The sequence below is a fragment of the Humulus lupulus genome, chromosome 7, assembly GCF_963169125.1.
Source record: "Humulus lupulus chromosome 7, drHumLupu1.1, whole genome shotgun sequence".
NCBI classification, from domain to species: domain Eukaryota; kingdom Viridiplantae; phylum Streptophyta; class Magnoliopsida; order Rosales; family Cannabaceae; genus Humulus; species Humulus lupulus.
In genome coordinates, this window is record NC_084799.1 from 196,648,262 (window position 1) to 196,720,190 (window position 71,929).

A 71,929-nucleotide genomic window follows, 5' to 3' on the forward strand; every position below is an offset into this window, starting at 1 on the left:
TTTGGGAAGATTTTCCATTTATTATGCTTATTGGTTTCTTATTTTCTTTCCACGACCTAAATGGATTCTAAAGGGTATATAATCATCCTTAGGTCATTGGTTTTTTATCATCACTCTAGGTGTATTATTTTCCAAATATTTTCAAGTTTCAGAGAGACTTTTTATTATGTGAAGAACTTGAGTCCAGCAAGTTCTTAGTGGTTTATTACAATGTACTTCTCTATTATTTTCTTTGTGCTAATTGTGCAGGTAGAACACACTTGGACATTGTTCATCAAGCTTCGGGAGAAGTCTTGTTCGTGAGTCACTTTTCAGGAGGAAATGTGCAAGTGTTATGATTTGAAGGGAGTTCAAGATCTTAGCACTTCAAAAATTTGATTGTGAGTTTAGATTACAAAGTTGCGACAAATTCAAGAGGGAGTCTTTATTTGTATAAGTCAATTTGGTTTTGTAATCGTTTATTCTTCTAATAAATTTCATTCTCTGGGCGTGGCCCCATGGACTAGTAGCAATCTACAAAGATTGCTGATACCACGTATAATTTCGTGTGTTCTTTACCTTATGTTCGTTTTTATCTTCTGGTGATAAACTGTTTAAACATATCTGGTTTCTGTTCAAACAATCTCTGTGTCTGTTTAAACATTTCTGTAACAGTTCAGCAATTAATCATTTAAATTGAATAATTAAGTTGGTAATCATAAAAAACAAAAATTCAATTGGTATCAGAGAGGTTCACTAAACTCTTAGTGAGATTTTGTGGTTATTTTCTGTTTGATTTGTTTTGTGTGAAATGTCTTTCTTTGCATAAGGTAGTTCGATGTCTCGACCTCTATTGCTTAATGACTCAAACTATCCATATTGGAAAGTTAGGATGAGAGCTTTCATAAAAGCTCAAGATGAGAAAGCATGGAGAGCAATTTTGTCTGGATGGTCACCTCCTACTGAAAAAGGTGAAGATGGAAGCACAATTGTAAAATCTGAACTTATTTGGGATACAAAAGAAGAAAAATTATCCAGTTATAATAATAAAGCTCTCACGCCATATTTAATGGTGTTGGAGAAAGTTTTATAAAACTTGTTTCCACATGTCTCTCGGCTAAAAATGCTTGGACAATTCTTCAAACTCAGTTTGAAGGAACTGTAGATGTCAAAATGTCTAGATTTATTATGTTACAAACTAGGTTTGATGACCTTAGGATGTCTGATTCTGAAACACTATCTGAATTTTATGAGAGATTATCTGATATTTCTAATGAGTATTTTGCACTTGGTGAGAAACTTGATGATTCTGTTCTTGTTAGAAAAATCGGTCGAGTTCTTCCTGATAGGTTCAATGTAAAGCTCACTGCTATGGAAGAGGCAAAAAACTTCAGTTCTATGAAAGTAGAAGAATTTATGGGGTCACTTCGTACCTTTGGGTTAAATCAAAAGATTCGTCAAAAAGACAAGCCAAGTACTTCCAAAGAGAAAGAGAAAACCATAGCTTTCAAAAGTACTGAAAAAGAAGTGTCAGATGATGAAGATGGTGATAATGAAATGGCAATGCTTGCAAATAATTTACAAAAATATATGAAAAAGATAGGAAATAATAAGTTCAATGGCAAGCCGTCAAAAGGTAATCATTCTTCTCTTAATCATTTTCAAACTAATAAAAAGGGTATTCAGTGCAGGGAATGTGAGGGATTTGGCCACATCCAGTCTGAATGTGCCTTGAAAAAGAACAAAAAATGTATGATTACTACTTGGAGTGATAATTACTCAGAAAGTAGTGAAGATGAGTAAGGTAATGTCGCTTTCACTTCTATTTTACCTGTTTCTAAATCTGAAAATGAAAAAATTGTTTGCTTGAATAATGTTTCAAAAGATGAAGAAAATTCTGATAGCGATGAATCTGAATTGAATGATGAGTCTTTGAGTGAATCTTACAAAAATATGTATGGTTCATGGGTGAAAGTGTGTTCTGAAAATCGGTCATTGGTAAGCAAAAATAAAGAATTATCCTTTGAAATTAAACAACTTACTGACTTAAATGAAAATTTTGAAAAAGAAATAATTTCAAAAAATGTTGAAATTAATAAGTTGTCTAAAGATTTGGATACTCTTGAGAAAAATGTTAGAATTCTTAATCCCGGTTCAACTATTTTTGAGAATATACAGAATGCAGGTCAAAGAAGTCATGTGGGACTTGGTGCTTCAAGTTCTCAAAAATCAAAGAAAACTATCTTTATCTTGGCTGGGATGTTATCGTCTGATGTTCCTGTGCATCCTCGCTGAAATTTGTTGTATCCAGTACTCGGATAGTTCCAATAGAAAGGACACAGTCAGCAGGTAAATCCAATGGTAAGTTTGAAAAATTCATTCCAATCTGTCATTTTTGTGGTAGGAAGGGTCATATTCGACCTAAGTGTTTTACTCTTATGAATTTTGCCAAAAAATGAATATTTTGAGAAATTAAATTTTTTTTTTTGACACAAGAAATTAAATTATTTTGATAATTTCAAAAGAGTAAAAAAGAAAAATGTTCAATCAAGGAAAATATGGATAAAAAGGAATAATTGTTTTGCTGGTTTTACTAGTAAATATGATAGATTTGCTTCTTCATATTTTTGGTATTTTGACAGTGGTTGTTTAAGACATATGACAGGTGACAGGTCTATTCTTACAGACATAAAACCTATGCATTGTGGATCTATTACTTTTGGGAATGGAATTGAAGGCAATGTTCTTGGAATGGGTACTCTTAACGTTGAAGGGTTACCTAAAATCAAAAGAGTATTACTTGTGGAAGGACTTAAAGCTAACTTGCTTAGCATAAGTCAAATTTGTGATCAAGGTTATACTGTTAACTTTGATAAAGAGAATTGTTTTGTTTTAAACAAGAATGGTGAGAATGTTCTTGAAGGTTTTTAGATCTAATGACAATTGCTATACTCTTTTGCCTTCTATTATGTGTCAATCTGTTGTGAGAAATAACATTGATGGCATGCTAAACTTGGTCACATAAATTTCAAAGCCTTGAAAAAATTGTCACATGCAGGGATTGTTCGTGGTTTACCTAAGTTAGGTAAAGAATCTGATGGTAAGTGCAAGAGTTGTCAACTTGGCAAGCAATTAAAAATTACACATAAAAGTGTTTCTGACATAAACACTTCGAAAGTTTTAGAATTGCTTCACATGGATCTTATGGGTCCAATTCAAATTGAGAGTTTAAATGGGAAAATGTATATTTTTGTTTGTGTGGATGATTTTTCTAGATATACTTGGGTGGATTTCTTGAAAGAAAAATCTGATACTTTTGATGCATTTAAAACTCTTTGCTTGAAATTAAAAGTTGAAAAAGATTGCAACATTGGAAAAATTGTTCGTATATAAGTGATCATGGTAAAGAGTTTGAGAATTCTGTCTATGATGATTTTTGTAAGTCTGCAGGTATTTCTCATGAGTTTTCAGCTCCCAAAACTCCTCAACAAAATGGAGTTGTAGAAAGGAAAAACCGCACTCTTCAAGAAATGGCTAGAGTGATGCTAAATAGCAAAAAATTGACCAAACGGTTATGGGTAGAAGCAATTCACACTGCTTGCTATATCATAAACCGTGTTTTTCTCCGTCCATGTACATCTAAAACATCTTATGAAATTTGGAAAGGTAAAAAACCAAGTGTGGCTTATTTTCATGTTTTTGGATGTGTTTGTTACATTTTGAGAGATAGAGAAAATCTTGGTAAGTTTGATGCTAAGAGTGATGAAGGTGTTTTTATTGGATACTCCATTAACAATAGGGCTTATCGTGTGTATAACATGAGAACCCAAACTGTAATGGAGTCAGCTAATGTTGTTATTGATGATGCCAGGGATTTTTCTGAGTTTTCTACTGAGGAAGAAATTGATAGGTTTGTTGATGAACCCACTGAAAAACACGAAGAAGCTTCTGTCACTGATACTACTGAAAAACACGAAGAAGCTTATGTTAGTGATACTACTGTTGCAACGTATGGTATGTCTGTTCCAACAGAGCACGAATCCGATGAAACTGATTCTGGACAGACATAAAAGAAATTTCCAGATATTATATCGAATGAAGTCCAAAAGGAGCCATCAACCAGAGTTAAATTAAATCATCCAGCAGATTTAATACTTGGAAATCCAAAAGACAGTATGGTCACAAGAAGAAGGTTTAGTAATGTTGTTCAATTTGTTTGTTTCTTATCTTTACTTGAGCCTAAAAATGTGAAAGAAGCTTTAATTGATGAAAATTGGATTAAAGCTATGCAGGAGGAATTGGAACATTTTTTTAGAAACAAAGTGTGGATTCTTGTGCCAAGACTGTTGCATACCAATATTATTAGTACAAAATGGATTTTCAAGAATAAATCTGATGAATTTGGTACAATTGTACGAAATAAAGCAAGATTAGTGGCACAAGGGTACACACAAGTGGAAGGAATAGACTTTGATGAAACATTTGCCACTGTTGCAAGACTTGAATCAATTAGATTATTATTGTCTATTGCTTGTTTGATTGGTTTCAGGTTGTTCCAAATGGATGTCAAATCCGCATTTCTCAATGGGATCTTGAATGAAGAGGTATATGTTGAACAACCCAAAGGGTTTGAAGATCCCCATGCACCTGATCATGTTTACAAATTGGAGAAAGCTCTTTATGGTTTGAAGCAAGCCCCTCGGGCTTGGTATGAGAGACTCACTCAATTTCTTGTTTCTCATGGATACAAAAGGGGTGGAGTAGATAAAACTTTATTTATCAAAAATATTAAATCTAACATAATTATTTCTCAGATTTATGTTGATGATATTGTGTTTGGTTCTACTTCTGACAATGAGGTGCATGTATTTGAAATGAGCATGGTGGGAGAATTGACTTATTTTTTAGGTTTGCAAGTCAAGCAGTTAGATGAAGGCACATTTGTTTCTCAAAGCAAATATGCTAAGAACTTGGTGAAAAAGTTTGGACTTGAAAGTTCAAAGATTGCCAAAACACCAATGGGAACGACTGTGAAGCTATCCAAAGATAAAAATTGTGTCAAAGTTGATCCTACACTGTATAGGAGCATGATTGGTAGTCTTCTTTATCTCACTGCTAGTAGACCTGATTTGAGTTATAGTGTTGGTGTATGTGCTAGGTACCAAGGAAACCCCATGGAGTCTCATGTTGCAGCTGTCAAAAGAATCATTCGATATGTTCATTGGACTGTTGATTATGGTATTTGGTATTCAAAAGAAACTAACCCTAATCTAGTGTGTTTTAGTGATGCTGATTGGGCAGGTAACACTAATGACAGAAAAAGCACTAGTGGAGGATGTTTCTACTTGGGAAATAATCTAGTCTCTTGGCACAGCAAGAAACAGAATTATATTTCTCTTTTAATAGCTGAGGCCGAATACATTGCAGCAGGAAGTTGTTGTGCTCAATTGTTGTGGATGAAGCAAATGATGATGGATTATGGATTTGATCTTGACATTTTAACTATTTTTTGTGATAATACAAGTGCAATTAATATTTCAAAAAATCCTGTGCAACATTCTTGTACTAAACATATTGATATTCGTCATCATTTCATAAGAGAATTAGTTGAAAATAAAGTTCTTGTCTTGGAATATATTGAAACACATAAACATATTGCTGATATTTTCACTAAAGCTCTTGATTCGGTTCGCTTTGATTTCCTCCGAAAATCTTTGGGGATTTGTTCTCTTTAAATTTTCTTGTTATTGTGTTGTCACTCTTGATCAAATGTGTGTTGTTTAAGTTTAAGAAAATTGTCAATTAATTTGAAAATTTTGTTGTGTGTTAAGCTAGATAATCTGACTTGTGTTTATAAGCCTTTGGTTGTATATTCTTGAGAGAAAATTAATCAATTCCTCCTAGGTATATTCGAGTAAATCAATCAATGTTTAATGTTTGAGCTTCCTTTTGTGTAGCATTGTTTCAAGCTCCTGTGAAAGAAATAGAGCTACCTACATCAGTGTGTGAAAGCCGTCTTTTGAGTAAGTTGGAACTTTGTAATTCAGAGTTATGAAGAGGATACGCTACCATAGAAAAGGGCTACCACTGGTGTAGTGTGACTGCATCTTCATGGGTTACAATTATTTATAATTTCGAAAAAGACTTATTTGTCATTGGGCAATGTTCCCTTGCATACACTGTCACCCACTTATGCTTGAAACTATGCAAGAAAAATTGTACACAGTTTATAATAAAAAAAAAATGTGTGTAAGACTCATACATGTTGATTGATTCACTTAAGAATATGTGTTTGTGACTGAATTGTGCATTATTTCTCTCAAATATTCTTTCTAATTTTTCATTTTCACAAGTGTTCTTATCCATGTTATACACTAACACTTATTTTCAGTTGCTTGATTCTATTTTTTTTTTCAAGGATGACACTCATTGATCAAAGCAGATATTTTTGGTTGGGTTTTATTTTTGTGCATTTTTATATATAAAAAATAATATGTATATATATATTTGATTGAAAAAGAAATTCATGGTGGACCGAATCTTTGTGGTAATTATGTGAAATTATGCATTTATTTTGTGTGATTTAATATATTCTTTGTCTCCAAGGAATTTATTTGTCCTCTTACTCTATTTTGGAATACCATGATGTGTCTCTTTATTGTTTTTTGCTTTTGTTGCCTTTTTCGCAATTTAAAAAAAATATATAAAAAAAAGGGGGTTAAATAAGAAAATCGTGTGAGTTTGTTTGGTTACCTTTTTTGTGTTGGCATTCTCTATTTATTTTATATATATATATATATATATAAAGGGTAAGTTTTTTTTCCTGATCTTGTGGAATAGGTTTGTTTTCTTTTAGACTTGGTTTCCTTTTTGTACAAAGTGGGGACCCGAATTGGTATAGACTTGGCTATGTTTATCTATGATCAAATCATTGGATTTCAAAAAGATGTCTGAATAAGAGAAACTGAAGCTGCTGATGCTCCATCATCCAAGAACGCCAAGCCTCAATCTCTGAATTTTGCCCCAGATGACATTCCTCCTGAATTCTCATCTGTTCCCACAGATTCAGGACCTGTTGCTACAGAACTAGCTGTTTTTTGAGCCACTCTTGTTTCTTTGGCTTCTTTGAAAGACACAAAGGGGGAGAGTAACTCCAAAAACCTGCTTTGTTTGTTGTTTTGTTTAACTCTGAACCTTCTTATTTTGAGGGGGAGTTAAGTCTAGTTTCTTTATATGTTTGTTATAAGTTAATGCATGTTTGCAGGGGGAGTTTTTTTCTCTTTACTTGTAACTAACATATGTATTGCAGGTTTTTGAATTAATTTTGTCTATCAAATTACCATAGGGGGAGATTGTAAAATCCTTTATTGGCATATTTGACAAAATTAATTAAAGAAGTATTTTCGAAATGGGTAGTTTCCTGTTTTGTTGAGAAATGTTTTCTAAATCAGATTATTTTATATATGTTAATAAAATAAATATATAATTTCCTATAAAATAATATATTTTCTTGAATTTTGTTTATATGGAGATTATTGGTATTTATTTTTAATTTCTTGATCTAATTTGTTTGTCTAGAAACCGTGTACAGCTTGCAGAAATAATGTATATATTGTTTCCTTATTTATTTAAGGAAACTGGGTTTAAAAACTGTCCAGGTTCAATGAATCTGTTTGAACAGATTGCCAGTCTGTTTGAACAGATTCTGACTTTCATATTTGTGAAGATTTTCCATTTATTAGGTTGATTGGTTTCTGATTTGTTTTCCACGACCTAAATGGATTCTAAAGGGTATATAATCATCCTTAGGTCGTTGGTTTTTGATCATCTCTCTTGGTGTATTATTTTCCAAATATTTTCAAGTTTCAGAGAGACTTTTTATTATGTGAAGAACTTGAGTCCAGCAAGTTCTTAGTGGTTTATTACAATGTACTTCTCTATTATTTTCTTTGTGCTAATTGTGCAGGTAGAACACACTTGGACATTGTTCATCAAGCTTCGGGAGAAGTCTTGTTCGTGAGTCACTTTTCAGGAGGAAAAGTGCAAGTGTTATGATTTGAAGGGAGTTCAAGATCTTAGCACTTCAAAAATTTGATTGTGAGTTTAGATTACAAAGTTGCGACAAATTCAAGAGGGAGTCTTTATTTGTATAAGTCAATTTGGTTTTGTAATCGTTTAAATATTTTTCTAATAAATTTCATTCTCTGGGCGTGGCCCCGTGGCTGGTAGCAATCTGCAAAGATTGCTGATACCACGCATAATTTCGTGTGTTCTTTACCTTATGTTCGTTTTTATCTTCTGGTGATAAATTGTTTAAATATATCTGGTTTCTGTTCAAATAGTCTATGTGTCTGTTTAAACATTTCTGTAACAATTCAGCAATTAATTATTTAAATTTAATAATTAAGTTGGTAATCATAAAAAACGGAATTTCAATTATTATTGCTGAATATTATTCTATTCACTTATAATTGGAGTTATGATTTTAGGGTCCAAATTTTGTGGATTTTGATTTTTGAAGAATGAATTAAAGACTCAAGTGAAGGTGGTGACAAATGAATGGTGGTGGTGGTGACTACTGCTAGTTAACAAAGTTGAAGACATTATTATGATTATATTTTGTTTTGTATGATTGTTTGAATTTTAAGTTTAAGTTTATGGGTTTTTATTTTAACTTTTGCATGGATTGTACTTAATTTTAGAACTTATCTATATAACTATGGATCATGGAATGATAAAATTAATTTTATGTTGTTTGAATTTGGTGGTTGCAAATGCTCTTTGATTGTGAAATATTCCAATTAAATAGTTTTTATTTTTTATTTTATTTATTTATAAGAAAACGGTTCACCGACGGGGTCCCCATTACCAACAAGGATTCCCCGCCCCATTCCCCGCAGGGGATTAGGCGGGGACGAGGGAAAAATTAGGAGGGCGTGGACGGGGGCGGGGAATGCATTCCCCGCACCCTCCGTCCCCATGTGCATCATTAGTAGAAGCAAATCGTTTGCATAGTTTTAAAGTTATAAACATTGTCTATAATTTTAATAAAACTGATTTTATGCTTTTGAAAAAAATATATCTATAATAGAATGAATTATAGTTCTATAGTTTATATAAATGTTTATATCAATAATATCTATATATATGACATCTAAACACAATGTTGACATAGATATATATTTACATGGCTACATGACATATATATAAAATACAATAATATTTAAAAAGAAATTAATAATAGAAATAAAATAAGAATAGAAAAAAGTCATAGTGTAATATATAATATGTAATATACATACATTAATTACTTCTGGTTTCTAATATATCTCCGAATATCCTTTGCTGAATTTGATGAAGAAAAAGAGTTTCAATCACTTAATAAAATATAAACCATCACACAAATTTATAAAATAAAATAAATGATGTATGCCTTTATTATTTTTAAATAAATATGATTTAATTATTTAAATTATCATAAAACATCTTAAAAATATCCTATTTTAATTTATTTATTTTTGTTTAATTTTGTGTTTGGTCTAGTTTTTGAATTTGGTCGTGACAACAAAAGCTTATATATTATATGTTTAATATAATATTAAGTTTAAGTTTAATTAAAATTTATTTAAGCTATAAAATATGGTTTTATTATTTTTAAATAATTGTCATTGTAAAATATCTCAAAAATATATAATTTTAATTTGTTTAATTATTTATTCATATAATTTTATTTAAGTTTAAGTCATGTTTACAATCTACCATTAAATATAGAGGAAATTACACTTTATATGGGATTTTTAATAGAGTGTGCAAAAATATGGCTTTTTTAAAAAAAAAAGGTTAATCTATGGCTTTTTTTAAGAATTTTCACTTTTATGGGTTTATTTTTCCATATTTTTGTATAAAAATTGGTTTATGCCATAGTTTTACTCTTAATCAAATTTGGAAGGGTATGTTTGTAATTTGATTATTATTTTTTTAGGTTATTTTTTTTTTATATTGTTTTTATATTACTAATTTTATATTAAATTTTTCTTTGGTTGTTTAAATTTTTTTTTTTTGTAATATGAATTGTTTTTAAAATTATTATTTATTTATTATAAACATTTTTTTTAAGATTGTACGTTTTTTTTTTTCAAATTCTGAGTAGGGTAACGAGTTACTTGATTGATCTTAAAAAAAAATCATAGAGCTAGGTTAAATAACATGCACCAGGAGGGGTAACTAGTTATCCTGAGATGAGTAACTTTCTGTCATAAGAGAGGTAACCAGTTTGAAGGAAAAGAAACATCAAATTTGAAGGAAAAAAAATGGAAGAACACTTCATTAAAAAATGAAGAAGAAGTAACTATGATTTCAGTAACATAAGTAACTAGTTACCATAAAGAAACCATAAATACACACACACCAGAACGTGAAAGTAACCAGTTACTCTCAGAAATATACACACAAAGAATGTGAAGGTAACCAGTTACCCATTCATGTTTTCATATTTTTATTAGTTTTCTTTCCAAATTTTGGTATTCCTATAAGTGTTACAGTAATTGATTTGAATTTTTTTTACATATAGTGGAAAAAACTATAAAAAAAATTACAATAATAAAAGATAATAAATAAAAAAATAGTAGAATAATTATATAATGTTAAAATATATGTATGAAAAATTGGAAAAAAAAAGAAATAGAATGAGAAAAGAATAAGTACAAAAATGAAAAAAAAAAACAAAAAAAATGATGAATGAAAAAAAATAGATGAATAAATAAGAATGAAAAGAAGAAGAAGAAAAATAATGGAAAAATGAAAAGAAAAAAAATATGAATGAAAAAATTGGTAGAAAAAATGAAAAAAAAATGGAAGAAGAAAAAAAATGAAAAAAAAAAGCTCATATATGTGAAAAAAGAAAAAAAAAATGGAAGGAGAAAATAATAAATACAAAAACAAAGAAAAAATAGAATGAAAAAAAACTGAAAAAATATGAAAAAAAAAACAATACAAATGAAAGAAAAAAATAGATAAATGAATAAAAATGAAAAAAAAAAAAAGAAGAATGAAAAAATGGAAAGAAAAAAATTGGTAGAAAAAAAAAGAAAAAGAAAAAAATGGAAGAAAAAACAAATAAGGAAAAAAAGAAAAAATAATAAAAAAATGATGGAAAAAAATAGAAAAAATAAAAAAAAAATTACTTGTGACATCTCCATATATTTAGTTAGCTACTAATTGTGTTTCCATACTTTAACTTTTTCTTTAATAAATTTCCCATACAAATTAAGAAAAGTATAACTCCCATATTTTTGCACATTAATGGTATAAAAGTCATATTTTTGAAAAATTCCCTTAAGTATAAGAATATTCTGTTAAATATAAGAATATTCATTTAAAGTTTTAAAACCAATAATTTTCGTTATCTACACACTTTTTATATAGAAGATATATATATATTTATATATATTAGATACAAGTAACATATTTGCTTAGTTTTATTTATAGAATTTATTAATTATTTTTATTAAATTTATATTAATGTCATATAAATTTTGAAATAAATATCCTATTTTAATTAAATAATTTATTTATTTTTGTTTAAGTTTATGTTTGTTCTAGTTTTTGAATTTTGGAGAGACAACAAGAGATTATATATTATATGTTTAATGTAATGTTAAATATTATACGTGGATTTTAAATTTAAGTTTCTTACTATTTTTTTTTTTAAAAATAAGTTGTTGCTAATTTACAGTAGATTATATTATATGTTTAATATGATATTATTCTAATAAATGAGTTGAAGTTTAATTAAATTTTATTTAAGTTATAAAACGTATGATTTTATTATTTTTAAATAATTATCATTGTAAAATATCTCAAAAATATCCTATCTTAATTTGTTTAATTATTTATTATTTTTAAATAATTATCATTGTAAAATTCTCAAAAATATCATATTTGAATTTTTTTTAATTATTTATTATATTTTATTTAAGTTTAAGTGTAGTAAAATTACACGTATTGTTATTGCTTTCGGTTATAACCTCACCACCCTAGTAATATGTAGTAAAATCAGCAGCTCAATGTTTCAATAAAAATTTCAATTATATTGAAAGGACTGAAATGAATTGATATTGTGAAGATGTGTTAGAGACTATGTCTATGTATCCATCGTATTTGATTGGAATATCTGTTTACTACGTCTATGTATTCTCATATCAATTCTAGTCACTATGAAATGTCTACTCAAGAGGTGTATAATTTGGAGTTAGTAAATAAAGTAATTATCAGTAAAATGAAAGCTGAGCATTTATTAAAACCAGGGCCTTCAATTAGGCAGAAATTATTGATCTCAGTTACAAATTTATATTTATGAGCTAATGTTTGTGATTCAGTAATATATTATTGTTGTAGTTGATTCTAAATTCTTCTAAAAATTGAGCTTTGAAGTTGGCAAAGGCAGAGACAATGATTATAAAAAGATGTAAAATGGAATTCAACCGAAAAGAGAACAAGTATTAATCAAATGAGTAATTTCTATTTACTAGTTTCTCACAGAGTCAAAAAATTTCCCTTTTTTCAAAGAAAAAGGGTAAAAGTATATGATCTACAAAATTGAGAATCTGTGAATCTATGTCAGTGCTACAAATTACAGTCAATTCAACCGTGAGGTGATATCAATGAAGATGTCTTCTCTGCATGGAATTGTGAGTCCACCCATCGGATGCTCATATCCGAATTCTTCTTCTGCCATGCTTAGCAAGTCTTGATTTAGGGTGGAATTGGGATGGTTTTGGTTGAATTTGGATGATGAAAAATGGAGAAAATCTGGGTTCGCAGGGCCAAGTCGCGGCCTTGTTCTTGAGGGGTCGCGACCCAACCGAACCCAGGGCCCTTGGGGGCTTCTGTCTGGGAGGCACGCCGTGACCCTCAAGGGCAGGTCGCGGCCCGTGTTCCATTTCCAGGGGGAGGGCCTCTGACTTGAGGGGCGCGCCGCGACCCTCAAGGGCAGGTCGTGGCCCGCTTGGGCTGTTTTGGCCATCGGAGATATATTCCATTGACGAACAAATACAACTGCTATAAGAGTACGAATGGTAGTTAATTTTGCAACGGGAACAAAAGTTTCCTCACAATCCTTACCTCACTGCTGAGAAAATTCCTTAGCCACCAATCTAGCTTTGTAGCGTTCAACAAACCCATCGGACTTGATCTTGATTTTATAGACCCAACTAGAACCAATAGTATACGTTTACCAAAAGGTAAAGGTACCAAATCCCAAGTCTTTTGTAAAGCTGAAAGTTCCTTATTCATAGCACGCTGCCAATACTTTTTTGTTTGACTAATGAGTTGGGACCTTGCATACTTGTTTTGCTAGCCCAATCCCATGATTCTTCTTAAATTTTTACAACAACTAAGTTTTGCAAACTAATTTACGAATACACACTTGAGTCAGTATATCGAGTAATTATTAGTGAAATGAAATCTAAGTTCATTAGGATCAAAGAAAGTTAAAGCATCCATTGAAATCAGTGGCAGCAATTATTGATATAAGTTACCAAAATTACATTTATAAACTAATGTTTGTGATTCAGTAATATTATTGTTTTAGTTGACTTTAAATTCTTCTCAAATAAAGGTCAATGAGCCTTGAAGTTGGCAAAGGCAGGGACATTGATTATAGAAAGATATAGCAGCAAGAAAATTGGAATTCAACCGAAAAGAGAACAAGTGTTGATCAATTGAGTAATTTCTATTTTCTAGTTTCTCAAGGACTAAATTTTTTTCCCTTTTTTCCAAGAAAAAAGGTAAAAGTATATCATCTACAAAATTGTGTTTATGTGGATCTATGTCAAAGCTACAAATTACAATCAATTCAACTGAGATGTGATATCAATGAAAATGTCTTCTCTGCAAGGAATTGTGAGTCCACCCATTGGATGCTCATATCCGAATTCTTCTTCTGCCATACTCAGCAAGTCTTGAAATGCAGGCTCATTTAGGTACGAAAGAGGTACTACATAGCGCTTCTTCTGATCTTCTCCAACATAGACAGCAAAGTATCCTTTTGGAATGGTTGAAGACTTCAAAGTTGCTTCCCTATTGCCTGAAAGTGATCTTCGGAGAGTCTTCTTACCCTGAACAAAGCCGGACAATCCAAATGCCATGTTGATCTTCTTTTATGTTTTTCTTTAGAAGAAGTATTAGAGTTCACAAAAATATTTTGTAGTAGAGAATGTGAGGACTTGATGATTTAGCTGTGTGGTTAAGCACCCTTATATAGATGAATGCACACATATCTAAGGCTTCTGAATAAGTGGTTCTGAAGACATTTGGGAAGGTTTGACAAATTTGCAAGAGACATAAGCATTTGAAAGTTCACATGGCTTTGTCTTCCAAGTCATAAGTTTAGGTGTAGTTGAGACATTTATACATGTGATCTGTCTAACCATAGAGCCCACTTCTGCTATTAGATTTGCAACAAAGAAAAACCATTGTGAAACATATATAATGAACTAGCTTATCATCCTTTTTCCTTCTATATAGTTCAACCAATAAGAGCAAGAAAGTTATGAAGACAAATCCAGCTACTGGTTTCCACCTATTTGTTAAATTCCTTAATTTTGTTTTATTTTATTTTATTTTATATTTAAGAAAAAAAAAAACAGATCTGAACTTTGGGTTAGTATGGATAAGTAGAAAGGCAATACCATGTGATTACTCAATGTCTATGCTTCTTACTATACCCCATCCAACTACTTGGCTCTTTAGTCTTCACTACTCATTTGGATAAAGGAATATATACATATATATATATATTATATCTATATACAAAATCATATCCTAGCAAGGACATTGATTTTACAGAAACGTAATTGGGTTCCTTAGCATTTCTCTTAAATCTCTTTCTTTCCTATGCAAAAAAGACACTTATCCATCTTATTTCTCAGTTGAATGCCAACAATGCCAGTACGATGTAAATATTTGTCCTTAGGAGCCAAAAGGAAAATGTTTCCAAGAATGATACAAATGAATGTTGCATTTCTTTTATTTGAATGGATTATTTGGTTGAAGTATTTTTTTCTTATTGAAATCTTCTCCATTTTCTTATTTTATTATAAGATCAGTGGCTCGATGTTGCATATAAAGGACACTATTTACAATTCTGAGAACTGAGATCAATGAAGTATCATCTCTGCAAAGAATTGTAATTTCACCCAACTAATTTTCATATCTGAATTCTTTTTCTTCTTCCATACTTAGTTGGTAATACTTAACTCTTTGCCAACATAGACTGCAAAGTATCCTTTTGGAATGTTTGTAGTCTTCAAAGCTGCTCCTTTAACATTGGAAAGTGACTCCTGGCAAGCTTCTTGCCATGGACAAAATATTTTTTAATAGAGAATGTGAGAACTTGATGATTGAGCTTTGTGGTAATGTGCCTGTATATATAGGTGAATGGTTCTCAAGCAATTAATTTGGTTAGAATTAGAAAAGAAACATAAGTATTTCAATCTTCACATGGAAACTTGTGGTTTTGACTGTGACATCAAACCAGGTGAACAACCTACAAGGAAACCCCACTTGAAACATATGACATGCAGCAAAGAGAAACCATTTGGGAACATATCTGATCACCTAATGGCTTTCAAATAAGTCGGCTTTCAACTTTGAATCAATAATAATGAGCTGGAAGACACAACCATGTGATTGCTCAAAGATTATGCCACTCACTAGACCCCATCTCCTTAATCTGCACCATTCATTTCCACACAACAGAGTTATCTTTTCTACATTTCTCATCAAGGGTATTGATTATATATACTCATAAGATTGAGTTCTTTAGCACCTCAACTCCTCACATTCTCAAGTACTAGAGCTTTCTTTTGCAGAACTTTGAGATCTCTCTCTTTACTTACATTTTCATCTTTCTTCTTCGTTTAGAGACTTCAACAATCATGGGTTTTCGTTTTCCTGGCATAGTTCATGCTAAGCAACTTATTCAGAGGCCTTTTTCTAGTGCAAAAGATGTCCCAAAAGGCTATTTGGCAGTTTATGTTGGGAAGAACAAAATGACAAGAGTTGTGATCCCAGTATCATACTTGAACCATCCTTCATTCCAAGAATTGCTATGTCAGGCTGAAGAAGAATTCGGATTTGATCATCCAATGGGTGCTCTAACAATCCCCTGCAGTGAAGATGCTTTCAACAATCTTGTTTCTAGCTTCAATTTCTGATGATGAGTATAGATAGATGCTAACTAATGACAAAAATGATTGTTACAATTTTGTATGGCAAACAATGCCAATACTATCACCATGTAAATACTTTTCCTTAGGGACTGAAATGAAAATATCCCTGAGAATGATACAAATGAAACTACCAAAGGTTTTCTTCAATGAATTGTGTTATTTATGTTTAATCTCTTTATATTAAGATCTAGAATCCTTGTCCTTCTTCTTGTTCTATATTGGTCTGCAAAATAGTACTGCGAAATTGTGAATTTGGCACTTCAAAATAGTCATTAATTTTAGTTTTGAATTGTCAGACCAAACAGATCAAAGAGCACCTCAAGACTGTTATGACACTTTTCAAAAACTGAGTTTTGGCACATAACAGAATATAAAGAAGTGTGACAGCAGCCTCTTCTTGCCTTCAATAAAAGAAACGTTAATAGATTTATAGTGATACAACAGCACAGTTAGAAGTTATCATTTCACCAGCTGATTTGGATGAAGCAGAGAACAAATTTTGGTTCTACTCTTAGACAAAGTTGTCTCTTTATTATTGGTAGAAGCTGCTTCCTCCTCCTAAGCGAAATGAAACACATACTGTAGTACTTTTCCTTGTGAGTTTGTTGGTTTGGATCCTCATTAGGAGGAGATGAGGCCGGGGAAATTGTAATGTCAGCAGGGTCGATAGAATCGTAGGTCGTGGGTGACTCGGGATGGTGGGAGGGAGTGGGGTCAAGGAGGAGGTGGGAAATATGGGAGGTCGGGGTCATCGAGATGGTCAATGGAAGGAGTGGATGGTGAAGGTGGGGTCATGGTAGGGGGTGGTATCACGGTTTTGATGAATGGAGGAAGGGAATCCTCATTGCTCAAAAAAGCATAGTCACGAACATGCGGAGTGTAGTGTTTAGAATATGGAAAAACACTTTCGTCAAAAACCACATGACGGGAAATGATGACTTTTTTAGTGTGGAAGTCATAACACCTATAACCATGATAAGGATAAGAAGATGGATACCCCAGAAAAATACAAGGGGTGAATCTAGGACTCAACTTGTGTGTGGCGGTTTCAGATAAATTCGGATAGCACAAACAACCAAAGGTGCGTAAGTGATTATAGTTAGGTACTCTTTGGAAAAGAACTTCCAAGGGAGTGATGTTATTAAGGAGACTAGTGGGGCGAATATTAAGAAGATATATAGCCATGTGTAAGGCTTCCACCCAAAAGAAGGGGGCAGAGAGGCATGAAATAAAAGAGAGCGAATAATATTGTTAATAGTACGTATCATACGCTCAGCTTTCCCGTTTTGAGGTGAAGTGTGAGGACAAGAGTGATGATAAAGCATTCCATTTGAAGTGGAAAATTTGTTGAAACTATGATTATCATACTCTCTACCATTATCGCATTGCAAATGCAAAGCCTTGATGGGAACTCCAAATTGAGTGTTGACATAAGAGTGGAAAATAGAGAAAGTAGAAAACACATTTGATTTTTGTTTGAGTGGAAACGCCCATAAATAATGAGAATAATCATCAAGAAACAACACATATTTCGTCTGACACAAGTGAAGACCTTGATCAAGATGGTGAACTTGAACTCCAAGAAAGTAGTCAATATTGCCAAGGTCCTTAAGAACAAATAACTTGTTCAGATTAAAGACTAATTCCATGATAGCAGCATCTGAACTTCCTGTGACCAAAATACCATCAACATAGACTAGTAGGAAAAGTGTATGTTGATCTGATTTCCTCAGGAAAGGGGATTGATCTGCTCTTGAAGAAATGAAACCAAAGGAGTGTAGAGCTGTTTTAAGCTTATTGAACCAAGCTCTTGGAGCCTGTTTTAGTCCATAGATAGCCTTGTTAAGTTTACACACCAACTGAGGAGCTGCTTTATCTTGAAAGCCTGGAGGTTGAAGCATATAAACCTCCTCTTGTAACTCACCATTTAAAAAAGCATTGTTGACATCTAACTGTTTTATAGACCAACCTCTATGTAAGGCCACTGTGAGAATAATCCGAATTGTTGTAGGCTTCACTACAGGACTAAAAGTGTCCGTAAAATCAAACCCGTACCTTTGTAGAAATCCCTGCTACTAGTCTGGCTTTATGTTTGTTAATTGAGCCATCTTTGTTTTTCTTCAATTTGAAGACCCATTTGCAGCCTATAGCTTTTCTTCCATCAGGTAAAGCAGTTAATGTCCATGTCCCATTTTTCTTTAGTGCACCAATTTCATCTTGCATAGCAGCATACCATAAAGGATCGGTTAAAGCAAAGCGCGGCTGTGAGAGGTTCTTTTGAAGCAACTAGAACCCGTGGCTTGTAAACTCCAGCTTTGGCCCGAGTTGTCATGGGATGATGGTTGATATTAGATGCAGCAGGCAGAGAACTTTGGACTTGAGATGACTGAAAAGAAGAAGAAACAACATTAGAAGTATCTGTGATGGGTGGGGGGGCCAAGTGGGGTATGGAGGGAGTGGGTAATGGTGTATGATGGGTAGTGACATCAGGAGCATTATTGTTTAGAGATGGTGGTCCCAAGACTAATGGTATTGAGGCAATAGACGTGGGTGATGATTGACACAAGGTTGGAAAAGTGGAACTATTGGTAGACAAATAAAAAAAAGAAATGTGTTTTCATTAAAAAGGACATCATGTGAAATGTAAATCCTTCCATTGGGTGCCAAACATTTATATCCTTTGTGTTTGAGGCTATAGCCTAGAAATGTACATTGGACAGAACGAAAAGCAAGCTTATTTTTATTATTTGGTCTGATATTAGGAAAGCAAGTGCAACCAAACACCCTCAATTGATGATAATCAGGTCTTTTATTATACAGTTTTTCAAAAGGAACTTCAAACTGAATAGCTTTGGAAGGTAAACGATTTATGAGAAAAACAGATGCTCTAACATCTTCATCCCAGTATATTAAAGGAACTTCTATTATATGTCTGTGTTTTCTCTCTGCAACACCATTTTGTTGGTGTGTTGTGGGACAGGACAATCGATGTTGGATACCATGTTTGGTGAGATAAGTTGTAAATGGCCTAAACTCTCCACCCCAATCAGACTGAACCGACTTAGTAGTGGTGTCAAATTCTTTTTCTAGTGTTTGAAAATTAATAAATGTTTTGCAAGGCATCAAATTTGTTATGAAGTAAGAATACCCAAGTATATCTAGTGAAGGCATCTATAAAATGAATATAATACCTATAACCATTTGAAGATGGTTCAGGTGAGGGACCCCAAAGATTTGTATGAATAAGCTGTAGTGGCTGTGAGTAATGAGTTTCAGATTTAGGAAAAGGTAATTGATGAACTTTACCCTTACAACAAGTAGTACAAAAATCACTAAAATTTTTATTGCTTGATGGAATATTACATTTGGACATTATATTTTGTACAACTCTGGCACTGGGATGACCCAATCTACCATGCCATAATGAAAAATTGGAACAAGGAGGGACTGAACTATTGCTCACATGAACATTATTGACAGAGTAAAATTGAGCTGAACTGGCTGCCTGTTTGGATTGCTGAAAGTGCATAGTGGCTGAAGGGATGACATAAAGACCATTTTCAAGATAGCCTTGCATCAGAGTTTCCTTGGAAACCTGGTCTTTGACAACACAGTGATTAGGATAAAATTCAAAGAATGCATTATTGTCAGAGGCAAACTGAGAAACACTGATTAAGTTTTTATCAATATTTGGAACATGGAATATACGGTTTAGTGTGAGAGTTTTAGAGGTATAAGGAGTGTGAAAAGAAGACTTACCCACGTTCTGAATAGAAATGCCCATGCCATCACCCATGTGAACTTTGTCAGTGCCAAGATATATCTCTTTTTGGGTCAGATTTGAGTCATTTGGTGTGCAATGACTAGTAGCCCCTGAATCTAGATACCAAGCCGGATTTGAAACTGTGTTGGAGGTAGCAAGATTGACTACATGTCGATCAAGATTTGCAGCTCCAACTCCAAGAAACTCCATATTGAACCTTTGATAACATTGAGAAGCAAGATGGCCAGCCCTTGAACAAAGTTAACAGGTGGTTTTCGCCGAAGAAGTGGTAGAAACAGATGAGAAGCTTCGACTTGTCGATGGTGGCAGATGAGAACCATGCCCATTGACCGCATACGGATTCCAAGATCCACGGCCACGACCAGCTGACGGAGCAGAATAGGATGGTGGAGTAAAGTGGGTCGATAGTCTTTGATCACGACCTGTGTGAGAAGAATCACGACCACAAATCCCCCTATTAGAGCCCAGACGATCCACCACTGTTTTGATCTTGAGAAGATACTCATTGATGGTAAGCCCTCCTTTCTTGATATTCTGTAATTGACAGTGAAATTGGTCAACTTGGCAGAAGTTTGAGTTGTAAAATATACCTCTAATGTCGTCCAGACTTGTGCAGAGGTGGTGCTGCCGACAACCCGAGTGAGAATACCCTCTGTCATTGAGGAGAGTAACCAAGAATACAACAGCTGATCTTGCTTGACCCATTTCTTGAATTGGGGATTGATTATACCAGCCCGTTGATCAGTCTCTGTGAGGAACTTCTGTGGTGGAGTGGTTTCAGTAGAAATGTAATCATCAAGATCATGGCCTTTAATGGCGAGTACTTTGACTACAGTTGTTAGTTTGGGTTCAGAAATGAGTTTGTTTGAGATTTTGTTGGATTCTCTTTGCAAGGAAGGGGATGTTAGAGATGCTTCAGCTTATTTTGATAGGAAAAAGAAGTCAGACTCAAATTGGATTCCGTCGATTCGAGTTTACAACATTATGTTGAATGGTTGGTTTCGAATGAGGAAGCTCAAACACGCAGAGCGACTCTGGATGGAGATGAAAAAGGAGAATGTGAAGCCTGCTGTTGTGACATATGGTACTCTTGTGGAAGGTTACTGTCGGATGCGTCGGTCTGAAAGGGCAATTGAACTAGTTAGTGAGATGAAAACAGAAGGAATTAAGCCGAATGCTATTGTGTATAACCCAATAATTGACGCGTTGGGGGAAGCCGGGATGTTCAAGGAGGCATTGGGCATGATGGAGCGCTTTTTGGTTCTGGAATCAGGACCCACTATCTCAACATACAATTCTCTGGTGAAGGGTTTTTGCAAGGCAGGAAATCTTGTTGGGGCAAGTAAGATTCTCAAGATGATGATAGGTCGGGGATTCGTCCCAACACCAACAACTTATAACTATTTCTTTAAGTACTTTTCAAAGTTGGGAAAATTTGAGGAAGCAATGAACTTGTATACTAAGATGATTGAATCTGGATATTCTCCTGATCGACTCACATACCATCTGTTGTTAAAGATGTTGTGCGAGGATGGCAAACTTGAGTTGGCAGTTCAAGTTATTGAAGAAATGAGATCCAGGGGATGTGATAAGGACTTAGCTACAAGCACAATGTTAATCCATCTATTTTGTGATATGCGAAAATTCGAAGAGGCGAGTTTGGAATTTGGAAATATGATCGGAAGGGGCATAGTTCCTCAGTATCTTACTTTCTAGAGACTAAATGATGAACTAAAGAAACAAGGAATGACTGAGATGGCACGGAAAGTATGTGGCATGATGTCTTCTGTTCCCCACTCTACGAAGTTGCCAGATACTTATAAAAGAGATGGAGACGCATCTCGTGCGCGAAGATCCTCTATTCTTCGAAAAGCTGAAGCAATGTCGGCTATATTGAAAACTTGCAAGGATCCAAGAGAATTAGTTAAATATCGAGGTTCATCTGAAAATGTTGTTGCAACAGCGAACCCATTGATAGAGAACATTAAGAAGAAAGTATAGCAATTCGCTCTCTTCTCTACCGCCTTGGGGAGACGAAAAGGGAAAGGGTGCGAGAGTAACTGGACAAGTTTGAGAATCATTTCTTTGTATAATAATAATCAAGGATGAACCTTGTTCTTAACACTTTTTTTTTGTGGTTTATTTATTCCATGTTTTTAACCTTATAATGTAGTGTAGCAGTTGCTCTCCTTTTGCTTTAAACTCCAACTACACTTCTAAAAACAGGGTAAACTAAAGGCCCTTTGATTGCAGCATATTCATCTTAATTCATTCTCATTGATTACCCCTTTTCATATTTCAGGTAAACTTCATTTAATCATTGTTGTCTTCATTTTTAATGAATACGCATTCATTCTTTTGACTTCACCTGTACAAGCTCGATTGGTCAATCATTTCGATAGTGTTAAGAATGTGCCATAAAAAGAATTTGTCCATATACCATCATTCACTATTATAAATACTATAATTAAATATCAGATATTAACATTAATAGCATATAAATTATTCACACATTATACAAAATTATAATTTTTGTTTTAGATAATGTCTACTTTCTCAGTTTCTGTTTAAATATTTATAATATGAAAATTTTATAATTTATTATCATATGGATATTTAAATTCCAAGCCTTTGATCACAGTACACATTGGTTATTGGTTATAAATGTAATCAGCAGAGTCAACAATGTTTACACTAAATTTTACTTCGAACCAGCAGTTCATGCTTCATTTGGTCCCTCAGAACTCTCCTTAGTAACTTGTTAGATGCTGTTCGAGGAAACTCTTCAACAATCTTCACAAAGCTCACCTGTTATAATCCAAGTGTTGGAAAATCACACAAAGGAAGAGGCAATTTACAAATATATATATATAAAAAAAAAAAAATTGGAAAATTAGTGTCAAACCTTAAACAACGGATTAAGATTGCTCTGAATGGCTTTTGAGAACTTCTTCTTAAGCCTTTCTGCTTCGTTGTTATGTCCACTTTTTAAAACTACAAACATAACCAGTTGTTCTGGACCTCCACTGACTGGAGCTACACTAACTGCTGCTGTCTCCATGACACTCTCATCAGCTCGGTTGCATACTCGTTCAATTTCGATAGAACTTGTCTACGAATCAAGAATATCAATGTAGTAAGTCAAGGATTAATTCAAATTGAAGAGAGGAATGATCACAAGTGTTTATACTACACCATGTTATACCTTAATGCCACCAAGGTTCATGGTGTCATCAGCCCTGCCGTGTACTATGAAAAAGCCTCCAGCAGTTCTCTTGAGGATGTCTCCATGTCTCCTAAGGCTCTGGCAATACATATCTCAGCTTTTAGAATATGATTCTTCAGAAAACCACAGGTTACTGTAGTTTAGATTATAAGAACACAGAAAGAGCTTGGTCTCTCTACAAAGAAAAGTGAAAAGGGTAATTTTAAGCTCTTACCATTCCATTATATAAAGGCATTCCCTTGAAGTAGACTTTTTCATTATCTGCATTGAGTAGTCTATCAGTTGCTCCCAAGTACAGAGGGAATAAGCCAACTTCACCGGTACATTCTTGCTTATCTGGCTGCCAAGTTGATCAAAATGCTTTTTTATTTTTTTATTTTACCATTAGCATAACAAAATTGAATTGTGATACGGTCTAGTGACAGGTACTTGAAATTGGAAACTAATCAACACCAGCTTACATAAGGAATTCCATTTTCATCAAGAATGACAAGACCAACTGTCATTGCTGCTGTGCTAAACGCTCCAAAAGCTTGTGGTTGCACTAGACTTCCTTGTATGTAAGATGATGCAAGTTCTGTCCCTCCACAGCATTCAATGATGGGTTGGTAATAAGCTTGTGAAGAGAGCCAAAGGTCATCATCAACATTAGAAGCTTCCCCGGTGGAAGCAAACACCCTGTACATATTATACATCGGTTCATACTTCCATGTCAAGCAAGCAAAGTTACCAAAAAAAGTTTGAATTGTAAGATTTTTTTTACTTTATCTTTGTCCAATCCAGGCCTTTCATACACTGTGTGTTTTTCCAAGCTTTAACAAGGCTTGGAACTGTGCCTAAAATAGTCACACCTGAATCCTGGACATGCATCAAGTAGAAGTTCTAGTGAAAGTGTTTAAGTAAGAAGAAACCAAGTCACTGATGGAAGCTATTGCAGCAGTTGTTACCTGAACAAATTTTCCAAAACCATGGCCTAGAGGAGAACCATGGTAAAGAGCAAGAGTTGCACCAGATAGAAATGAAGAGAATAGTAAAACTGGACCCATCACCCATCCTAAATTGGTAGGCCAGCAGAAAACATCTCCAACTTGAGCATCAATATGAGCCCATGTATCAGCTGCGCAACGAAGCGGAGAAAGTTGTGTCCATGGAATGGCTTTTGGTTCTCCTAAGGAATATGGGAAGATAAAGAAACTGAGGTTAAAGAGGTTCAAACATACTAAAAACTAACTATTAGTATCAACAAATGTTTTACCTGTGGTTCCAGAAGAGAATAGTATATTTATCAGAGAGTCTACAGGCTGATAAAATGGAGTGTAATGGTTTGATCTGTCACAAAAGAAGAGATTATTCTGGAAAAATTCAAAAGGCTGTCCTAAATATGTCAAGTAATATAGTCTTGTTATGCATTACCTTGCTTGGTTACTAACATTGGAAATAAATTTTTCCCATGATATATCTTGTTCTCTTAATTGAAGTCCTAAATTACTGCCATTCACAGGGAGGACAATAGCTTTATGCGGTGCAGCATCAACAACTCGACTGCACGAAGGAATTAGAGCAAGTTATAACAGGTGATGCAAAGCCTAGAATTTGCATTGTAATAAACATTAATAAAAAATCTTCTACTTGCCTCAAACCAGTCTTTTATATAACTTATAGCATATTGGAATAGGTGCAAGGGCTCCAGTCACACCTATTATGTTAATTTTTACTTAAAGCTAATTTAGAATGTTCATTTTCAGTTGGTCATTTCACTTGTTTTGAATTGTCTATTATAATAGATTTCTCAATACAGTGTAGCCTTTGGTATAGTATTATACCTGTACAGTGAAAATTTGCGGCCTCCTCTCAGTATGAAATCCTAAACACAAATTTGAAAAGATTACACTACTGTGAGACAAGTAAATGCTTAGTGTAAATTTCTAATAATGTATGTTTTAACATATTAGCAGGTTGCTCTCAGTATCAATGAATGAAGAAACAAAACAGTTAATACATTTTTCTAAACATACAAACTATCTCTACAAATATAAAAAATAACCTGAGTAAAGATAGCCTTGGCATTTGACACGCGCAAGCGAGTAGCAATCTCCTTTGCAGCGAAGCTATCAGCTATGGATACTACTACAAAACCAGATAGTATGATTGCCAAATATATAACAACAGCATTGACTGTCATTGGCATGTCGATTGCAATTGCATCGCCTTTTGAAAACATTGCATCAAGTGCATTCGCCACCAACCTGAGAATCATTTCATAGAAACATGACCATGAAAGCATCAAGAGTAGTTTACATAAGAACTTGAATGAATCTGATTTAAGAGCATACATACATTACTTTCTCTCTGAGTTCCTTCAGTGTTAAAACATTTACTTCAGAATCATCATAACCTTCATCTCTCCATACAATTGCAGGACTATCATCCCTTTTCATTGGATATGAAGTGGGTAACAAGCAACATTCAGCAATGTTCAAAACCGAACCTGGCAGCCATGATCCGCTGCGCTTTGACTTGTCTGCACTGTCTAGAATACACTTTGGAGCCTCTTGGAATGAAACTGAAAGCTCTTTCAGAACAATTGACCAGTATGCCTAATAAGCACCATGTCAAAAAGATTAACACTGAGTAAGCATTATCTTAAAGTAAATAATATGCATTGTACCTCAGGTTGCTGAACAGAGAACTTTCGGAAGAGGCTAAAACTTGTTATGGGATCCTTATACAAAGGCCCTAAAACTTCTGAACCATACTTCTCCATGAGACGTCCCAAGTTCGTTTTTTTCGACTGATGTCTTAGAAATAGAAAACATAGAAGTTAGCATAGATTAAGTTTATCTCAACCCATTAATTTGTGTCTGTTAAGCTAAGAGCAGCGAATTTAGACTATTGCAATCATCAAACATAAGAGGCTGAGTTGAACTTTATTAGTTTCTTTTTATCTTTAAACATTTCTATCCAACAAATTCCCAAATTTTGAATACATTAGCACTTAAATTAAACATAGTAAGAGAGTCAAAGTGAAGTATTAAGTTGTGAGATTACAGAGAAGGAAACCAGTAGAGAGGGGGGCCTCTGGTTGAGACATCCCAGTTGGCATAGACAGAGTGGTAAAGCAGTTGGTGGAGCTCATGTGGGTGTGATGGTTTGAGCAGTCTCCGAGCCACCACCTCTCTCCAGACCTCACTTGGCTCCAACCCTTTGGCTCCATTCACTATATCTTCAAGGACCCTTTGGAAATACTTGGCCTCCTCAGTGCTTAGCCCAGCCTTGACCAAGTCCTCTACTCCCACCTCACACATGCTTCTCTTCTCTCTTTCTCTCTTTCTCTCAGATAAGTTTACTTACTGTGGTGATTAAGAAGCACAGGTTCTGTGCATTCCATTGTTGAGTCATAAACTCTTCAATTAGTCAATCATTTCGATAGTATCAATAATGTCCCTTGTTTTTTAGCTAACTTAAAGTTTGGCTAATCATAATTAATGACAGTGACAGTCATTTCGATGTGTGTAGTTTTGTTAGTATCAAGATTGTCCCTTGTCTTTTAGTTAGCATGGTTACTGTGTAGATCCAAATTCCAATCACATGAAAATAATTTATTCATGAAAAGATGGTAACTATTGTTAGGAATGTGTAAAACAAGACAAGTGCATTAGGTGAAAATTTTGTCATTTATTTTTTCGGCAAAAGTCCATAATAGTTTTTAATTTGTTGCACTTATATTTTTAAATTTTTTTAATAATTAAAGTTCCCAATATTATATTTTATTGCAGTCATTAGATTTTAACTATTGTTATCTTGTGAGAATATTTAGTGTTGTATAATCTTAATTTTTTTTTTTATTTTAAGACAAAAGTCTCTAACTTATATTTTAGGTGGGTCTTATATTCAGCAGACAAAACTATAAAATAAACAAACTTTTTATTCTAAAAAATGATACAATTTCCTTATTAATGTCCCTTCTTCAAATTTTTAGCTCTTAAGGTACAAATTTCACAATGGTACAATTTGTTTAAATAAATTCTCATTCTTTCTATTATACATGTTGCAATGGTACTACCATGTTAAATTCATTGTAAATCATGATTTAAGTCTTTCACTTATTCTAAAAGTTTATTTATAATAAAAGATTATTTTCCGAGCACAAAATGTGATGATTTATATTATATTATCATTCAATGAAAATGTTAATAACTACTTAAGATATAAATTCCCCACTCTAAAAAAATTTATAAAAAAAAAACATAAAAAATATAATTTGCAGTGTCTCAAAACTCTTAATATGATTAAGTACTTTGATTATTGATTAGTAGTCAAAAATACACATTTTTTGGGTTTAATTGTTAAAATAAATTAAGTTTTAATTAATATGTTCATGGAATTAATGATATGTATTTATAATTGAAAATATTTAATTTTGATTTGATTTGTTTTTATTTTGTAAGAAAATGATACATTTTTTGTTGAATAAAAGAAAAAGAGATAAAAGTGTTAGAAAATGAAGAAAGTTGACATTTTGAAGAGATCAAGCCCAATCTAATTTATGAAGATGTCATGTCACCAATCTATACAATTTCTTCTCGACCAATAGAATATGTCAATTACAACTCATTCTAACAAACATTGACAATCCACGTGTTTTATTTTCAACTAATAGAAGTGACTTCTTTTCAACAAAAATTTGCAATTCATGTGCTTCTCTCTCAACCAATGGTAGCTTGCCACATGTCATTTCCACCATAATTTATTTGTATTCTACACCTATAAATAAGATGTAGTTTTCATTTGTAAAAGACACCATTCACCACCGCCTTCTCTTACACCTCTCAATTCTCTCTTTCTTTCTCTCCATTCTCTTTAAGCGTAGTCTTCTCTTTGTATTTTGTAATCTCTATTTATTTTATAAATATTTTTCAAAGCCTAATATTTGAGTTTTATTATTTCTTTCATTATTTTGTTAATGCAATTAATATTTATTATCAATTTTATATAGATTCGGTCAATCTTTTTTTTTTATGTAATCATACAAAAATAATTTGTTGACCCTCGTTTTGGTCAGCTAACACGGAGTCAAATGCTTGATGTGATAGAAAGTATTGAAATAAATCTAATGGAAAGAAAAGTAAACGACACAACAAATTATAGTGGTTCGGCCCCACGAATTGGTAATGACCTACGTCCACTTAAGATATTATTAATCTAGATTCTCAAATGAGTGATCAAAGAACTAGGGTTCTTCGAGTTTCATAAGCCTTAGAGGGATGATTAATACAACCGAAAGATAATAGCTAAAATTCTCTTCTAAGCATAAAACAAAATCAGCCAAAAAGTCCCTCCCTTGAGTTATTTCTCTCTATTTATAGGCTCAAGGAGGGTTACATGAATTAGTTACATATATTTTTTCCTAACTAATTGGATAATCAGGTATCATGGGAGATAATCTCGGATATGATTACAATTGTACAAGATTATCTCAAAATATACGGAGTACACGACCAAGCTGGTCGTATATAAAACCCAAATGCTGTGTCAGGGGAATCTCCCTGGTCGATGGTCGAATAGAACCTCTGCCAGGTGTCAGCCACGTGTTAAAAATGTTTGCCAAGTTATCCACACCTACTTTTTGGATAACATAATTTATATTAATTTTATTATTTTGTGAGTAGTCTTTTACTGTATTAACATAATTTAATGAATGAAATCATACCAAATAAAATACTATTGAATTAAAATTTGATATAAAACTTAAAGAAAAACTATATTTTAAATAATTAAAATTTGATGTAGAAATAATTAATAAAAAATTAATTTAATTAATGAAATGGAAAAACATATTTTTAACTCCAAATATATATATAAAATTAAATCATAAATCTTGTTATGATGAGTGACTCAAGTGGATTGGGTGTTTTTGATATCTTATTTACTTTGTTAAGCATTAGCTAGTTGGAAAGAGAGAGTTCTTTGTGTTATTTGTTTTCAAACATTAGCCTATAAAAAAATAGCATTAAATAAAATTTTAGTAAATTTATATTAATGTTTTATTTATTTTGTATAGTTTAGCATTAAATAAAATTTTAGCATTAACATAATACTTTATGTCGTTGCTTGATGTAGAGTCTTGGAATTTACTTAGCTAGTTAGATAGTAGTAGTAGTAGTAGTAATAACTAGTATTAGTTATAGTATGTTCATTACTGTGGATTTTGGTTCAAGTCGGGACTTAGTTGGAAACTCATAGCAATAGTTATGAATTTTATAAGTTTAACCTATAGTTTAGGAATATTAATTATAACATAAGGTTTGATTAATATTGATGGTCCTAGGTGTGTTATTAATTATACTATAAGGTTTAGATAGAATTATTAAGATTATGACACATGTCGTGTGCATGTTTATTAAAAGATTTAATTATAGTTTAAATAAAAGAAAGTTCAAGAGAGCTCTAGAATCTTCCAAGATCATTAGGAGCATGACATTTGTCACAATCTTGTTTATTTGTGGATTAGATTGTTATTTAGATAATTAAATAGATTTTCTGTAATTTTAAGGTATTGTAACTTCCGATATATTTTTGACCTATTTATATTATGAATTTTGAAAAATATTATTTCTAGAAAGTTGTAGATAATTAAATTAGCTTTCTAACGATATAAAGATGGTCTAAATCAGAGTTCTACAGGTCCAGTTATGTTGATTTTACTATATGTGAGTTTAGAGTTACGAAATTTAGAAATTAGAAATTAGGAGTCTATTTTATTTAAATTTAAATTTGGATTATAGTTAGAATGAAATTAAGTATTTTTTTTTAAATAGAAGAAAGATCTAGAAACTCTAGAACCTTCCATAACCACTAAGAGCATAACACTTGTAATAATCATGTTTATTTGAGGATTTAAGTATATGTTTTAATAGGATAATTTCACTCCTCAAACTCTATAATGTAGAGTCCAAGAACTTTACTTAGCTAGTGGGATAGATCAAAGAAAGTTACAAATTTATATTTATAAGCAAATGTTTGTGATTCAGTAACATTATTGTTTTAGTTGATTTTAAATTCTTCTCAAATAAAGGCCAGTGAGCTTTGAAGTTGGCAAAGGCAGAGACATTGATTATAAAAAGATATAGCAGCAAGAAAAATGGAATTCAACTGAAAAGAAAACAAGTGTTAATCAAATGAGTATTTTCTATTTACTAGTTTCTCAAGGACTCAAAAAAATTCCCCTTTTTCCAAGAAAAAGGGTAAAAGTATATCATCTACAAAATTGTTTTCTGTAAATCTATGTCAGAGCTACAAATTACAAGGAATTCAACTGAGATGTGATATCAATGAATATGTCTTCTCTGCAAGGAATTGTGAGTCCACCCATCGGATGGTCATATCCAAACTCTTCTTCTGCCATACTCAGCAAGTCTTGAAATGCAGGCTCATTTAGGTACGAAAGAGGTACTACATAACGCTTCTTTTGATCTTCTCCAACATAGATAGCTAAGCAGCCTTTTGGAATGGTTGCTTCTTTGATGCCTGAAAGTGATCTTCGGAGAGCCTTCTTACCCTGAACAAAGCCGGACAATCCAAATGCCATGTTGATCTTCCTTTGTATTTTTCTTTAGAAGAAGTATTAGAGTTCACAAAAATATTTTGTAGTAGAGAATGTGAGGACTTGATGATTTAGCTGTGTGGTTATGCACCCTTATATAGATGAATGGACTGTTGGAATGCACACTTATCTAAGGCTTCTAAATAAGTGGTTCTGAAGATATTTGGGAAGGTTTGACAAATTTGCAAGAGACATAAGCATTTGAAAGTTCACATGGCTTTGTCTTCCAAGTCATATATAAAAGCAACAATAGAGCCCACTTGTGCTATAAGATTTGCAACAAAGAGAAACCATTGTGAAACATATATTATGAACTAGCTCATCATCCTTTTTCTTTTTTCTTTTTTTTTTTTATTCAACCAATGAGAGGAGGAAAGTTATGAAGACAAATACAGCTACTGGTTTCCACCATTATTTCTTAGTCACCATAAATTAGGAAGACAATACCATGTGATTGCTCAAGGACTATGCTTCTTAGTATACCCCATCCAACTTCTTGGTTTTTTAGCCTTCCATATTCATTTGGATAAAGGAATATATAAATATGTATATATAAATATCTACCAAGTTATATCATAGCAAGGACATTGATTTTATAGAAACATAACTGGGTTCCTTAGCATTTCTCTCAGATCTCTTTCTTTCCCTTGCAAAAAAGACACATTCATCCATCTTATTTCTGAGTTGAATGCCAAATTATGAGTACAGACAAAATGGCCGAATGACAAACAATGCCAATATAATGTAAATATTTGTCCTTAGGATGGCCAATAGGAAATGCTTCCAAGAATGATACAAATGAATGCTATTGCATTTCTTTTCCTTGAATGAATTATTTGGCTGAAGTCTTCTTTTCTTATAGATTCTGGTATAGAAATCTTCTCCATTTTCTTGTTCTATCATAAGATGAGCGGCTCAATATTGCATATACAGGACTTGATGTCCTCTTTCCTCTGTCCAATTCTTGTTTAGTGCTGCTATTTACAATTCTAAGAACTTAGATCAATGAAGACATCATCTCTGCAAAGATTTGTAATTTTCATATCTGAATTCTTCTTCTTCCATACTTAGTAGCTGGAGACAAAGGTAATACATAACTCTTCTTTTGATCTTCTCCAACATAGATTGCAAAGTAGCCTTTTGGAGTGTTTGTAGTTTTCAAAGCTGGTTCTTTTACATTGGAAAGTGACCTCCCGACAGTCTTCTTACCATGGACAAAACCAGAAAATTCAAAATGCCTTGTTGACCTTTCTTTCAAAGTTTTCATTTTTTATCACAAATGATTTTTCAATAGAGAATACGGGAACTTGATGATTTAGCTTTGTGGTAATGAGCATATATATATATATATATAAAGATGAATGGCTCTCTGTCATACTCAGGCAATTGGGCAGGTTTGAATCTTCACATGCCTTTGTCTCTAACTCATACGTTGACACTTGGTTGTGACTGTGACATATCTATAGACATCACCAGGTGAACAACCTACAAAGGAACCCCACTTGAAACAAAAGATAACCATTATAGAGAAACCATTTTGTGATCAAATAATAGCTTTTTATTTTGTGGCTTTCAAATAAGTCGGTTTTCAACTTTGAACCAATAATAATGAGAAGGAAGACACAACCATGTGATTGCTCAAAGATTATGCCACTCACTAGACCCCATCTCATTAATCGCCTCTTCAATCTCCATCATTGATTTCCACACAAGAGTTATCTTTTCTACATTTCTCATCAAGGGTATTGATTATATATACTCATAAGATTAGATTCTTTAACATCTCAACTCCTCACATTCTCAAGTAATAGAGCTTTCTTTTGCAAAACTTTTAGAGCTCTTTCTTTGCTTACACTTTCTTCCTTCTGCTACCTTTAGAGACTTAAACAATCATGGGTTTTCGTTTTGCCGGCGTAGTTCATGCTAAGCAACTTATTCAGAGGTCTTTTTCTAGTGCAAAAGATGTTCCAAAAGGCTATTTGGCAGTTTATGTTGGGGAGAACAAAATGACAAGATTTGTGATCCCTGTGTCATACTTGAACCACCATTCATTCCAAGAATTGCTATGTCAAGCTGAAGAAGAATTTGGATTTGATCATCCAATGGGTGCTCTAACAATTCCTTGCAGTGAAGATGCTTTCATCAATCTTGTTTCTAGCTTAAATTAATGTCTAATGAATGATGATTAGTATAGATAGATGCTAATTATTGACAAAAATGATTGTTACAATTTTTGTATGGCAAACAATGCCAATACCATCACCATGTAAATATTTTTCCTTGGGGACTGAAATAAAAATGTCCCTGAGAATGATACAAATGAAACTGCTAAAGTTTTTCTTCAATAAATTGTTTTATTTGTGTTTTAATCTAGAATCTTTTTCATTCTTCTTGTTTCATATTGATATGCAAAGTAAACTGCGAAATAACGAATTTGGCACTTCAAAATAGTCATTTTAGTTTTGAGTTGTCAGACCAAACAGATCATAGAACTCTGATTTACCAAATTTACAGTGAACCATTTTCTTGGAGAATGAAACTGTACAATTTCATTACTATTATTACATAAATAAATTCCTTGTAAGAAGTTCAATCTTTTTAATAAATTTCTTGAAACTCTCTCATTGCTTTCTACACCTCTCATCACTTAACACAGTGCCATAGGAAAATAATTAGTTGCATAACTGTGTTGGAATACATCAACACCAGCTAAGGTCTTTGAAGTATTGCCCAACCAACATTTACAATCGATCAATGACATGGAAAATTCCACATTTAAAAACCAATATAGTTGTTCTAAGAATATTAGAAACTATGTCTCATTAGTCTCTTAGATAAGAGTACTAGCCTACTTTCCAAGAATTGCTGAGTCAAAGCTGAAGATTACTTCATTATCTTATTAGACTTATTTCTCACTTAAATGCTTAGTAATGGGTGTAAGCGCTAATAGATAAAAATTACTAACAAAACTTATTATTATTTCAATTTTTTGTTTGCCAACGATCTTGTAAATATTTTTCCTTGGGGACCACGAGGAAGTAGTCATAAGTCCTTTTGAATAATTCCCAACGAAATATGTTTTCTCTCATCAAATTTATTTGATTAGAACCTTTCTTTTTCCTAAAAGAATACTTCTCCATGTTCTCAGTCTACATTATTAAACTTGCACATCAAACAAGATATTAATTGTGAGGAAGAAAAGAACAATATTGAAAAGTAATCTCAGTTGTATTAATTCAATGAAGCTAAGTACACTTATATAGTAGAGGAAGCTAAGTACATTTGGTTACAACAGAAACAACTAAGTACAATTGGTTACAACAGAAGCAACTGAAAGTAACAAACTATGAACACCTAGCTCTAACATCCCCCCTCAAACTTAGGGTAGCTAAGGAATGGACCCTAAGTTTGTCTCGAAGAAGCAGAAACCATTGTTTTGACAGAGGCTTAGTGAGTGTATCAGTTATCTGGTCATGTGCTGGAGTGTGCTTCACCACCAACTGCTTGTGAAGAATTCGTTCACGAACAAAGTAAAGATCTAATTTGATATGCTTGTTTCTAGAGTGCAGGACCAGATTCTGAGACATGAGAAGGGTACTCTCATTGTCACACCAGATAGTAGGAGGGTGTTGTGTTAAAACACCAATTTCTTGAAGGAGAGACTAAATCCACATAAGCTCAGCAATGGCATGAGCTAAGCTTCTATACTCTGCCTCTGTACGGGAGACAGTTCTTTGTTTCTTAGATGCCCATGAAATGAGATTTCCTCCCAGATATACACAAAAACCAAATGTTGACTGTCTATCATCAGGGTCAGACGCCCAATCAACATCTGAGAAAGTTGTAAGACGAAGTTGTGGAGAGTTGTAGAAAGTTAAGCCATAGTCCAGAGTACCTTTTGATAATTATGCAAAGACACAATCCATAAAACCCAAAAGAGAGATAGCAAAAAGATGAAGAGAGAAAAGGGAGGCTAGAGTGTATTGCAAAATAGAGAGAAAAGTATTCTAGGTTACAAAACTAACAAGCCAAGCCTTTTATATAAGGCAAAAGATATAAAATAACAATAATTAAGAAAAGACTAAAATGCCCTCAAATAATAACTCTAACACCCCCCCTCAAACTCACGATGCAACAACAATAAGCATCGAGAGTTTGCCAACTAGAAATGGAAAACGAGAAATAGAATGAGACTTAGTAAAGAAGTCAGCAATCTGTAAAGAAGTAGGAACAAAAGGCAAAGTGATAGTGCCAAGCTTCAGGAGGTGACGAGTGAAATGACAATCAATCTCAATGTGCTTGGTGCGTTCATAAAAAACTGAGTTGTGAGCAATCTGGATGGCACTCTGATTGTCACAATACATAGGAGTGGGTTGAGAATGACATACACCCATATCTACAAGCAGCCATCTTAACCAAACAATTTCTTTGGTAGTAGATGACATAGCGCGGTACTCTGCTTCAGTGGAAGATTGGGAGACAACAGTTTGTTTCTTACTTTTCCAAGAAATAAGAGAATCACCCAAAAAGATACAGAAACCAGTAACAGACTTCCGATCCGTGGGATCACGACCATGATCAGCATCAGAGTATGCACGCAGCTCCAAGGAAGAAGTGGAGGGAAACAAAAGGCTTTGAAAGATAGTACCCCGAAGATACCTCAAAATGCGAAGAACAGCTGCCCAGTGAACAGTAGTAGGAAAGGCAAAAAATTGACTAACAATGTGAACACCATATGCAATGTCGGGGCGAGTGATAGTGAGATAAACCAAACTGCCAACAATAGTGCGATACAAAGTAGGATCATGCAAGGGAGTGCCATCAGAAGGAGAATACTGAACATTAAGCTCAAAAGGAGTGGCAACTACTTTTGTATCTGTAAGACGAGCACGGTCAATAATGTCAAAAGTGTATTTTGACTGAGAAAGAAGATAGCCTTTTGGGGAGAAGGCAACTTCAATACACAGAAAATACCGAAGAGGCCCCAAATCCTTCATCTCAAACTGAGAAGCTAATTGAGACTTTAACACTGCAATTCCATCTAAATCATCACCAGTAATGATCATATCATCAACATATAAGAAAAGGAGAATACGACCTGCATTGGTACACTTAACAAATAGTGCTGAGTCATGATTACTTGAGAGAAACCCAAGAGAAGTAATAACATTGGAGAACTTCTCAAACCATGCTCGAGGAGCCTGCTTGAGACCATACAAAGCTTTCTTAAGCTTACAAACTTCTCCATGATTGTGAGGGACCCCAGGAGGAGGAACCATGTAGACCTCTTCATGTAAATCGACATTCAAGAAAGCATTCTTAACATCCAATTGAGATATATTCCACTGACGAACAGATGCAACTGCTATAAGAGCACGGACAGTAGTCATTTTTGCAACAGGAGCAAAAGTTTCCTCAAAATCCATACCATACTGTTGAGAAAATCCCTTAGCTACCTGTAACGACCCGAATTTGCTAATTGGGCTTAGGGCCTTGATTAGTGTGCCTGGAGGGCAATAAGTGATTTAATTTGCTTGTATGTGAATTTATGTGTATATATGTTGTATATGTGTGATATGTCTGTACAGCACGATCCGAGACATTCCTGAGGAGCAGTTGGCCGGAGAGTCACAACGGGGTTGAGATTCGGACTCGGGGCGAGTCGAGGGGTAATTCGAGTATTAGTTGAGTTATGGGATTATCGGGACCTAGAAATAAATATTTGGAGATATATTTGAGGATAGAATGTCTAGGCAGCAATATATGAGGAATTTACCATTTTCGCCCTCGGGGACGTTTTGGGTACCCCGAGCTTTGAGGTAACCTTTAGACTTAAGTCATATAAAACAAATAAAAGAAAGGAACGGTTTAGAAACTTGTAAACTGACTCATACTTCTCCTCATACTGAAGTTAGTTTGAGCTTTTCTCTCTCTCACTCTCTAAGACAACACTGAAGAGGAAACCTAAAGGAATTACCAAGGAATTGAAGGGATTTCAGCTGGGATGCTCTAGGAGCTTCAAGCTTTGGGATTGAGGATCAAAATTCTGAGATTAAGCTCGGCAAGGTAAGCTCTAAATACTGAAGTCTAGTCTTAAATTTTCTGCTGGTTCTAGAGGTTTGCATGTAGCTAAGTTTTCTTAATCTTTGGGTGTTTTAGCTAAGTTTTGGAGCATAATTTGATAAGGTTTTGATGTTGTTTCTGTGCTGGAGTAACTATGTTGGATATCTAGGAGTCTTAGCATGATTTTTTTGGGAATTGGCTTGAAGAAGGGATGAAAAGCTAATGGAAATTCTGGGTTCGCTATTAGTGTCGCGGCCCTAGGAGGGGTGTGCCGCAGCCCGCATGCGCGCGCAGCTGAGGGAGGCTGAGGAAATTCGAGCGCGCTGCGGCCCGCGTGGTGGTCAGTGGAGAGCTAGCCTCTGTTTTGAGGCTAGCCGCGGCTCTAGAGGGTGGGGTCGCGGCCCTTAGTGTCAGTGAGGATTTTAATGATATTTTTGACTTGGGAACTTAAAGGGTAAGGCTCGGGATGGATTTTATCATTCGGATTGATAGAATTCAAGATCCCGGAGGTTAGGGTTATGGTTTGAGGTTATTTGTTGGGTTGGAATTTTATGGTCGGATATTATTATGTGTTGTGACTAGGATTTCGGCGAGGCTCACGTTAGTGGACTGTGCTCGGGGCATCGGTGCTCAGGAAGCTCGGAACTCAGGTAAGAAAACCCCTGTTTCCATAGAGCTTGTGTGCAGGGCTGAGCCCAATGTGTTGAATGGAAATGATATGCAGGGCCGAGCCCTATATGCTAGAATTGCAGAGCATGGCTCTTTATCTTTTTATGCTTAAATTCTGTGCTTGTTGCTATATCGTGTTAGATAGTATATGTGTGATTGGCAAGAGCCGGGAACGGTGTAGACCGGGAACGGCATGGGGCCGAGAACGGCGTCAAGCACGATGAGTGCAAGGCCGAGAACGGCAAGAGGTCGGGGGCGGCGTTGAGCACGTGGGGTGCGAGTTGCCAGGGCGAGTCCCTAACGGGATACTTGGGATATCCTTACGGCGTGGTCCGCGAACCCAGGGCTTAGTAAACGCCTGGGACGGCTAGGCCGTATGTGTTTAGCCGTTGGTGGCCTGTTTATATGTTTGATTCGTGTATTGCATATGTTATCTGTTATGGGTTTTCTTGCTGGGCTTCGGCTCACAGATGCTCTGTGGTGAGGTAAAGAGAAGATCAACCAACCGTGAGCACAGCTGGCGTGAGGCGGCGTGTACATGTCCGGCCAGTCTGGCTGTCACAGCTAGGGGATTTTGGGAGATGCTTGTAAATGAACTTAGATTTTGTCGCCTAGTCGACTCTGACCGGTTTTGTGTTATAAATATCTTCTAAACTATGTTTTGGGATCCCAAATATAAATTTTTATAATTAAATGTGAAAAACTACTCCCTCTAATGTTTTCCTTGTAATTTGGGCTTGGTGACACGTTTTGAGTTAAAATCTCGGTTAGCGAGTTGAAAGCACGATTTTAAACACACTTAGTAACGGCTCTAAGGAGGTAGGGCGTTACAACTTGGTATCAGAGCGAGCCAAGGTTATTGGTTCTGGAGATTGACCGAACATGTACACACGCAGTCAGTGACAGGCTTAACTCAGGGTTGGTTGGTAAGAATGGTTGGTATGTCTGAATATGTGTTTAGATGCCCTGTATAGCTGCTTACTTTGTTTAGAGCATGATGAATTAGTTAACATATGCATGATGCTAGGGCATGGCCCGCTGTGTGTTATATGCTATATGAGCTATTTTGTGTGGGTTACTGATGTGCCTGGGAGGTGGTTTTGGATGTTGTTGTCTTGCCTAATGAGCGGCGTCGGTGGTTGCAGGCATATTTGTTGAGATGCCTTGTCAATCAACTAGACTTCGCGGCAGTAGGGCCGAGGATGAAAACCAGGGTCAGGACCCTCCGCCTACCCCACAGAACTGGCAACAAATTATGGCCGAAATGGGGCCAGACTGCAGAGAACAGAGGAAGAGCTGCGACAGATGAGGCAGCAGGCCCTGCCTCAGGTTACTGGGCTGCCAATGCAGCAGGCTGCAGTGCCAGTGCCTGTTCAGTCTACTCTGGAGAATAGGTTGGAACCATTGTATGAGAGGTTCAGGAAGCAGCAACCTCCTACCTTTGAGGGTGGTTCGGACCCATTGCTGGCGGAGCAGTGGATGAACCTGATTTTTGTGATCTTGGATTTTATGAAGGTCGAAGGACATGACAGGGTTGACTGTGCAAGCTATATGCTCAGGGCTGATGCTCGCATCTGGTGGGATGTAGTGAGCCAGAGGAGTGATGTTGCGGTTATGACATGGGAGGAATTTAAAAATGTTTTTAACGAGAAATATTACAGTGTGGCAGTGCGAGCTGCGAAGGTTGATGAGCTTATCAACCTGACTCAGAATCGATTGACAGTAACAGAGTATGCAATCAAGTTTGATAGATTGGCGAAGTTTGCGCCAGACCTAGTGCCGACAGATGCGGCCAGGAGGGATAGGTTTGTGCGGGGGTTGAATGTTATGATTGCCCGCAATGTGAACATTACCTTGTATCCAGGGACTACCACTTATGGCCAAGCGGTGGATAAAGCCCTTACTGTTGAGAGGGCTGAGGATCAAATATGGAAGGACAGCGCTGTTAGGCGCGATGCCAGGAGGACAGTGCCTCCTTTTATTGGGACCAGTCGGGGCAGTGGCCCCAGCGAGCAGAAAAGAAGAGCTCCGGATTCATTTACTTCTCCTGGTACTAATAGGAGAGTGCGGGGTGCTGCCACCGGCCGACAGGGTGGCGGTGATAACTGGAGAAGTTTTCCTATGTGTCCACGGTGCAGGCGTCGACACCAGAGTGAGTGCAGGATCAGGGCCTGCTTTGTTTGTGGGAGTGCCAGCCATCTGAGGAGGGATTGCCCTCAGGTTAAGAAGGAGGAGCAGAAGCAGAGTGACAGTTTTGCTCCTGCCAGGGTATTCACTTTGACACAGATTGAGGCGGAGGCTAGCCCCTCAGTGGTGACAGGTCAGATCTCTAGTGCTGGTTCTTTGTATTCTGCCTTGTTTGATTCAAGGGCTACCCATTCATTTGTATCTGCTAGGGTGATAGATCAACTTTGTAGACCTAGGGGATTTCAGACTTTGTTTCCAACAGGGGAGTTGGTAGTTTCTAGGAAGTGGATTAGGGCATTACCTGTGGAGGTAGATGGTAGGGAATTGTTTGTTGATTTGATTGAGTTGGAGATGGATGATTTTGACATGATCTTGGGAATGGATTGGCTATCCAAGTATGGGGCAACGATAGACTGTAGGCGCAGGATGGTGACTTTTGAACCAGAAGGGGAGGTACCCTTTGTGTTTATGGAGACAGTTAGTGGACCGCGTGTACCGATGATTTCAGCCTTGCGGGCGAGGGACCTGATACAGAAGGGTTGCATAGGATTCTTGGCAAGCGTTGTGGATACTTCTAGGGTGATGCCGGTTGGACCGGGTGAGACAAGGGTAGTGTGTGAGTTTCCAGAGTTGTTTCCAGCAGATCTGCCAGGGTTGCCACCTCGAAGGGAGATTGATTTTGTTATAGAATTGATACCAGGAGCGGAGCCAGTATCTAGGACACCTTATAGAATGGCTCCGGCGGAGTTAAAGGAGTAAAAGATTCAGCTGCAGGAGTTGCTTGATTTGGGGTTCATTAGACCGAGTTACTCGCCATGGGGTGGTCCAGTGTTGTTCGTTAAGAAGAAGGATGGGTCCCTCAGGATGTGCATTGATTACAGAGAACTGAATAAATTGACCATTAAGAATAAGTATCCATTGCCTAGGATCAATGATTTGTTTGATCAGCTACAGGGAAGGACAGTGTTCTCCAAGATAGATCTCCGATCAGGTTACCATCAGTTAAGGATCAAAGAGGAGGACATACCAAAGACCGCTTTCCGGACGAGGTATGGACACTATGAATTCCTGGTTATGTCCTTTGGATTAACCAATGCCCCAGCAGCTTTTATGGATATGATGAATAGAGTTTTCAAGGACTATTTGGACAAGTTTGTGATTGTGTTTATCGACGATATCTTGGTGTACTCTCAGACAGAGATGGAACATGAGCAGCATTTGCGATTGGTACTACAGCGGTTGAAGGAGCATAAGTTGTATGCAAAGTACAGTAAGTGCGAGTTTTGGTTTCCACAAGTTACATTTCTGGGCCATATCGTTAGTAAGGAGGGGATTCTGGTTGACCCAAGTAAGATTGAGGCGGTCAAAGATTGGCCTAGACCGAGTAATGTTCCTGAGGTGAGAAGCTTTTTGGGTTTGGCAGGGTACTATCGACGATTTGTTGAGGGGTTCTCTAGAATAGCTACGCCATTGACAGAGTTGACAAAGAAGAAGACCAGGTATGTTTAGACGGACAGATGTGAGAACAGTTTTAAGGAACTTAAGCGGCGATTGATTACTGCGACAGTACTTAGCTTGCCGACAGAGAATGAAAAGTTTGTGGTCTATTGTGATGCGTCTAGGCAGGGTTTGGGGTGTGTGTTGATGCAAGTTGGCAAGGTGATAGCCTATGCATCAAGGCAGTTAAAGGAGTACGAGCAGAGGTATCCTACACATGACCTAGAGTTAGCAGCAGTGGTGTTTGCACTTAAGATTTGGAGGCATTATCTTCATGGTCAGAAGTGCGAGATTTACACTGACCATAAGAGCCTGAAGTATTTCTTTACCCAGAAAGACTTGAATATGCGTCAGAGGCGGTGGCTGGAGTTGGTTAAGGATTATGATTGTGATATCCTTTACCATCCTAGGAAGGCGAATGTTGTAGCGGATACATTGAGTCGGAAGGGCCCAGGATAGTTGTTTAGCTCGAGGCGGATATCTGATAAGTTAGCTGAGGAGATGACCAGAGCGGGTATAGAGTTGGTGGTTGGACATTTAGCCAACATCACTCTTCAGTCTACACTCCTTGAGAGAATCAAGGAAGCGCAGGAGAAAGATTCCTTGTTGCGAGGTCATAGAGAGAGTGCTTTAGTCGGAGCGACAAAGGATTTCTCCATTTCAGAGATGGGATTACTGAAGTACAAGGGTCGAATCTGTGTTCCGATGGATTCTGATCTCCGGCAAGAGATCCTGGATGAATCGCATACCACTCCCTATTCTTTGCACCCGGGTACGACGAAGATGTACCAAGACTTGAAAGTTTTATATTGGTGGCCGGGCATGAAGAGGAATGTGGTAGATTATGTGGCTAAGTGCTTAACTTGTCAGCAGGTCAAGGCTGAGCACCAGAGGCCAGTGGGGTTATTGCAGCCTTTGGGGATCCCAGAATGGAAGTGGGAAGATATTACTATGGATTTTGTGGTTGGTTTACCGAGAACTGTGGGACAGCATGACTCTGTGTGGGTGATTGTGGATAGGTATACCAAATCCGCCTACTTCTTGCCTGTTAGAACAACTTATACTGTGGAGCAGTACGCTAAGTTGTATGTGAAGGAGATTGTTCGACTTCATGGGGCTCCGAGGTCGATAGTGTCGGATGGAGACCCCACCTTCACTTCCAAGTTTTGGGAGAGTTTGCAGAAGGCTTTGGGCACGCAGTTACGGTTTAGTACCGCTTATCATCCTCAGACGGATGGGCAGTCTGAGAGGACGATTCAGATATTGGATGATCTGCTGCGGGCCTGTGTGCTTGACTTTGGGGGATCGTGGAGTAGGTATCTTCCTTTGATTGAATTCTCGTACAACAATAGTTATCAGGCAACCATCGGTATGGCTCCGTACGAGATGCTTTACGGAAGAAAGTGTCGATCACCTATTCACTGGGATGAAGCAGGTGAGAGAAGGTATTTGGGTCCAGAAATGGTTCAAAGGACCAATGAGGCAGTTGAGAAGATCAGAGCACGTATGCTCGCCTCCCAGAGTCGACAGAAAAGTTATTCAGATCTGAGACGCAGGAGCGTGGAGTTTCAGGTGGGTGATCATGTGTTCCTTAGGGTTTCACCCATGAGGGGTGTGAAACGATTTGATGTTCGGGGTAAGTTGAGCCCCAGGTTTGTTGGCCCCTTTGAGATACTGGAACGAGTTGGTGAGGTAGCTTACAGATTAGCGATGCCTCCAGCTTTATCGGGGGTTCATGATGTATTTCACATATCTATGCTCCGGAAGTATATGTCAGATTCAACGCATGTCTTGAGTTTTGAGAATTTGGAGATTGATCAGGATTTGTCCTATGAAGAGAAACCAGTTCAAATTCTTGACCGAAAAGATAAGGTCTTGAGGAGCAAGACCATCGCCTTGGTGAAAGTGCTGTGGAGGAACAGAAAGGTTGAGGAGGCGACGTGGGAACTTGAGTCAAAGATGAGGGAGCGGTACCCCGAGTTGTTTAGGTAATTTCGAGGACGAAATTTCTGTAAGGAGGGGATAGTTGTAACGACCCGAAATTGCTAATTGGGCTTAGGGCCTTGATTAGTGTGCCTGGAGGGCAATAAGTGATTTAATTTGCTTGTATGTGAATTTATGTGTATATATGTTGTATATGTGTGATATGTCTGTACAGCACGATCCGAGACATTCCTGAGGAGCAGTTGGCCGGAGAGTCACAACGGGGTTGAGATTCGGACTCGGGGCGAGTCGAGGGGTAATTCGAGTATTAGTTGAGTTATGGGATTATCGGGACCTAGAAATAAATATTTGGAGATATATTTGAGGATAGAATGTCTAGGCGGTAATATATGAGGAATTTACCATTTTCGCCCTCGGGGACGTTTTGGGTACCCCGAGCCTTGAGGTACCTTTAGACTTAAGTCATATAAAACAAATAAAAGAAAGGAACGGTTTAGAAACTTGTAAACTGACTCATACTTCTCCTCATACTGAAGTTAGTTTGAGCTTTTCTCTCTCTCACTCTCTAAGACAACACTGAAGAGGAAACCTAAAGGAATTACCAAGGAATTGAAGGGATTTCAGCTGGGATGCTCTAGGAGCTTCAAGCTTTGGGATTGAGGATCAAAATTCTGAGATTAAGCTCGGCAAGGTAAGCTCTAAATACTGAAGTCTAGTCTTAAATTTTCTGCTGGTTCTAGAGGTTTGCATGTAGCTAAGTTTGCTTAATCTTTGGGTGTTTTAGCTAAGTTTTGGAGCATAATTTGATAAGGTTTTGATGTTGTTTCTGTGCTGGAGTAACTATGTTGGATATCTAGGAGTCTTAGCTTGATTTTGTTGGGAATTGGCTTGAAGAAGGGATGAAAAGCTAATGGAAATTCTGGGTTCGCTATTAGTGCCGCGGCCCTAGGAGGGGTGTGCCGCGGCCCGCATGCGCGCGCAGCTGAGGGAGGCTGAGGAAATTCGAGCGCGCCGCGGCCCGCGTGGTGGTCAGTGGAGAGCTAGCCTCTGTTTTGAGGCTAGCCGCGGCTCTAGAGGGTGGGGCCGCGGCCCTTAGTGTCAGTGAGGATTTTAATGATATTTTTTACTTGGGAACTTAAAGGGTAAGGCTCGGGATGGATTTTATCATTCGGATTGATAGAACTCAAGATCCCGGAGGTTAGGGTTATGGTTTGAGGTTATTTGTTGGGTTGGAATTTTATGGTCGGATATTATTATGTGTTGTGACTAGGATTTCGGCGAGGCTCACGTTAGTGGACTGTGCTCGGGGCATCGGTGCTCAGGAAGCTCGGAACTCAGGTAAGAAAACCCATGTTTCCATAGAGCTTGTGTGCAGGGCTGAGCCCAATGTGTAGAATGGAAATGATATGCAGGGCCGAGCCCTATATGCTAGAATTGCAGAGCATGGCTCTTTATCTGTTTATGCTTAAATTCTGTGCTTGTTGCTATATCGTGTTAGATATTATATGTGTGATCGGCAAGAGCCGGGAACGGTGTAGACCGGGAACGGCATGGGGCCGAGAACGGCATCAAGCACGATGAGTGCAAGGCCGAGAACGGCAAGAGGCCGGGGGCGGCGTTGAGCACGTGGGGTACGAGTTGCCAGGGCGAGTCCCTAACGGGATACTTGGGATATCCTTACGGCGTGGTCCGCGAACCCAGGGCTTGGTAAACGCCTGGGATGGCTAGGCCGTATGTGTTTAGCCGTTGGTGGCCTGTTTATATGTTTGATTCGTGTATTGCATATGTTATCTGTTATGGGTTTTCTTGCTGGGCTTCGGCTCACAGATGCTCTATGGTGCAGCCTGGCTGTCACAGCTAGGGGATTTTGGAGATGCTTGTAAATGAACTTAGATTTTGTCGCCTAGTCGACTCTGACCGGTTTTGTGTTGTAAATATCTTCTAAACTATGTTTTGGGATCCCAAATGTAAATTTTTATAATTAAATGTGAAAAACTACTCCCTCTAATGTTTTCCTTGTAATTTGGGCTTGGTGACACGTTTTGAGTTAAAATCTCGGTTAGCGAGTTGAAAGCACGATTTTAAACACACTTAGTAACGGCTCTAAGGTGGTAGGGCGTTACACTACCAATCTAGCTTTGTAGCGTTCAACAAACCCATCAGAATTGGTCTTGATTTTAAAAACCCAACGAGAACCAATTGTATGTTTACCAGGAGGTAAAGATACCAAATCCCAAGTATCTGTCTTGTGCAAACCTGAAAGTTCCTCATTCATAGCATGCTGCCAAAGAGGGTCAGTAAATGTTTCTTTATTGGATAAAGGCTCAGAGAGACAATGAATAGACGCTAAAAACGAAGTGAAAGGGATAGAATAAGACGAATAAACAAAATGTGGTAGTTTAGTAGACTTACGAGTGCGCTGAGGATAGCGAGGAGGATCTATAGTATCAGAAGGATCTAGAACAACTGTAGGCGGAGGTGTTTCAGAAATGTCAGCCTGCGAAATACCAGTATCAATAGCTCGAGACCTACGAGAGTAATGAAGTGGAAATGGGACTATAGGAGCAGGAGAAGATTCAGACTCTACAATTTGAGGAACTTGAGGAGAAGAGGTACTTGTATGCTCACAAAAAGGATCAATATGAATAAGATCTGATTTGGTCAAGTTGTGAGTAGTGCCAGGAATAGAAAAGAAGGGTATATACTCAAGAAAAACAACATGGCGAGATACATATAATTTTTGAGAAGTTGGATCAAAACAACGATATCCTTTTTGGCCATTACCATAACCAAGGAACACACAAAGTGCAGAGCGTGATGACAGTTTTGTACGCTCTACATTAGGACGAAGAACAAAGCAAGTAGAACCAAAGACTCTCAAAGAAGAATAATCAGGGATATGTCCATATAGTTTTTCAAAAGGGGACAAACCTGAAGTGATTGAAGATGGAATCTTATTAATAAGGTTGACTGCAGTGAGAACTGCTTCTCCCCAAAACTGACTAGGCACAGATGAGGACAACAAAAGAGAACGAGCAGTTTCAATAATGTGTCTATGCTTTCTTTCAGCAACACCATTTTGTTCAGGGGTATCTGTACAAGAAGTTTGATACACAGTTCCATCTAAAGCAAGCAAATTACAGAATTTATTTGAAGTATATTAACCACCTTGATCACATCTAAAACATTTAATAACAGAAGCATGTTGAGTTTTTACATAAGCTCGAAAACGATCATAAATATCATAGAAATCAGAACGACATTTCATTAGAAAAACCCAACAAAATCGAGTGTGATCATCAACAAAAGAGACATAATATCTAAACCCTCCTTTTGTAGCAATAGGAGAGGGTCCCCACACATCAGAATGAACTAAGTCAAAAGGTGCAACAGAACATGAAGTACTTTTACTGAAAGGTAAAGCAGAAAATTTTGCAAGTTTACAACCACTACAATCAGAAATATCATGAACTTGCAAATCTCCTAAGGTTCCTGTAGAAGCTAAGAATCTTAAACGGGAAGCTGAAACATGACCAAGGTGAGAGTGCATAAATAAAAACTAGACGATGATGGAGACAATCGAAAGGAAGACAGATCAACACTAGGAGCTGCAAATACTGGTAATCTCAGCTCATCCAAAACATATAAACCCCCCCCCCCCCCCCGCCTACGGCCGGTCCCAATCAGCTTCTGAGACTGCGGATCCTGCACATGACAAGAGGTAGAAGAAAAAGACACTGAGTAACCAGAATCACACAATTGACCAACAGAAACAAGGTTTAGTGAAAACTTAGGAATATGGTAAACATTAGGAAGTGATAAATGATGACTGACAACAGAACCAACACCTGCTAATGGCATAGGAGTACCATCAGCAGTCATGACAGGCACAGATGATGCAGGACACAAGGAAACAAAAGATTTCGAATGTGGAGACATATGATGCGAGGCTCCAGAATCTAAAATCCATGTAGAGGATGCCATACCTGAAGAGCTAGTAGGGGGCTGACCTACCGAAGAAGAGGCGGACATGGCATGTGGCTGTATGGTAAGAAACTTCTGAAACTGTTCTGAGAGGGCAGCAAGAGCAGGATTGGAAGATGAGGCCCCAAAATCATATGAGTCAGATGGAGGTACAGTAGCAGCGGCATTAAATTGCGGAGGATGGTATGGTCGAGGTTGTGAGTGGTTGCCAAACTGTGGTTGGCTACCATAATGAGGCGGTTGATTACCGAATTGAGGAGGTTTGAGTTGATGTCTTTGTTGCTGAGGTGCACGATTTACTAATTTAGGACACTGAGCCTTCCAGTGACCTTTTTGTTTGCAAAAGCTGCATTCATCAACTCCAACCTTCGTGTGAGGTTTATTCTCATGGTGAGTAAAGTGTCGAGGAGGAACTACCAAAACAGAGGGACTGGGTGCTGGGAGGATGCCTTTTCCTGCTTGAGACTTAATACGAATTTCATCTGCCAACAGTTCACTAACTACTGAATCAACCGAAGGAAGTGGAGAACGATGCAAAATAGAGCCACGGAGTCCCTCAAAGTCATCACGAAGTGCCATCAAAAACTGAACCAATCGTTGTTCCTCCCTACGAGCAATATATGGTGCAAAAGCTCGTAACTCTGCAAATTCAGTAAGGGCCAATTGATCCCATAGATCTGTCATAACTGAATAGAACTCTTGAATACTCATATCTTTCTGTTCAAGAGCTCTAATATCTGATTCCAATTGATATTGCTTTGCAAAGTTAGACTGAGTATACAGCCTTGCAAGATGGTCCCAAACTTCCTTCGTTGTTTCATACTTGGCTAGTTGGGTACCTATGGAGTGTTCTACAGAGTTGTTTATCCAAGTAATAATTTTTGAATTATCCACTTCCCAATTTTCTAGCAAAGTTGCATAATCCGCTTTGTCATTTGTTGGTTTAACTAATGTTCCAGAAACATAACCCCACATCTTTTTCCCTTTCAATTTTTTTTTCATCACATAGTTCCAATAAGAATAATTCTTTCCATCTAACCTCACACTAATGGATTGAAGGGAATCATCTCTATTACTTGCCATTTCAGAAACAAAGAATAAATTTCCAAATGCTATCTCAGACAAAAGTTCCCAAATTCTGCAATCTGACAAAACCCTAAAATTTCAGAATGAACACGAAAATCACATACCGAGTTACTGCAAAGATGCTTCGACCCAGTTATGCTTAAGAAATTCAATTTCATAAATCCTGCTCTGATACCATGATAATTATGCAAAGACACAATCCATAAAACCCAAAAGAGAGATAGCAAAAAGATGAAGAGAGAAAAGGGAGGCTAGAGTGTATTGCAAAATAGAGAGAAAAATATTCTAGGTTACAAAACTAATAAGCCAAGCCTTTTATATAAGACAAAAGATATAAAATAACAATAATTAAGAAAAGACTAAAATGCCCTCAAATAATAACTCTAACACCTTTTAAGTATCGAAGCACCTTCTTTACAACTTTCCAATGAGTGTCTAAAGGAGTTTGCATAAACTGTGAGACTTTGTTGACTACATATGAAATTTCAGGCCTTGTAATCGTCACATACTGCAAAGCTCTAGAGAAAAGGATCTTCCATTGGATCACCATCTTGGAGAGAGAGCTTTTCACCACTAGCCATTGGTGTAGGCAGAGAGTTAGCAAATTCCATCTTTGCCTAAGTAAGAAGATCCAATATATATTTCGTCTGACACAAGTGAAGACCTTGATCAAGATGGTGAACTTGAACTCCAAGAAAGTAGTCAATATTGCCAAGGTCCTTAAGAGCAAATAACTTGTTCAGATTAAAGACTAATTCTATGATAGCAACATCTGAACTTCCTGTGACCAGAATATCATCAACATAGACTAGTAGGAAAAGTGTATGTTGATCTGATTTCCTCAGGAAAAGGGATTGATCTGCCCTTGAAGAAATGAAACCAAAGGAGTGTAGAGCTGTTTTAAGCTTATTGAACCAAGCTCTTGGAGCCTGTTTTAGTCCATAGATAGCCTTGTTAAGTTTACACACCAACTGAGGAGCTGCTTTATCTTGAAAGCCTGGAGGTTGAAGCATATAAACCTCCTCTTGTAACTCACCATTTAAAAAAGCATTGTTGACATCTAACTGTTTTATAGACCAACCTCTATGTAAGGCCACTGTGAGAATAATCTGAATTGTTGTAGGCTTCACTACAGGACTAAAAGTGTCTGTAAAATCAAACCCGTACCTTTGTAGAAATCCCTTTGCTACTAGTCTGGCTTTATGTTTGTTAATTGAGCCATCTTTGTTTTCCTTCAATTTGAAGACCCATTTGTAGCCTATAGCTTTTCTTCCATCAGGTAAAGCAGTTAATGTCCATGTCCCATTTTTCTTTAGTGCACCAATTTCATCTTGCATAGCAGCATACCATAAAGGATCGACTAAAGCAAAGCGCGGCTGTAAGAGGTTCTTTTGAAGCAACTAGAACCCGTGGCTTGTAAACTCCAGCTTTGGCCCGAGTTGTCATGGGATGATGGTTGATATTAGATGCAGCAGGCAGAGAACTTTGGACTTGAGATGACTAAAAAGAAGAAGAAACAACATTAAAAGTATCAGTGATGGGTGGGGGGGGCCGAGTGGGGTATGGAGGGAGTGGGCAATGGTGTATGATGGGTAGTGACATCAGGAGCATTATTGTTTAGAGATGGTGGTCCCAAGACTAATGGTATTGAGGCAGTAGACGTGGGTGATGACTGACACAAGGCTGGAAAAGTGGAACTATTGGTAGACAAATCAAAAAAAGAAATGTGTTTTCATTAAAAAGGACATCACGTGAAATGTAAATCCTTCCATTGGGTGCCAAACATTTATATCCTTTGTGTTTGAGGCTATAGCCTATAAATGTACATTGGACAGAACGAAAAGCAAGCTTATTTTTATTATATGGTCTGATATTAGGAAAGCAAGTGCAACCAAACACCCTCAATTGATGATAATCAGGCCTTTTATTATACAGTTTTTCAAAAGGAACTTCAAACTGAATAGCTATGGAAGGTAAACGATTTATGAGAAAAATAGATGCTCTAACATCTTCATCCCAGTATATTAAAGGAACTTCTATTATATGTCTGTGTTTTCTCTCTGCAACACCATTTTGTTGGTGTGTTGTGGGACAGGACAATCGATGTTGGATACCATGTTTGGTGAGATAAGCTGTAAATGGCCTAAACTCTCCACCCCAATCAGACTGAACCGACTTAATAGTGGTGTCAAATTCTTTTTCTACTTGTGTTTGAAAATTTATAAATGTTTTGCAAGGCATCAGATTTGTTATGAAGTAAGAATACCCAAGTATATCTAGTGAAGGCATCTATAAAATGAATATAATACCTATAACATTTGAAGATGGTTCAGGCGAGGGACCCCAAAGATTTGTATGAATAAGCTGTAGTGGCTGTGAGTAATGAGTTTCAGATTTAGGAAAAGGTAATTGATGAACTTTACCCTTACAACAAGTAGTACAAAAATCACTAAAATTTTTATTGCTTGATGGAATATTACATTTGGACATTATATTTTGTAAAACTCTGGCAGTGGGATGACCCAATCTATCATGCCATAATGAAAAATTGGAACAAGGAGGGACTGAACTATTGCTCACATGAACATTATTGACAGAGTAAAATTGAGCTGAACTGGCTGCCTGTTTGGATTGCTGAAAGTGCATAGTGGCTGAAGGGATGACATAAAGACCATTTTCAAGATAGCCTTGCATCAGAGTTTCCTTGGAAACTTGGTCTTTGACAACACAGTGATTAGGATAAAATTTAAAGAATGCATTATTGTCAGAGGCAAACTGAGAAACACTGATTAAGTTTTTATCAATATTTGGAACATGGAGTATACGGTTTAGTGTGAGAGTTTTAGAGGTATAAGGAGTGTGAAAAGAAGACTTACCCACGTTCTGAATAGAAATGCCCATGCCATCACCCATGTGAACTTTGTCAGTGCCAAGATATATCTCTTTTTGGGTTAGATTTGAGTCATTTGGTGTGCAATGACTAGTAGCCCCCAAATCTGGATACCAACCCGGATTTGAAACTGTGTTGGAGGTAGCAAGATTGACTACATGTCGATCAAGATTTGCAGCTCCAACTCCAAGAAACTCCATATTGAACCTTTGATAACATCGAGAAGCAAGATGGTCAGCCCTTGAACAAAGTTAACAGGTGGTTTTCGCCGAAGAAGTGGTAGAAACAGATGAGAAGCTTCGACTTGTCGATGGTGGCAAATGAGAACCACGCCCATTGACCGCATACGGATTCCAAGATCCACGGCCACGACCAGCTGACGGAGCAGAATAGGATGGTGGAGTAAAGTGGGTCGATAGTCTTTGATCACGACCTGTGTGAGAAGAATCACGACCACAAATCCCCCTATTAGTGGCCATATTGACTGAATCTAGGGAGCGATGATGACTGTCCATTCTGTGTTCTTGAGAGAGGAGTAAAGATTCGATCTCAACTACTGTGTAAGGAAGATTCCAAGAGTTGATTGAGATAACAAAGGTATCATACTCGAGAGGCAATCCTTTGAAGATGGCAGCAACATGATCTTTCGCAGTGACAATATGACTAACAGAGGCCAGACGATCCACCACTGTTTTGATCTTGAGAAGATACTCATTGATGGTAAGCCCTCCTTTCTTGATATTCTGTAATTGAGAGTGAAATTGGTCAACTTGGCAGAAGTTTGAGTTGTAAAATATACCTCTAATGTCGTCCAGACTTGTGCAGAGGTGGTGTTGCCGACAACCCGAGTGAGAATACCCTCTGTCATTGAGGAGAGTAACCAAGAATACAACAGCTGATCTTGCTTGACCCATTGCTTGAATTGGGGATTGATTATACCAGCCCGTTGATCAGTCTCTGTGAGGAACTTCTGTGGTGGAGTGGTTTCAGCAGAAATGTAGTCATCAAGATCATGGCCTTTAATGGCAGACCAGACCTGCGGACGCCAAAGAAGAAAATTATTGTCGTCCAATTTCACAGAAATCTTATGGGAGAAGACAATAGGTTGCAGGGATGGTGTCGTGGTGGCAGAAGCACCAAGTGTTTGAGTAGAGGAGCTGTCAGGGGGAGCTGCCATAGTAGAAACTAACAAACGAAGAAGAAAAAGATTGGATCGGATTTACTCTGAAACCATGTGAGGAAGTAAAGAACAATATTGAAAAGTAATCTCAATTTTATTAATTCAATGAAGCTAAGTACACTTATATAGTTGAGGAAGCTAAGTACATTTGGTTACAACAGAAACAACTAAGTACAGTCGGTTACAACAGAAGCAACCGAAAGTAACAAACTATGAACACCTAGCTCTAACATTAATAGACTTAAGTGACTTAGGGCCAATTTGGCACTGTTGTACTATGAGGGAAAAACAGTTGCAGCTGTGCTGTGAGAAAAATAGATGTAGTTGCGTTGTGGGGAAAAATTACTTAGTGTTTAGTAAATTATTGATTTAAAGTGTTGTGAGTTGGAAAAAATACAGAGTGTTTGATAAACTATATGATTAAAGTACTGTTAAATATTAAAATATTAAAATAAATGTTATATTTATTTAATTTTATTAATTATATTAATATAAATTTAAATATTATAAAATATAATTATTATAATAATATTTAATACAAGACTACATATTTAATAATAATATTTATACAAGACTTGATATTTAATACTTATATTAATATAAATTTTAATATTTTAAAATATCATTATAACAATGATATATAATTCATAATCTTAATTTTTATTAAAAAAATTATCACTTATATTTAAAATGGTTATCATATTATATATATATATTTAAAAAACCATAAAAAATGTTTTGGTTCAATTTTTCTTTTAATATGTTTGTGTCATTATTTTATCTATAATATTGTGTATTTATTTGAAATTTATATAACAATGATACAAATTTAATAAAAATAATTAATAAATTCTATAAATAAATCTAAGCAAATGTGTATTGCACGTTGTTTGTATCTAGTTATATAAAATATACATATAATTGTATATATATTATAACTAGTAGTTATATCTAAAATTATAATTATAATAATCATAGTATAATAATCTCGTCATGATATAATCACAAATATATAAAATTTAAGTCATGCAAAGCTCTTGCTTTTTATGTTTTTTAATTTTTTTTTTCTACAGCATGAAATTAATATATGTTTGATAAATTATAAATAAAAAATACTATAAAATACAAAAATAATAATGTAGTGTATAATAAAATCTATATCAGATATTTATAAAAAATAATTCTATATTAATGTGGTTTGTTAATATAAAATTATAAAAATATTTTTAGAACAAAATAAAAATATTTAAGATTTAAATATGTTTATGTTATTATCATATTACTTAATTTTAATTTTAATTAATATATAATAAATAATTAAATATATTTAGATAAAAAAACATATTCCTTGTAGAGTTTTTTCAAAAAGCAATTTTAAGAAAAAAACCAAAAGATGGGTAAGGCCAACTTTAGCATCTATAGCTTTTGTATAAATTTTTCAATAAGTTGTTTTCTGACTGCTTACCAAATACCTTTATTATTTAACTGAACTGGCTATTAGTTGTTATGCTTGTACCAAACACCTTAAGTCAGTTGTGATTGTTATTGTTAGGGAGTAGCAAAATTTTAGAAAACGATAGGATCATGATCAAAATCATTGTTGATGTTCCAGACTTGCGCGAAAACAAAATGAGACAAACTGACTTAAAATGAGACTTGAACGCGAATATCAAACTTCATATTTTTCATCAAATTTTCCATTATACAAGTTAACTTAGTTTGTTACTGTTTGTTACTATTTCATAGAGTTAACAGTTATATCCAAGTTTTGGTGGTTATTAGATTCTAGTTATACAAGTTAGCTTAGTTTGTTACTCCTTGTAACTGTTCTATTTCTAGCTTGCGTAAATAACAGGATTGTATTGAGACAATCCAGATCAATGAAGCATTTTTCCTCATTTCTTTCTCTCATTTTCTCCAGCTTCATTGTTCTTTTCCTCTGAGTCAAAAGGAAAAAACTTAGCTTATTCTTCTTATTCGACTTGATCAAAAGTAGTACTTTTATTTTACAGTCAAAAGCCTCACTGCCCCTCAAAAGAACACTCTCCTAATCACCCTTGCAAGTGCTAAGTACATATAGTTCGAACTAGTATAACAGAATTCTGAGAACTTGTACGTGCTAAATATTTACAATTCTGAGAACTGAGTCTTCTTCCATACTTAGTAGTTTTTGAAACAAAAACAATACGTAAGGCTTCTTTTGATATTCACCAACATAGATTGCAAAGTAGCCTTATCCCTTATGGAATGTTTGTAGTCTTCAACGCTGCTCCTTTAACATTGGAAAGTGATTCCTGGCAGGCTTCTTGCCATGGAAAAAATATTTTTTAATAGAGAATGTGAGAACTTGATGATTGAGCTTTGTGGTAATGTGCCTGTATATATAGATGAATGGTTCTCAAGCAATTAATTTGGTTGGGATTAGAAAAGAAACATAAGTATTTCAATCTTCACATGGCTTTGTCTTCTGACTCATACATGGACACTTGGTGGTTTTGACTGTGACATACATAGACATCAAACCAGGCGAACAACCTACAAGGAAACCCCACTTGAAACATATGATATGCAGCAAAGAGAAACCATTTTGGAACATATCTGATCACCTAATGCATCCTCCAACTAACAATGTTTTTCTCTTGTGGCTTTCAAATAAGTCGACTTTCAACTTTGAATCAATGATAATGAGCTGGAAGACACAACCATGTGTTTGCTCAAAGATTATGCCACTCACTAGACCCCATAGAGCCCACTTCTGCTATTAGATTTGCAACAAAGAAAAACCATTGTGAAACATATATGATGAACTAGCTCATCATCCTTTTTCTTTTTTCTTTTTTTTTTTAATTCAACCAGTGAGAGGAGGAAAGTTATGAAGACAAAGACAATACCAAGTGATTGCTCAAGGACTATGCTTCTTAGTATACCCCATCCAACTACTTGGCTTTTTAGCCTTCAATATTCATTTGGATAAAGGAATATATAAATATGTATATATAAATATCTACCAAGTTATATCATAGCAAGGACATTGATTTTATAGAAACATAACTGGGTTCCTTAGCATTTCTCTTAGATCTCTTTCTTTCCCTTGCAAAAAAGACACATTCATCCATCTTATTTCTGAGTTGAATGCCAAATTATGAGTACAGACAAAATGGCCGAATGACAAACAATGCCAATATAATGTAAATATTTGTCCTTAGGATGGCCAATAGGAAATGTTTCCAAGAATGATACAAATGAATGCTATTGCATTTCTTTTCCTTGAATGAATTGTTTGGCTGAAGTCTTTTTTTCTTATAGATTCTGGTATAGAAACCTTTTCCATTTTCTTGTTCTATCATAAGATCAGCGGCTCAATATTGCATATACAGGACTTGATGTCCTCTTTCCTCTCTCTCCAGTTCTTGTTTAGTGCTGCTATTTACAATTCTAAGAGCTTAGATCAATGAAGATATCATCTCTGCAAAGAATTGTAATTTTCATATCTGAATTCTTCCTCTTCTTCTTCCATACTTAGTAGCTGGAGACAAAGGTAACACATAACTCTTATTTTGATCTTCTCCAACATAGATTGCAAAGTAGCCTTTTGGAATGTTTGTAGTTTTCAAATCTGGTTCTTTTACATTGGAAAGTGACCTCCCGACAGTCTTCTTACCATGGACAAAACCAGAAAATTCAAAATGCCATGTTGACCTTTCTTTCAAAGTTTTCATTTTTTATCACAAATGATTTTTCTATAAAGAATATGGGAACTTGATGATTTAGCTTTGTGGTAATGAGCATATATATATATATATAAAAGATGAATGGCTCTCTGTCATACTCAGGCAATTGGGTAGGTTTGAATCTTCACATGCCTTTGTCTCTAACTCATACGTTGACACTTGGTTGTGACTGACATATCTATAGACATCACCAGGTGAACAACCTACAAAGGAACCCCACTTGAAACAAAAGATAACCATTATAGAGAAACCATTTTGGAACATATGTGATCAACTAATGCATCCTTCAACTAATACTTTTTATTTTGTGGCTTTCAAATAAGTCGGTTTTCAACTTTGAACCAATAATAATGAGAAGGAAGACACAACCATGTGATTGCTCAAAGATTATGCCACTCACTAGACCCCATCTCACTAATTGATTTCCACACAAGAGCTATCTTTTCTACATTTCTCATCAAGGGTATTGATTATATATACTCAATAAGATTAGGTTCTTTAGCATCTCAACTCCTCACATTCTCAAGTAATAGAGCTTTCCTTTGCAGAACTTTTAGAGCTCTCTTTGCTTACACTTTCTTCCTTCTTCTACCTTTAGAGACTTAAACAATCATGGGTTTCCGTTTTCCTGGTGTAGTTCAAGCTAAGCAACTTATTCAGAGGTCTTTTTCTAGTGCAAAAGATGTTCCAAAAGGCTATTTGGCAGTTTATGTTGGGGAGAACAAAATGACAAGATTTGTGATCCCAATATCATACTTGAACCATCCTTCATTCCAAGAATTGCTATGTCAGGCTGAAGAAGAATTCGGATTTGATCATCCAATGGGTGCTCTAACAATTCCCTGCAGTGAAGATGCTTTCATCAATCTTGTTTCTAGCTTAAATATCTGATGAATGATGATGAGTATAGATAGATGCTAACTACTGACAAAAATTATTGTTACAATTTTGTATGGCAAACGATGCCAATAATACTATCACCATGTAAATATTTTTCCTTGGGGACTGAAATAAAAATGTCCCTGAGAATGATACAAATGAAACTGCTAAAGTTCTTATTTAATAAATTGTTTTATCTGTGTTTTAATCTCTTCATATTAGGATCTAGAATCTTTTTCCTTCTTCTTGTTTTATATTGATATGCAAAGTAATCTGCCAAATAACGAATTTGGCACTTCAAAACAGTCATTTTAGTTTTGAGTTGTCAGACCAAACAGATCATAGAACTCTGATTTACCAAATTTACAGTGAACCATTTTCTTGGAGAATGAAACTGTACAATTTCATTACTCTATTATTACATAAATAAATTTCTTGTAAGAAGTTCAACCCTTTTAATAAATTTCTTGAAATTCTCTCATTGCTTTCTACACCTCTCATCACTTAACACAGTCCCATAAGAACATAATTAGTTGCATAACTGTGTTGGAATACATCAACACCAGCTAAGATCTATTAAGTATTGCCCAGCCAACATTTACAATCGATCAATGACATGGCAAATTCCACATTTAAAAACCAATATAGTTGATCTAAGAATATTAGAAACTATGTCTCATTAGTCTCTTAGATAAGAGTACTAGCCCACTTTCCAAGAATTGCTGAGTCAAGCTGAAGTGGAATTTGGATTCTATCATCCAATGGAAGCTCTATCAATTCCATTCAAACAAGATTACTTCATAATCTTATGAGACTTATTTCTCACTTAAATGCCTAGTAATGGGTGTAAGCGCTAATAGATAAAAATTACTAACAAAACTTATTATTATTTCAATTTTTGTTTGCCAACTATCTTGTAAATATTTTCCATTGGGGACCATGAGGAAGTAGTCATAAGTCCTTTTGAATAATTCCCAAGGAAATATGTTTTCTCTCATCAATTTTATTTGATTAGAACCTTTTTTTCCCTAAAAGAATACTTCTCCATGTTCTCAGTCTACATTATTAAACTTGCACATCAAACAAGATATTAACAGACTTAACTGTCTTAGGGCGAGTTTGGTACTGCTATACTGTGAGTAAAAATAGTTGTAGTTGTGTTGTGGGCAAAAATAAATGTAATTGTGCTGCGGGGAAAAATTGCATAGTATTTAGTAAATTAAAGATTTAAAGTGTTGTCAGTTGGAAAATGTAACGACCCAAAATTACTAATAAGGCTTAAGGACCTTGATTAGTGTGTTGGGAGGGCATAATTGGAGGTTATGTGAATTAATGGTGTTAGTATGCATGTTTACGAGTATTGGATAAGCATGCGGGCCCTGTTTGATTGGTAAGGGCATAATTGTAATTTTGGCCCGTTAGGGCATAAATGTGGTTATTTGTGATAAACTGTTGAGACCACATTATTATGTGGATATATGTGTTTGCAGCTTTCGGCACGAGGCGATCCTAGGGAGCAAGTAGCAGGAAAAGTCACAACAGGACTCGATATTTGACTTGAGATGAGTCAAGGGGGACTTCGGGTGTTAGGTGGTTATTTGGGTTATCGGGTTATGGAAATAAATAATTTGAGATATAATTGAGGTTAGGAAGCCTAGGTGTGAATACCGGGGAATTTTACCATTTTGAAATTAAGCCTGCTATTTTGCAAATGGTACAATCATCAGTTCAGTTTGGGGGATCACCAACGGAAGACCCAAATTTACATTTAGCTAATTTCCTAGAGCTCTGCGCCACATTCAAGATGAACGGAGTGACAAATGATGCAGTGAGGTTGAGACTTTTCCCGTTTTCATTGAGGGACCGAGCAAAGAGTTGGCTTATTTCTTTGGAAGCCAATTCTATCACAACATGGGAGGAGCTAACTCAGAAATTTTTAGCAAAATTTTTCCCACCATCGCTGTCTGCAAGGTATAGAGGTGAAATCAACAATTTTCACCAAAAAGATGGTGAATCGTTGTATGATGCGTGGGAGAGGTTTAAGGAGCTGCTGAGAAAATGTCCCCATCATGGAATTGAAAAATGGATGTTAGTCCATATTTTTTACAATGGTTTGTGTGGTACTACTCTCACAATCATAGATGCAGCGTCTGGAGGAGCGTTCATGAGTAAGAGCGCTAATGAAGCTTATGATCTGTTGGAAGAAATGGCTATGAATAACTATCAATGGCCATCAGAAAGAGAAACCACTAAGAAGGTGGCTGGAGTGCATGAATTGGATGCCATCTCAATGTTGTCCGCTCAAGTGGAAACATTAACCAAACAGTTACAACAGAACAACATTCAAGCTCAAGCTCCAGTTATGCAGATGCAGATTATGTGTGAGTTATGTGGGGGACCTCATTTATTTGAACAATGCACAATGAGGGATCTTAACAATATGCCTCTGGAGCAAGTTCAAACAATATGTAATTTTCAAAGGCCCTCAAATAACCCATACTCAATGAACTACAATCAAGGGTGGAGGAATCACCCTAATTTCTCATGGACAAGTGGTCAAGGTAGTCAGCAGCAGTTTCAGCAGAGCCAACCTCAGTACTCAAGGCCTTCTCCTGGATTTTATCAATCACAAAATAGACCACCACAACAGCAAATACCTATGAGGCAACTTGAAGCACAACCTAATGTACTTAATCAATTTATGACAGAAACGAGGGCATCTATTCGAAGCTTGGAAACTCAGATTGGACAGTTGGCCACGCTTATGGCAAACCGAGCTCAAGGGAACTTGCCAAGCACTACTGAAGTGAATCCAAAGGGAAATCTTAATGAACAGTGTCAAGTTATTACCTTGAGGAGCGGAACAGTGTATGCAGGACCAAGTATAGAGAAGAAAGTTGAGCAGAAGCAGGATCAACAGGCACCTATCACAGAGAACAAGCAGAAAAGGGGTAAAGTTGAAGAAGAGGCTAATGAGAACCTTGAGAAAAAGCAGTCAGAAATAAGCATAGATCACCATATAAAGATCCCATATCCTCAGAGGCTTCAAAAGAATAAGCTTGACAAGAAGTTTTTGGATATCTTTCGAAAGCTACACATCAACATTCCTTTTGCTGAAGCACTTGAACAGATGCCGAGTTATGTGAAGTTTATGAAAGAAATTTTGACTAAGAAAAGGAAACTAGAGGATTATGAGACAGTGGCACTTACTGAAGAGTGCAGTGCGATACTTCAAAAGAAGCTACCTCCCAAGCTTAAAGATCCGCGTAGTTTCAACATTCCATGCTCTATAGGGGGTTCAATGGTGACAAAGGCTTTATGTGATTTAGGGGCTAGTATAAATCTAATGCCTCTATCTGTTTTTCGAAAGTTAAAATTGGGAGAAGCTCGACCTACTACCGTGTCTTTGCAAATGGCAGATCGATCACTGGCTCATCCGAGGGGGATCATAGAAGATGTGTTAGTAAAGGTCGATAAATTCATCTTTCCTGCAGATTTTATTATTCTTGATATGGACGAAGATGAAAATATTCCAACTATTCTTGGAAGGCCATTTTTAGCAACTGGTAGAGCCTTAATAGATGTGCAGAAAGGCGAGTTGAAGTTGCGAGTGCAAAGAGAAGAGGTGACATTTAATGTTTTTGCAGCAACGAAGGTTCCAACTTGTTGTAGAGTTGATGTGGTGGAAAGTAAGGGTGATAAGCTGAAATTTACTAAGAATAAATCTATGGTTGAAGGTGGCAAGCGAACAATTCGTCATAAAGTGAAAAAGATCTTTAGTGAGAAAGCTCGATTGTTTCATGAGCGGTGGAAAGTTCCAAAAATGTGCAATATCAAGAAACGGGCGTCTTCTCATGATATTATGGCTCTCAAGGACATGAGAGGTGGTTTGGATCCGAGTTGAATTTAAGAAAGTGGTCAGCATCCAGCTAAATGACGTTAACGACAACGCCCTTGAGAGGCATCTCAAGTTTATGTTTTCGTTTTTATTTTATTATTTTTTTTAATTTTATTTTATTTTTAGTTGAACAATTCTATTTTATTTTATTTTATTTTTGTATAGTTTTTTTTTAATAGTTTATGTAATTAGAACCGTGAAAAAAAAGATAGCAACAAAATAGCACAAAAGTTGAATTAGAGCCGCAGCTCTAGGGAAGTCAAAGAGCAAGTGCTGCGAAAAGTTAGAATTAGAGCCGCAGCTCTATACACCAGCGCCGCAGCGCCAATTGGGCTCAGAAACGCAATTTAAGGGTTTCCATTTGAATTTTTTTTAGCACGACTCCCATACTGCTTCCTCCATTTTAATGATATCCGATGAGGTTTCAGGTAAGTCTCTTCTTTCTTTTTATTTGAGTTTAACATTAGGGACAATGTTAGTCTTAAGTTTGGGGGAAGGGATTTATTTTTTTTAGCTTTGCTGTTATTTGTTGTTTATCAAGTTTAGTATTAGTTGTTATTGTGTTTGAGTCTAGTTTTCACGGGGTTGTTAGAGTGTAAACCAAGTTGATAATTTGTTGTCGATGAGATTGAATGATTGCTATGTTGTATAATCCAAAGGAAGAGTTGTGCATATATAAAAAAATCTGTGTGCTTGATTGAAATACTTTGTCACTTCACTGTGGTTAATTGGATACTTGTTTGAACTATTGCTCATAGTTGTAAATGTGGGAATTGAACTTTGTATATGCATGTTGAATTTGGATTGTGGATTGTACAAGTTGAAATTTTTCTAGAACTTGCTTGCTTGCTATTTGAGACGAAATCCTAACCAATACAAACTTAAGAAGAGGATATAGGCCATCTTTGGAACGTTTGAGCCTTTCAAGCTAACCCTTATATATTTTTATCCCTAGTTACCCTATTTGAGCTTTACAATTGACCTTTTTCATTGTTTAACACATGTTTTGAGCCTATACTTGTATCCGTATATTCATTATTCCCTTTGTCCTATACCATGAGCAGAAAACATATCTTTTGATTGGAAGGGGGAGTGAATGTTTAAGGGACATATGTAGAAATATGTAGTTACTCAGTGCATTTAAAAAATAAAGATTAATGAAGAGAAGAAGAAAGAAACAAAAGGAGAAAAGAAATTATAAATTCAGAATAAACTACATTCCTTAAGTTATTTACTGAAAAATCTAAGTTTGGGGGAATGTAGTTTGAAAAAAAAATGTGTGATGAATAAATAGTCATCTCATCTCAATCTTGAAAAAAAAAAAAAAAAAGAGTAACAATGGGATGTGAAGTTGAGTTAAAGGGATAGGTTGCTTGGTTTGAATGCTTATGGTATACTTGAGCCTAAAATGTCTTCTTATCCACCTTTACCTAAGCCATCTATTACAAGCTTTGTAAAGTCCTATTGATTTTTAAGTGTGTATTTGTTTACATTAGTAGAGAATAGTAAGTATAGCAAGCATATGGAATAACCATGTTGAGTGGATTGATGGTGAGAATTTGGAATGCATAGATTGGTTCAATTCTTTACATTTATTGGTTATGGGTGAATGAGCATGAGTATCGATGAATTACAGTGAATAGGTGAAGTATTTTGATTGAAATTCTAGATTAATTTTTGAAGTGGCACGTTACTTTTCTTTAGAATTATATGCATATGGTATTCATGATTTTTTAGGCCATTTTAATGGTTGTCAATTTGGTTTGTTTAGTTTTATCGAGTCTTAGTTGTGTTCTTTACTTGAGGGCGAGTAAAGGATAAGTTTGGGGGAATTTGTTAGGACTAGTTTTTGTAATGCCCCGAATTCTCCAATGAGTTTAGCGGCATGAATAGTAGGCCGGGAGGGCCATACTTGCTTAATTATGTTATTAATCGATTAAATGCATGTATATGTTGATTATATTATGATATGATGAGAAATGCATGCATATGAGTCCATATTTACAATTACAGGGGTATGATGATAATTTGGCCCGTTGAGGGTAATTTGTGTATTTGGGTGCATAACTTGATTTGTGAATGAGATTCTATTATTATGGAGATATATTCGAGCTAAGCAACATGAGACGGTTATTTTTAGTGGATTAGCGGTTTTACCATAATGGGGTCAATTTTGGGGTAATAGAAATGTTCATTTGATGATAAATTGGGAATATTTGAGATCATGGTGAAATTTTGGAGGTTTTGACTATAATGTCCCCGGGGGTGTTTTCGGGACCCCGAGCATTAGGTTTTATTTGAGGTTACTTAAGGTTGAAGTAGCTTATCAAATAGAACATACGATAGAAAACCTTCCGTTCTTCCTTTTCAAAGTTCGTTTTACCGCTTGAGCCTTTTTGACGAAATCTTGAGTTCTAGGAGTCGGAATCGAGTGAGGATCGAGGCATAGCGATCCTAGGGAAGATTAGAAGCTTCTTAACCGAAGGATTCGACAGAAAGCAACCCAATTGAAGGTAATCGAAGTTTAAGTTTTGAGTTTTTCCGAGTTTCTAAGCTTTGAATTGATTTTGTGAATTGTTGAGTTTTCGGTTCGTTCGAGCCTTGGGTTTTGAGGGTTTTGATGCATGGGGAAGCTTGGGAACTTTGTATTGGTGATTGGGGAATGTTTAGGGATGATTTTGGAGGCTTTGGAGTGTTAGAAACGCGGTTGGGAATGGCCCAGGGTGGAGTGTCGCGGCCCTGTTCTTGAGGCGCCGCGGCCCTTCTTTGAAGAAGCAGGTGGAGGCCTTGTGCCTGCTGGGCGCCGCGGCCCTTGATGAAGGGCGCCGCGGCCCTAGCCTTTGGGAACCCTGGGGGCCGCGGCCCAAGGTGCTAGGGCCGCAGCCCTTGCCCTGTTTTCGCCCCGTTTGCTCGTTTTGACCCCGGAAACCTAGTTTTAGGCCTCGGGAGTGTCCTTGCTACTTGGATTAGCTTGGATTGATCTCTTGGAGGTTAAATAATGGTTTGAGACCCTTGATTATCTTGATTATTAATGGTATCCCAAACGTGTTGTGATTAGGTAACCGCTAAAGGACTAAAAGCTAAACTGTTCTCAGAGGTTGTTCTTTTACTCATTCTAGCTCGAATCAAAGGTAAGAAAACTGCACCCAAAGTGTGACATGCATGGATATTTGTAAGGCATGTTGATTGTATAAATATGGACATGGATTGAATACAGAATCGACAAAAGTGTTAGTATCAGCTGTGAGGTTGTGACTTATTTGTCAGGCTCGGCAGTGTTACTGGACACAGGTCAGGAAGCGCTGACTTACTTGTCAGAACGGCCTTAGCGTGAATCACACAAGCCAACAGAGATTAGATCTAATCGATTACTAGCATTGAATGACTCAAGGAGCATTAATGCCTGACCGACCCTGAGGGTCGATGAACAAACAGAGCTTGAAGGCTAGTGGCTTACCTATCAGCCACTCTCTTGCTAGAAAACAGAGTTTGAAGGCTAGTGGCTTACCCATCAGCCACTCTTCCGCTACAAAACAGAGCTTGGAGGCTGGTGGCTTACCTAGCAGCCACTCTCCCGCTAGAAAAGTGAGCTTGGAGGCTAGTGGCTTACTCAACAGCCACTCTCCCGCTAAAATCATGTGATGTTCATTTGCTTGTTTGAAAGCTTTATGTTCAGTATGATTATAATGATAATCATTTGATAATGTTTATGAGAAATGTTATGTTTTCTTGCTGGGCTTTGGCTCATGGGTGCTATGTGGTGCAGGTAAAGGGAAAGAAAAGCTCACCTAGCCTTGAGTGGAGAGCTGATGTGGTGTTGTGTACATATGCGGCCGCTTGACCACCACGGCCAAGGCGTTCTCAGAGGAACTAGGGGGTTTACCCTATTTTTGCCGCTTAGGTCGGCGGGATTGTAAATTTCAAACACTAGTGACCATTTTGTACTGAGAACCTCTTGTAAATGTTTTGTTTAGCTCTGCAGAGCAATTTGTAATAAAATCTCCATTCCCTTTTTATTGGTTTTGTACCTTAACCTGTTAATCATACTTAGAGCACGTTTTTTACCAAAGGACTCAGGCAATGAGTCAAATTTCCGGTCCACCGTTCACCGTAACTGTTCTGGGGTAGCCAGGGCGTTACAGTTTTGGTATGTTTTTATGGCGTGTTTTAAGATGCAATTTTAATCTTTTTATTTGGTTTTGTGCGATATTATGCCGGTTTATTGTGTTTTCAAGATTAAGTGTGGTTATGAAGGAAATAGCTTGAATTGGAGGAAAAGCACTTAACTCTTGAAGAAACGGTGTTAAACGGGCTAAAGAATGGAAACTAGGCGAATTCGGGGCTCAAATTGATGATTTGGAAAAAAAGTGGAATTAGAGCCGCAGCTCTATGGTGTAGAGCCACAGCCCTAAGAGTTTCAGAGAAGAGAAAAAAATTATGTCAGCATTAGAGCTGCAGCTCTATCAGATAGAGCTGAGGCTCTATTAAAATCTGAATTAGAGCTGCGGCTCTATCAAGTAGAGCTGCGGCGCTACAAGAACCAAAGACGAATTCCAGATGGCAAAGTGGACTGGAGTTGCGGCTCTATCATATGGAGTTGCGGCGCTAGTCCGTACGGAAGCCAAAGTTAGGGCATTTTTTCAAGCGCAATTTTGTCCTTTCGCACATAATTAATTAGGGATTATAAAAGCTTTCTTAATGACGTTTTTAAGAGAAGATTAACCCTAGGAGACGGCTAAAGGCACATTGTGGAGGATTGCAAGCGGAATCGAAGAATTCATTACAGTTTTCTTCTTTTCTACTTTGAATTTCTGTATTTTGGATGCTTTTTATTTCTTCTATGGTTATTATGAATTTGATTATGAACTAAACTATTTTTCTAGGGTGTTAATGGATTCTCCTGAACCTTTATTTTAAATTAATGCAAGTTTTATGATTTCAATTTTATCTTGTGATTTATTCAATTTGAACATAATGCTTGTGAATGATTGATCACCATTGACATGAAATATATGATTTTAATTCAAAATCTGAGAAGTGAGAATTGAATATGTTGTAATTGAATAAACATAGATTTCATATTAGGACGAGAGTACCTGTGTGGTCTGTGTAGTTTTAGGGTTGTTAATCTTAATGCCTATCTTATGTTTATTTATCACAGAGATGTAGAAAATTTGCATAGGATTGAGGCTTATATATCCTAGTACGAATATAAGTTATTATTGTTGACCTGCTATCACAAGAGAAGAATTGAATAGTAAGATTTGTGTTAATAAGAATTAAAGAGGATAGTTAATGAAATTGATTGCCCCAGTTTTTAATCCATTGAATTTTCTTAACGTTGTTTATTTTCAGTTCTTGAAGTTAATTTTAGATTTTTGTTTTACAATTTTAGTTAATTCTTGTGACTCAACTATCGTTAGCGAAATAGAAATAGGAATTAAGTTTTGGTACTTAATATACAGTTCTCGTGGGAACGATCTCACTTACTCTTTATTACTTGTTACGATTATGTGCACTTGCGTATCGATTTTACACAATAGAGGAAATAGCTAGAACTTTGCCAACCGACCCTTCCCTTCACACTCAGCTCAACTCTCCTTTTCTCTCTCAAGGAAACCATGGAACCAAGGGAAGACTTGGTTGGAAACTCAAGATTTTGAGCTGGAGTTGTGGGGAGGATTTCTGTAGCAACCTGAAGGTTCAGACCAGGGGTTTAGGTGAGTATTGAATTGTGGTTTAGCTGACTTAATTCTATAGTTTTGGCTGGGTTCTAAGAGGTTTTTATTTTGGATTTTGATATTGAAGATTGAACTGGGGCTAAGGCCTAGGAATTAACTCAGCAATTAGTTGGTGGGCTTGTTCTTCTGCAAAGGTAAGATTTTCATAATAGTTTAACATCTGAATTCTGGGACTTTTGGTTGCTCTAAGAGGTTTTGAGTTTTTGGGTTTCAAAGATTGAGATGTTGTTTTGATGAGTTTCTAGGCTAGGTTTCTGTTGGGTTATGTTGTTGAAATCATGTTAGAATGTTGGGGTAACTGGATTGTGTTATTGGGATGGTTTAGGGTGGATTTGGGTGAAGTTTGAATGTTACAAATGGTGGTTTTTCTGGGTTCGCGGGGCTGGGCTGCGGCTCTGTTCTAGAGTGTCGCGGCCCTTCGGAGCAAGGAAGATCCAGAAAGGCTCTGAGATGAGGGAGCGCCGCGGCGCCACAGGGGCAGGGCCGCGGCGCGTGTTTGTGTTCAGGGAGGCCTAGCCTCTGTTTCAGGGGCAGGCCGCGGCATGGGTTTTGAGGGCCGCTGCTCTTAAGGGAATTTTTGACCTTTTGGAGTTTTAAGCATGGGAACCTAACCTAGGATGCTCGGAATCGATCCCACTACCGTGTTTGGTGGAGTTCGATGTCCCGGAGGCTAGAACTCTATCCGGAAACCCTTATACAATTATTGATGGAATCCTTTATCATGATTGTGACTAGGTGTACGCTTGGGCTTGGGGCAGGATTATGCTCGGGGGTCGTCTCTCCTAATTAAAGCACTTGGAATTAAAGGTAAGAAAACTGCACCTGTATATGTGGATAGGATGGGACTAAGTGTTCCCTATATTTGTATGCATTGTTATGTGACTGTGATAAACCATGTGAGTATGTTGGGACTAAGAGTTCCCCATAATTATATGAATGTCATGAGGTGGTATTATGTAGAGTCCAAGAACTTTACTTAGCTAATTATTTAGTAGTATGTATAGTATTTTCTTTGTTACTGTGGATTTTTGGTTCAGACCAGGAGTTATTTGGACACTCATAGTAGTACTTATAGACTTTCTAAGTTTAACCTATAGTTTAAGAATATTAATTTTAACCTAAGGTTTGATTATATAGCTGATATTAAGAATAATATTTATTATAAGGTTTAGATAGGCCCAATAAGATAGTAACACTTATCATATGTATGATTATTAAGAAATTATTATTTTAATGATAAAATAAGATAAATATAAGACTTAGTCTTCACCAAAATCTGATAGGAGCATGACATTTATCACAATTTTATTTATTTGTGGATTAGGTTGATATTTAGATAATTAAATAGATTTTTCGTAACTTTAGGGTACTATAACTTCCGACCTGTTTTTGACCCAGTTATATTAGGAATTTCGAAAAATAGTATTTCTTAAAAGTTGTAGATAATGTAATGAGCTTTCTAACGGTATAAAGAGAGTCCAAATCGGAGTTCTACAACTCTAGATATGTTGATTTTACTGAAGGGGAGTTTAGAGTTACGGGATTTAGGGAGTTAGAAGTTAGGATTCTATTTGTTTTTATTATTTTAAAATCAAGCTTTGAATCCTTAAATCTCTCTGAAAAATTTGAAAAATTCCTAAGCCTTTGGCTGAAGGATATTCAAATATTTTCAATTAAATTTATTTTTTTTATTCAAAGCCAAAAAGAAGATTTTTATTCCTAGAACTCTATAAATAGGACCTAGCACCAAGCATTTTTCATTCATTCATCAAGCTAAGTTCAGAGGCTGCAAGTTGCTAGGTTATTGTGAGAGTGTAAACACTTGGGTTGGGGATTATAAGCTTGATCACTATAAGCTTACCAAACATTTGGGAAGTAAGGTTCTTTAGTATTTCAGTTGTGGTTAGATTGGTCTTGCAAGTCTTTGAGGTAAACCCGAAACTCTATTTCATTTGTTTCATGTTATTTTCTTTCTCAAAGCCTTCTACTCAGTCCCCTAACCTCATTCTTATTTTGGTTAGGGAATCCAAGTTCTTAAGCACATAAGTTGTGGTAAGCATATTTCTCAATGGTTTAGTCTTCCTATTCATTTTCATTTCTTCTTCTTCATAAGACTCACTCTTTCTCATATGGTTTTAGGAGTGTTCCAAAAGTCCCAACTCAGTCCATCATATCCCGGTAACTTTGGTAAGGAAAATAGGATAGAATCTATATGTGTATTGCTTATGTTATCTTATGTATTATGTTATGAAATATGATATGTTATGAATATGTATGAATGTGTATGTTTGTAGGCTTGGGCTTATGCCCTATTTGACTAACAAGACCCCAAAAAGAGTTTGGGCATATGCCTACTTAGCTAGTAGGACCCCACTAATCTCATGGGCATAAGCTTGTTTAGTCTATGGGACCCCAAGTAATAATGGCCATTATAATAAATGTATGTATTAAGTGTTATGATATGTCTGTACGTTTATTATGAAATTTATGTTTATGACTATGTGTTAGATTTTCCTTGCTGGGCATTAGGCTCATTTCTTTCTGTTTTATGTGCAAGAATATAGCTTTAGAGGCGGTAAGATTCGTGACGCTTAGAGGATGTGTATCGATGGTGAATGAAGTCAAGGGGCCAAGCGTTATTCGATTCGAGGATGTAGTCTCATTTTACCTCTTTATGGTTTTATATGTATTTTCCGCATTTCTTATGTAATTCTTTTCATTTAAATCATGTTTTTGTTTTTAAAGACAATGGGATCCCATATCCTTCTTAGTATTCTATTTTGTAAGTAACTCTTATTTTCACAAGTTACTCAATAAAATTTATGGTATTTCCGCAAAATTGTAAGTTTTATGTATAGTTTCGTTAATGGTCCAAATAGTCTAGAGTAGTGGGTCATTACATATTATGCCACTGGGTCATGTGATAAACGGACTATGGGTGTCGAAATCTGGGACATGTGATAAACGACCTATGGGTGCCGAAATCAATACTTGCGTACAGGGCGCGGCTCGGCCACTGGTAGCTGAGGACAGTTTAATAATCACTGAGCTCAGTTAAGCTGGCCGGAGTCAGTGGGTATAACACTGGGCTTGGCCTAAGCGAGCCATAGACAGTGGATTAAATGGAGGGTGCGGCCTACGGGCGATAACCCTAGTTGTTGGTTGACATGTATTCTATTGTTAATTGTTGTGTATGATGTGCTGAGTATTTGGAACTAGATCATTGGTTATTGACTGATGTGTTGCATTAAATGAATGCTATGGCTTGCTGGGTAATTGATTAATGTCTTGTAAATCATTTGATTATGCTCTGTGAATTATTTAGCTGTTAATACAGGTTATGTTACGATATTTTGTTTTGCTGGGCCTCGGCTCACGAGTGCTACGTGGTGCTGGTAAAGGCAAGGGTAAGATGAGTTGACCATGAGTTGGAGAGCTCTGGGGGTGAGGTGTATATTGTCAGCTGCTCGGCTGCCACGGTCAAGGGATTGTATAGGGACGGGAACCTAAAACGTGTATTTTTCCATTAGAGTGGCTTGGTTATTTATTCGTTTTGGAAATCCTGTAATTATGTTATTTAAACTTTGATTTGGGATCCCATGTACTAAATATTTGTTTTAATGAAAATTATTCGTTTGTAACCAAAATGTTTTAAACCCAACCAGTTTGTGTCGTCAGATTCACATTTTCAATCAAATGACTTGATTAGCAAGTCTTGCACTATTTCAAATACATAGTGTAACAGTCTTGGTTATCCAGGGCGTTACAGAAAAAGTATAGGGTAGTTGGTAAACTATATGATTAAAGCCCTCTTAAATGTTAAAAGACCAAAATAGATGTGATAATTATTTTATTAAAATAAATTCACCCATACTAAGATTTCAATATAAATATTGTATTTATTTAAATATGTTAAAATTAAAATATATTTTTGATAAGACACTAATAAAGTAATCATCAACAAAAATGTTATATCTATTTATGTAAAAAGTGTGTAAAAAGTGCGTAGATAACGTAAATTCTTGGTTTTAACGTTTTTTTTTTTGTTAACTTTAACGGAATATTCTAAATATTTAACGAAAAATACATTCCAAACTAATTAAAAATAGATATTTATTAATTATATTAATATAAATTCAAATATTATAAAATATATTTATTATAATAATATTTAATACAAGACTACATATTTAATAATTATATTAATATGAATTAAAATATTATTATTATAATAATATTTATACAAGACTAGATATTTAATACTTATATTAATATAAATTTTAATATTTTAAAATATCATTATAACAATGATATATAATACATAATCTTAATTTTTATTAAAAAAATGATCACTTATATTTAAAATGGTTATCATATTATATATATATATATATTAAAAAAACTATAAAAAAATGTTTGGATTTAATTTTTCTTTTAATATGTTTATGTCATTATTTTATATATAATATTGTGTATTTATTTAAAATTTATATAACAATGATACAAATTTAATAAAAATAATTAATAAATTCTATAAATAAAACTAAGCAAATGTGTATTGCACGTTGCTTGTATCTAGTTATATAAAATATACATATAATAGTATATATATATATATTATAACTAGTCAGTGTAGCTAAAATTCTAATTATAATTATCACAGTATAATAATCTCGTCATGATATAATCACAAATATATAAAATTTAAGTCATGCAAAGCTCTCACTTTTTATGTTTTTAATTTTTTTTTTCTAAAGCATGAAATTAATGTATTTGATAAATTATAAATTAAAAATACTATGAAATACAAAAATTATATTATAGTGTATAGTAAAATCTATATCAGACATTTATAAAAAAAATCTCTATATTAATATTAATGTGGTTTGTTAATATAAAATTACTAAAATAAAAAATATTTAAAAGTATCTAACAAATATAAAATTATAAAATATTTTTACAAAAAATAAAAATATTTAAGATTGAAATATTGTTTATGTTATTATCATATTACTTTATTTTAAATATTTTAATTTTAATTAATATATAATAAATAATTAAACATATTTAGATAAAAAAAACTCATTCATTATAAAGATTTTTCAAATAGCAATTTGAAGAAAAAAAAACTAAAATATGGGTTGTGCCAACTTTAGCTTTTAGCTGTAGCTTTTGCATAAATTTTTCAATAAGTCGTTTTCTCACTGTTTACAAAATTGTACCAAACTGGCCTTTAGTTGTTATGGTTGTACCAAACACCTTAAGTTAGTTGTGGTTGTTGTTGTTAGGGACTAACAAAATTTTAAGTAGAAAGCGATAGGAACATGATCAAAATCATTGTTGATGTTCCAAACTT

The 71,929-nt window shown here is 35.8% G+C and overlaps 5 protein-coding genes, 1 long non-coding RNA gene, 1 other non-coding gene and 1 pseudogene across 8 annotated transcripts; 4 read left to right on the plus strand and 4 right to left on the minus strand.

The window, feature by feature from the left end:
* Positions 1-13,657: 13,657 nt before the first annotated feature.
* On the minus strand, positions 13,658-14,223 carry LOC133789087 (auxin-responsive protein SAUR21-like). The gene has a single exon (XM_062226808.1). It carries the CDS (start codon positions 14,124-14,126, stop codon positions 13,830-13,832), a length of 297 nt encoding a protein of 98 aa, XP_062082792.1. The 5' UTR covers positions 14,127-14,223; the 3' UTR covers positions 13,658-13,829.
* Positions 14,224-20,453: 6,230 nt separating this feature from the next.
* On the plus strand, positions 20,454-22,291 carry LOC133789086 (pentatricopeptide repeat-containing protein At5g11310, mitochondrial-like; annotated as a pseudogene).
* Positions 22,292-22,567: 276 nt separating this feature from the next.
* LOC133789089 (probable CoA ligase CCL12) lies at positions 22,568-26,645 on the minus strand. Of its 2 annotated transcripts, XM_062226809.1 has the most exons (14): positions 26,270-26,641; positions 25,890-26,019; positions 25,559-25,818; positions 25,266-25,467; positions 25,045-25,085; positions 24,635-24,763; positions 24,477-24,550; positions 24,169-24,389; positions 23,985-24,079; positions 23,683-23,899; positions 23,436-23,561; positions 23,201-23,299; positions 22,901-23,107; positions 22,568-22,803 (listed from the first exon to the last, which is right to left on the minus strand). In XM_062226809.1, exons 1-14 carry the CDS (start codon positions 26,524-26,526, stop codon positions 22,690-22,692), a joined length of 2,172 nt encoding a protein of 723 aa, XP_062082793.1. In that variant the 5' UTR covers positions 26,527-26,641; the 3' UTR covers positions 22,568-22,689. The 2 variants fall into 2 exon arrangements, with proteins under 2 accessions (XP_062082793.1, XP_062082794.1); XM_062226810.1 differs by lacking the exons at positions 22,568-22,803; positions 22,901-23,107 and having other exon boundaries at positions 23,436-23,581; positions 26,270-26,645.
* LOC133789090 (uncharacterized) lies at positions 24,586-25,963 on the plus strand. Its single transcript, XR_009873458.1, has 2 exons — positions 24,586-24,795; positions 25,641-25,963. It is a non-coding gene; the product is annotated as an uncharacterized LOC133789090 (long non-coding RNA).
* A 3,703-nt stretch (positions 26,646-30,348) lies between the features above and the next one.
* LOC133789093 (auxin-responsive protein SAUR22-like) lies at positions 30,349-30,861 on the minus strand. Its single transcript, XM_062226815.1, has one exon. The coding sequence runs from the start codon at positions 30,807-30,809 to the stop codon at positions 30,522-30,524; it is 288 nt and encodes a 95-aa protein (XP_062082799.1). The 5' UTR covers positions 30,810-30,861; the 3' UTR covers positions 30,349-30,521.
* A 25,689-nt stretch (positions 30,862-56,550) lies between these two features.
* Positions 56,551-57,142, plus strand: LOC133789094 (auxin-induced protein 15A-like). The gene has a single exon (XM_062226816.1). The coding sequence runs from the start codon at positions 56,668-56,670 to the stop codon at positions 56,944-56,946; it is 279 nt and encodes a 92-aa protein (XP_062082800.1). The 5' UTR covers positions 56,551-56,667; the 3' UTR covers positions 56,947-57,142.
* Positions 57,143-58,645: 1,503 nt separating this feature from the next.
* LOC133792546 (uncharacterized) lies at positions 58,646-60,838 on the plus strand. Its single transcript, XM_062230454.1, has 2 exons — positions 58,646-60,081; positions 60,607-60,838. The coding sequence occupies exons 1-2, from the start codon at positions 58,646-58,648 to the stop codon at positions 60,836-60,838; spliced, it is 1,668 nt and encodes a 555-aa protein (XP_062086438.1).
* Positions 58,904-59,010, minus strand: LOC133793104 (small nucleolar RNA R71). The gene has a single exon (XR_009874564.1). It is a non-coding gene; the product is annotated as a small nucleolar RNA R71 (small nucleolar RNA).
* Positions 60,839-71,929: the final 11,091 nt, after the last annotated feature.

Bases quoted from the DNA above. Each gene is read 5' to 3' on its own strand.
- LOC133789087 (XM_062226808.1), bottom strand. From the start codon at position 14,126: ATGGCATTTGGATTGTCCGGCTTTGTTCAGGGTAAGAAGACTCTCCGA.
- LOC133789089 (XM_062226809.1), bottom strand. From the start codon at position 26,526: ATGTGTGAGGTGGGAGTAGAGGACTTGGTCAAGGCTGGGCTAAGCACT. The intron at 25,086-25,265 runs GTTATTTTTTAT...ATTTGTGTTTAG, and splicing joins CCAAGGCTATCTTTACTCAG to GATTTCATACTGAGAGGAGG. The intron at 23,562-23,682 runs GTAAGCTGGTGT...TCAACTTGGCAG, and splicing joins ATGAAAATGGAATTCCTTAT to CCAGATAAGCAAGAATGTAC.
- LOC133789093 (XM_062226815.1), bottom strand. From the start codon at position 30,809: ATGGCATTTGGATTGTCCGGCTTTGTTCAGGGTAAGAAGGCTCTCCGA.
- LOC133789094 (XM_062226816.1), top strand. From the start codon at position 56,668: ATGGGTTTCCGTTTTCCTGGTGTAGTTCAAGCTAAGCAACTTATTCAG.
- LOC133792546 (XM_062230454.1), top strand. From the start codon at position 58,646: ATGGTACAATCATCAGTTCAGTTTGGGGGATCACCAACGGAAGACCCA. The intron at 60,082-60,606 runs GTTTATGAAAGA...AACTTGTTGTAG, and splicing joins CAGATGCCGAGTTATGTGAA to AGTTGATGTGGTGGAAAGTA.